Consider the following 60,494-nt stretch of genomic DNA (forward strand, 5'->3'; position numbering starts at 1 on the left):
TCTCTTCATGCTACGTATGTGGGGGGACCAACATGGGGGATCAATGGCCATGGGAAGCCAGAGAATTAGATCCCCTCGAGCCTTATGATGGAACGAATTACCCCAGTTCTACAGCCGGGGTTTGGCTCCTGAAAACCTCAATCATTGGGAAGAACTGTCTTGCCCGATGGAGGAAAAAGTTCACCATTCTTGTCGGAAACTTAACATGCCTGGGCCAAAGGTTTTATAATTCAACCACCTGAGAAACCCAATGGTGGGGGGCCCCATGTCACCATGAGCCAAATCCTCACCCCTTGTTCAACTTCTCTCATCTCCAGGAGGCCTAGGACAACATAGACGCTGCCATAGAATGGCGGGCCCCAGGGGGACTATATTGGATATGTGGGATAACAGCCTATACAGTACCCCCTTCAGGCTGGTCAGGGTCATGTGTGCTGGGAACTATCCGCCCATCCTTCCTCCTACTCCCACTTGCAGAAGGAGAACATCTGGGAGTTCAAATATATGGAGATAGGAAAGTTCAAAGAAAGCAGTGTGACTTGCAAATTGGCAACTGGAAGAATAATAAATGGCCTCCCGAATGAATAATTCATTATTATGGCCCTGCTACGTGCACTGAGGATGGGTCTTGGGGCTACCGCACCCCCATTTATATGCTAAACCGCATAATTAGGCTACAAGCAGTTGTAGAAATTATAACCAATGAAACTGAGAAATTATAACCAATGAAACTGCTAGGGCTCTTAATTTACTTGCTAAGCAGCAAACCAAAATGCGCAATGCAATCTACCAAAATCGCCTGGCCTTAGATTACCTGCTTGCTTCTGAGGGTGGTGTTTGTGGAAAATTCAACCTGAGCAACTGCTGCCTACAGATAGATGATGAGGGAAAAGTCATAGAGGAGATCACAGATCGAATGAAAAAAGTTGCTCATGTCCCAGTCCAAACCTGGAATGGTTGGAACCCCAGAGAGTTATTTGGAGGATGGTTTTCATCTTTTGGGGGATTCAAAGCCCTCATAGGTATTGTCCTCCTAACTCTGGGAGGATGTTTGATCGTACCCTGCTTGGCTCCCTTGATTATACGATCAGTCTCCAGTCTCATTGAGACTATAGTTGAGAGAAAAAAGGCTGCTCATGTAATGATGTTATGCAAATATAAACCTCTAAGCCAGGATGATGCTCTTTGACCCAAAATAGAGGGGTCCGAGCATCAAAGGGGGGAATGTGGTAGGAACCCCTCCCTACGGAGAAAGAAAAAAATGGAGAGAAGACTTCAAGGTCACCTAGATATGAGTCCAGCTGCTACATCCCCCATGTTCCTGTAAACTGAAACAACTTAATCGGACTGCATGTTTATGTGTATTACCATATATGGGAGACAAAGAAATAGAAAATGAAAAAAAAAAACCTATGCCATATGATGTGGGCCGCTCAGTTCTTTTGGGTACGAACTCAACTGAGCGGTGCCGGCAAAATAAAGTTGCTTCCTGGAAAGAAAAGTCTCGGTGTCACGACTCTCTGAGCGAGAATCCTGCAACAGTAGAAAGAAAGCTAAAATAAGATTTAGGTAGGATATATGACATTGTTAATGTGTCAGAATAAAGGACTGAATATTGACGGTGCCAATATGGTTCACACTAATGAACTGCATAATAACAAAACAATATAGGGCACCTGTGTGGCTCAGTTGGTTAAGTGTCTGACTTCAGCTCAGGTCATGATCTCACAGCTCCTGAATTTGAGCTCCAAATAGGGCTCTGTGCTGACAGCTCAGAGCCTGGAGCCTGCTTCAGATTCTGGGTCTCCCTCTCTCCCTCTGCCCCTCCCCCACTGGTACTCTGTTTCTCTGTCTCTCTCTCTCAAAAATAACATTAAAAAAATTTTAAAATAAAAAATCTTTTAAAAAAATAACAGAACAATATACAGAGAGTTATGGAAACACAAAGAAGGAGCATGCAATACAATTCTAGAAGAGGTACCAGAGTTGGATCTTAAGGGTGAGTAGAACAGCCAGGAAAGAGGGGAAAGGGCATGCCAAGCAGAGTGTAAACAAAGGGATGGGTAGGAGAAACGTCCAGTGGGGAAAAAATATCAGCAGACTAGTGTTGCTGAGTCAAAAAGTTCAAGGCCAGCAAGAGTCCAGATTAAAGGGCATTGTACATCATGCTAAATTTCATCCAAAAACTCAGTGGGGAGACACTGATTAAATCATGGGCTCCGATTTGTTATGATATAATCAGTATTACATGTCATATAATCAGTATTATACTGATTACTCTTACTAAAGTATGGAGGACATTTTAGGGGTCAACACTGCAGGAAGAAAGAAAAATTCATAGGCAGTTCCAATGATTCAGCCAAGAGAGGATACAGGCTTAACTGTGGCACTACTAGAAAGAATGTAAAGAATAGAATAAGCCTTAAAATATATCTTCAGGAGGCAAAATCAGTAGGACTTGGTGACTGGATGAGGAAGGTGGGAAGAACCAAAGCTTAAGTCCTTGCTTTTTAGTTTAAGGAACTGGCAACATGGTGTTGCAACTAGTCAGATGGAGGTCACAAGCAGATTTGAGAAACAGAATGATGACCCCAATTTGCAGCACTGATTTTATTACTTAAATTCAGGATCAGACCATAGAGTTCCGTTTTTGTTTTTCTTTCTTTTTTTTTTTTTGTTTCCATTTTTGCTTGTTGGTTTGCCTTTACCAATTTTGTAGCTTTTTTTAATTTTTAAGAATGTCTCAAACAATACCTTGGATTGAAGTTTAGTCTGTGAACGCTGCAAACCAAGAAACTATTGTCAGCTAACTCACAAGTGGATGGATTTACTATATTTACCCACAGAGAGAATGATAGAACAGAACAGTAATGTGATTTGCTGATAACCTGCAATTACTCATGGAGAAAACCTAAATCTGGAGAGCTATGCTAAGAACGTGCAGTTTACTCACTGAACTTAACTGTGGCAATAAAAGCAAATAGGGTGTTTTCCCTTTTACTGAAATCTCTCACACAAACTGTAGTATACTCTGGTGAGGAGCCCTTATTTCCCAAGGGACATTGAAACCTTTTGTTGCTTTTCTGTACCTAACAGGCAGCTTTAGGCTCTTTCTTACTTAGCCATCAAAAAGAATGAAATCTTGACATTTTCACTGAAGTGGATGGAGCTTGAGTATATTATACTAAGTGAAATAGATCTGTCAGAGAAAGACAAACATCATGATTTCATTCATATGTGGAATTAAAGAAACAAAACAGATGAACATAGGGGAAGGGAAAGAAAAAGATGGGAGTAAGCAAACCAGAAGAGATTTAACTACAGAGAACAAACACGAGAGTTGCCTGAGGGGAGGTTGGGGGGTGGACTAAATGGGTTATGGTTAAGGAGGGCACTTGTGATGAGCACTGGGTGTTTTATGTATGTGATGAATCACTAAATTCTACACTTGCAACCGATTTTGCCATATAAGTTAACTAACAAAAATGTAAATTAAAACTTGAAATAAAAAAATAAAATTTAAAAAGTATGCTTCATTTACGTGCTATGAACACAAAATGGAACGTTATTCAGCCTTCAAAAGGAATAAAATTTTGACACATTCTACACCATGGATGAACCTTGATGATATTAAGCTTAGTGAAACAAGCCAGAAACAAAAGGACAAATGCTGCATAATTCTTGTTATTTGAGATGCCTAGTGTAGTCAAATACACAGAGGCAGGAAGTAGAATGGTGGTTGCCAGAGGCTGAGGGGGAGGAGACTAGGGAGTAATTGTTTAATGGGTGCAAAGTTTCAGTCTGGGATGATGAAAAAGTTCTGGAGATGACCAGGAGAGGTCATTTCATAACAATGTGAATGTTCTTAACACAACTAAACTCAACACTAAACAATGATTAAAATGGGAATTTTTATGTTATACGTACTTTACCACAATAAAAAAAAGTTTTAGTATATTGTAGTGATTCTTTGGGTCTTTATAAAGTTCAGTTCTTATTTGGAACAAATTTTACAACGAAACTCCATTTGTGGAAATTTGCTTAGTGCTTGTTGGCTTTCTCTGTCAACGCACAGAATGGGTAATGACAAACATACCCTTTCTTCCCTTCCTTTACGTTGGCAGTCACACTTTGGCCTATTTCCCTGGTCTTCCTCACTTAGGGACAAGGTCTGCACTCCGCACCTTCAGAACTACGCCAAAAAAACCCTATTTTTTTTTTAATGCAAGAAATTTAAGTTTAAAATTCTGCCAGGAAAATTTTTAGTCAGCTCCATATTCATTTGGTAAGAAATAAAAAATAAGCAGGTCCTCAAAATTTTTCTCAGCTGGGTGGAACTGCTCATCATTCTTCAGGATTTCCCGTGCTAACCTTTTCTCCTAATATGTTGGATTCTGTTCTCAATTTTTAATCCTGGGCTCTCCTTTAAGTCCTTACTAATTCTTTGTCCTCTATCGCTACAAAGAAAACTCTTTACTCATTACCTAGACTACTAAATATATTTACATGTTTTTCTGATTATTTCCTTCGTTTTTTCCATTCATTAATTCACTTTTCCATTTGATAAAGTCTATGAGTATATACTAACTACGGGCTCAGTACTTGCTATAAATTTATCTTCACAAACTTATCTAACCAGGCATATGGGGGAGAATGGTCAAGAAATATGATTATCTACATTAGGCAATAAAAAATTGATGGCATGAATCTCAGCAGAGTAACAAAGCTGAAGACACCACTAATCCCTCCTGAAATCCATGCTCCTTTTTTATGGACCTCAGGATGAGTAGGAAGACATAGGCCCTGAGTAAGTATCTTTGGACATGGCTAACCTTGCTGCTTGACTTAATCTGAGAAATTGTTTCTGGAGACAATTTGTCTTTGAACCCTGGGGGGAAGAATTTGATCTGGCCCCTCCCTGCCCTTCCTGCTAGATCAGAAAACAATCTGAAACTCTACTCTTTTATCATTCCTTCTCCACTGAGCCACCAGCCCAGAAATTTACATCTCTAGGTTCCGTTCTCCCTAGTCAGGTTTAGTGGTTCTCAGACTTTCATAATTTTAAAATATGTAAAATTGCAAGAAAAGTGGACTGTGGTGTATATACTGAGCGAAGACTGCCAATCTTTTTTTCTTATTTAAAATTTTTTAAAAATTTATTTATTTTACTAAATTTTTAAATGTTTATTTATTTATTCTTGAAAGAGAACAAGCCAGGGAGGGACAGAGAGAGGGAGACAAGAATCCAAAGCAGGCTCCAGGCTCCGACTTGACAGTGCAGAGCCTGACCAGGGCACGAACCGACGAACCCACGAATCACGAGATCACAACTTGAGCGAAGTTGGACGCTTAACCAACTGAGCCATCCAGGCACCTTGGACTGCTAATCTTTTGTGTGGCCAAATAAGGACATTATAACCAACACAAACTATCAGTTACTATCACTGTAATTTCGTCAAATAAATAAAATCCACAAAAAAATAGGAAGGATATAATCTCATAATAATAGAAGGTTTACTTAAATGAAATATATTTAATATAATAAATACTACATTATTCTTAATATTCTGCCACTTCCCTTACTGCCTATCTAGTCGGCAAAATCAGCAACATCTCTTGCCTGGATTACTGTATGTCTCCTAATCGCTTTCCCTGCCACCCAGCAGCCTAGAATCTGTCTCAAAATCCTCCAATGGCTCTCCCAGGAAAAGCCAAAGTGCAAACAATACTTTGCAGGAAACTTTATTATCTGGAGCTGCCACTACTTAAGTCTCTAGACCAGCGCTGTCTCATAAAAATATAACGTGAGCCACGCACTTTAATTTCAATTTTTCTGCTGGCCACACCTGAGAAAATAAAATTTAATTCAGTAATATATTTTACTTAACTTAAAATAATCCAAAATAGGGGCACCTGGGTGGCTGGATTGGTTGAACATCCTAGTTTGGCTCAGGTCATGATCTCACCGTTTCTGAGTTCAAATCCCGCGTCAGGCTCTGTGCTGAAGCTCAGAGCCTGGAGCCTGCTTCGGATTCTGTGTCTCCCTCCCTCTCTGCCCCTTCCCTGCTCACACTTGGTCTCTCTCTCTCTCAAAAATAAATAAACATTAAAATAATAATAAAATAATCCAAAATATTATTTTGGAATATTTATTATTATAATGAAATATATTTCAACATGTAATCCACAGAAAAGTTGTAAGATAGTCAACATAAGTTTTTTCATAATGTCTTTGAAATCCTGTGTATATTTACACCTATATCATATTTTAATTCAGATGAGCCACATTTCAAATGCTCAACAGCCACAAGTGACTAGTAGCTACTACCTACCACTGTGTTGGAAAGCACAGATCTACACTTTTCTTTTACTACTCTCCTTTCCCTCACTCTGTGCCAGTCCTTGCATTGCTGATCCCTTTCTGCAGAGATAGGTGAGGGGCTCAATGCACCCTCAGCCTCTTCTGACTGAATGATCTCCAAGTCAGTGGGCCTTTCTGTATAAGATCAACATGTTAATACCTGTCCCCCACCTGCCATAGAGTTCCTATCCCCTTTCACACTATTTTTCTTTATACTTATCACCACCCAGCAATTACATAATTTATGATACAGCATGTCCTATTTATTGTCCCTAGTTCTTAAGGTTTGTGTTTTTCTGATTGCTGAGTCCTCAGTCTGCATTAGAACGGTGCCTGGCAGATAGTAGGTGCTCAATAAATATTTGTTGGATAAAAGTACTTGACTCCAAATCAGAGAAAATTTTGTATAAACGAGCACAGGGCATTGGGAGTCATTAACACAGATGGGTATCCTAATTCTTACACCTGAATTCTTCAGGTTAGCTTAAATTTCACTTTGTGAATAAGAACTAATGTGTGTTTACCATGTGACAGACACTGCTAAACGTTTTGTGCATGCTATTTGGTATAATTTAAGACAAGTACCATTATTTTATTCCTTTTACAGAAAAGGAACCTAAAGCTCTATGAAGTTAGAAGGTAGCTCGTGAAGAAGTGGAGAGCTCTGCTGAATTTGGCCCAACTCCCCGCCAGACATTCACCACACTGACCACATCATATTGGACTGGGCCTAGTTTGTATCTTTCATTGCACATAATTAAAGTCTATTTTCCCTATGGAATTGAATGCAGGGAACCCTGTGGTCTGTTTGCCACTGTGTTCTTATGATCTATGCAACAAATAATAAATACTTGTTGATTGCTATCTTTATAGAGACGCTGTAAGGGGTTGTTGCCTACAGAATGCATACATGTCTACAGAGCAAAGGTGCCAAAAGGTAGAAACACAGTGAGCACTATTACCTTATTTATATCCCACAGAACCAGTTGAACCAGGTGAAACCTCATGTAACATCACAATCCCTAAATTCTTGTTTACAGAGCTGGGTGTTGACTAATGTGTAAGAAATGGCATTTCAGGCCATCAGGTGCCTTCTGGAAACCTCTCTGCCCATCTACCACTGGCCAAGTAAAAGATTAGATTCAAAGTCCTCCTATCTCCTTAAGCCTATACCTATGCTTGTGAAACACTGCGTACGTTGAAAAGGTTTTTTTTCTTTCAAATTTTTAATTTTATTTTTAAAAGTAAACTCTATGCCCAATGTGGGGTTTGAACTCAACAACCTCGAGATCAAGAGGGGCATGCTCTGCTGACTGAGCCAGCCAGGCACCTCAAAGAGTTTCTTTTGTATTGTTTTTAACAAAAAGATGATCTTAAAAATTACTTTTGGCAACTGCTATGATACAGTGATGTTGGTTTTTGTTGGGTATCTTTTTAAATCCACTTATCTCAGTAACAACCAGTAGGATTTTTTCCTTAGCAGGTACAAACTTCTTACTTTTAATTGACTAGCTTAAAACGATTACTTTTCCCATCTGATTAAGATAGAAGGGTCAACTAAATCAGGCTCTGGAGGAGATTACAAATTATTTTCAGGGCAAAAGGAAGTATACATTTACAATGCCAAATTAGTGATGGGTAGTAACTAGGAATCTTATACTGTCTAAGTCCATTTATCCTGTAACCATAAGTACATTAATTAATCTATAAAACACCAACAGTAGTTTTTTCTACCGACTTTATAGAGACGCTGTAAGGGGTTGTTGCCTACAGAATGCATCCATGTCTACAGAGCAAAGGTGCCAAAAGGTAGAAACACAGTGAGCACTATTACCTTATTTATATCCCACAGAACCAGTTTGCTTTTAAGTTTGGCAAATTCATAGGCAGTTAGTCTCCCAATTCCGTGTCCAGCTCCAGTAATCAGGACGATTTCTCCAGTAACTGATTTTCTCTTCTTAGGAATGAAAAGCTTCAGAAGCGACTCTAAGCTGAAGATGATCAGTAAGGGCAATAGCTGGAGGCACTGCAGAAAGAATTTCATCCTTCTGGTTGCGGCGAGCTTTTTGTTTCCTTTCACCAATCACTCTAAATTGCTTCTGGAGGGTTGTTGCGTCCCACGCCAGAGAGAATAAAAGCAAGAACAAGGAAGGGCTCCTTTATCAAGGAGAAACAAACAACTCTGAAACCGTTCCTTCCGCTGGGCTGGGCTTCGTTCAGCCTTTCACAATTGGCTCGGGCTGCAGTGCGGAGCTGCTGCTCGCCAGCTCAGAAATCTGGGAGGGACAAAGTCCGGAGGGTAAGGCTTCCCCGTCTTGACCCACTACCTCTGGGTCTTGAGAGCCGGCCATGGAGGTTTAGCTGCAGCCTGCTTTTCTCTCAAAAGTTACGAAGATAGCTGACAGTGTCCCTAGTCTGGGTCAGATGCTTCTTTGAAACTTGATGCCCATCACTAGCTAAGGGATGCAAATGTAGTTTCCTATCTTGAAAGGAAAGTTGGGGAGAGGGTCAGTTGTTCCGTACCCTCCCACCCGCCCCGGTGTCTCACGTTTTATATGGAACTAAGCTCGATTTGTGGAGAGCAAATTGTCCCTTGTCCTTTCAAGGACAGCCACAATCAAGGTCCAGGAAAAACCAGATCGTATCATAAGGGGTTGTTTCCACGAGGAAGAGCAGTATATTTGGATAACCGTTTTCACGCAACCTGTTAGAACTTGTGTGTGTGTGTGTGTATATATGTATATATATGTATATGTATATATATGTTACACTTTGGTAATAGAGTCTTTATCCAGGTGAAATCACTGCCTCCAGAATGAGTAACAAAATCGAAAGAAAAATAACCTTGCATAAAGATTATGTAATTTTTGGCTTAGTAGCCTATTTATATGATTTTTAAAAATCCAAGAGGGGGCGCCTGGGTGTCTCAGAGGGTTGTGTCCAACTTCAGCTCAGCTCATGATCTCAGGTTCATGGGTTTCAGCCCCATGTTCGGCTCTGTGCTAACAGCCCAGAGCCTGGAGCCTGCTTTGGATTCTGTGTCTCCCTCTCTCTCTGCCCCTCCCCTGCTCTCTCTCTCTCTTTTTCTCTCAAAACTGAATAAACATTAAAAAAAATCCAAGAGATTGGTTACTGAATAAAAAAGACCCAACTCTGGGATTGTGTGCAGTAAGAACTTAATAATTGTCTGTTACGTGAAGTTTTTCAATTCAGTTTTTGACAGTAATTGAAGTGAGGCTTTTCGTGAGACACTACTTAGAAAGAGACTTAAGTCATGTTGTATTTGTATTTATATTTATATTTAAGAAGCAGGAAGGGGTGTCTGGGTGGCTCAGTCAGTTAAGTGTGGGGCTTCTGGTTTAGGCTCAGGTCATGATCTCAGTTCATGAGATGGAGCCCTGCATGGGGCTCTGTGCTGACAGCGTGGAATCTGCTTGGGATTCTCTGTCTGCCTCTCTCTGTCCCTCCCCTGTTTGTGTGTAGGCTGGAGCAGTGCACGCGCTCTCTCTCTCTCTCAAAATAAATACATAAATATTTAAAAATAAATAAACATTAAAAAAATAAGAGCCAGGAAGATCACAACAAATGAAGTTCACAGTGGGGGCCAGGGTGGCTCACTTGGTTGAGTGTCAGAATTTGGCTCACGTCATGATCTCCCTGTTTGTGAGTTTTAGCCCCGCATCGGGCTTGCTGCTTCAGTGCAGAGCCTGCTTCATATCCTCTGTCTCCCCCTTTCTACCCCTCCCCTCCTTGCACTACCTTTCTTTCAAAAATAAATATGCATTAAGAAAAAAGACTAAATGCTCCTTCAGTCTCACAACATTTCCCCCTCAAGAACAAGACATTTTCAGCAAGAAGCTAAATGCCTACCTACACATTTGTATAATGTCAAGAAATAAACTTTAAAAAAATTGAAGTTCATAAAGAATTCACACTCATATATATCATCTGCAACTTTTTTTTTGTTTTTTTTCTCACAAATAGTTTATTGTCAAAATGGTTTCCATATAACACCCAGTACTCAACCCCACAAGTGCTCTTCTACATGCCCATCTCCCCCCTCCCCCCCACATCCATCAGTCCTCAGTTTGTTTCTCAGCATTCAAGAGTCTCTCATGGTTTGCCTCTCTACCTTTCCCCCACCATTTCCCCCCTTCTTCTCCCCTATGGTCCTCCGTTAAGTCCCTCCTAATCCTCCTATACGTGCAAACATATGATATTTGTCCTTCTCTGCCTGACTTATTTTGCTCAGCATAACACCCTCAAGGTCCATCCATGTTGCTACACATGGCCAGATTTCATTCTTTCTCATTGCCGTGTAGTATTCCATGGTATAGATAAACCACATCTTCTTGATCCATTCATCTGTTGATGGACACTTAGGCTCTTTCCATGTTTTAGCTATTGTTGAGAGTGCTGCTATGAGCATTGGGGTCCATGTGCTCCTATGCATCAGCATTTCTGTATCCCTTGCAACTTTTTCTTATAACCCTTGAATACACATTTACAATAGTACCAATACTTGTATAGAAAGTTTCCAGTTTCCAGAGCTTTTTTCCACATATATTATCTCATTACATTTTTTAAAAAAGCCTCTTAGGAACTAGAGAAGAAAACTATCTCCCCATTTTATAAGTAAATAGATCAGTTAGATTAACTTTGTTTTTTACAAGCAAGTAAAAGCATAACTGGAGCTAGATGCAGGATGAGGATTAGTCAAACGTTTTTGCCCAATACCTATAGAAAGAAATCACATTTTACGTGTGTATGTTTGCTTTCATATATGTTAACTTTCATACATATTTAGGCTCTTTCTCTAAAATTTTCTATTGAGAAAATTGTATTTAAAGAGAACTGGGTAGGGGCACCTGGGTGGCTCAGTCGGTTAAACGTCTGACTTTGGCTCAGGTCATGATCTTGCGGTTTGTGGGTTTGAGCCCCGTGTCGGGCTCTGTGCTGACAGCTAGCTCACAGCCTGGAGTTTGCTTCAGATTCTGTGTCTCCCTCTCTCTCTGACCCTCCCCTGCTCATGCTGTATCTCTCTCTCCCTCTCTCAGAAATAAATAAAACATTAAAAAGAGAGAGAGAGAGAGAGAGAGAGAGAGAACTGGGTAGTCTTGAACCACTAAGTTGACTAGAGTTCCCCTGGTTTAGGGAAAGAATCCAGTGTTTGCAAACAGTCACACCTGAATCCCGTATGCATATGTGACTTTACCTCCCTGAGGATGCTTTCAAATTTGTAAAATTGGGATGTTACTAATACTTACCCTACAAGATTCTTGTGAAGTTCAAATGAGTTCATATAAAGCACAGTGCTCTGTCAACTCTATGTAAGTTATCATTTATACTAATATAATTATAACGTGGATGGTTTTGTGAGTGACAATTACCACTAATTTGACACAGTGGCAAAGATTTTACATATTTGTGGTTTTTAAAAATAACTTTCACTGGGAGAGTTTAAAATGTTTTCTGTGTGGAGCATCTTAATTTCAGGCTACTCTCCTAGCTGTTGAAGTGACATTGAAAAAGGGGAGAAAAATGGATATGGAGTGCTTCAATGATGTTTTGAGCACTCACTATGACTAGGCATTATGCTAAGTGATTCACATATGCACTGTTCATTTTATCTTCCCAATAGTCTTAAGAAGTAGGTTTGATGGGATGTCTATTATATGAATAAAGAAACAAAGGATGACCTGAGGTCATAGTATGAATGGAAGAGTTAAGAGTTGGAATTTAGACCTAGGCCATTATCACAATGCTATATTGCCCTCTGTTTTTAGGGCAAAGAAGAAAAGCAAGCAGCTTGGTTGCATAAATGAGATATTTAAAAAGCATCTAACATTCAAATATACTTAATGAGTGATAGCTTATTACTGTATCTTAACCAGCCATCAGTAAGAAGTTTATGTTTGCAAGGCTGGTTCTGTAGAATGCTAGTGTATTCAGAAGGAAAGGGCATTCTACTTATCAATTACATAGGCCAATGAAGAACAGTCACTTTTCTTTTTCCCTGTTATTCTAAAGAACACTGAGGAAGAACATTCAGAAATGATTGCCAGATTGTGCTAAAGGAAGTACTTCCAATAGTTTTTCAGGCATTCTGGGATAGAAGCCTTGATACTTGGCTCTGAAGTCTGAATTTTAGAGCTAGAGGGTAGTAGAGATGAGCTTGTCCAAGCATATTTTTTTAAAAAAAGTAATGAATCTATGAATTCAAAGTAATGAATATATCTTGTTTAAAAACGGTTCAATGGGGGTGGATAATAGAAAGGCACAGTTCTGAGTCCCACCCTGTCTAACTCTTCACATGAACCATTTTTAAGCCATTTAACAGTCTCTTGCAGAATTGATTCCATGCCTCTAATAAAGGCTTACAGTGTCTTTTCTTGGTTAATCAATAGTAGACATTAAATTTTTTTTAAAAATATTTATTTATTTTTGGGAGACAGAGAGAGACAGAGCTTGAGCGGGGGAGGAACAGAGAGAGAGGGAGACATAGGATCTGAAAGAGGCTCCAGGCTCTGAGCTGTCAGCACAGAGCCTGAGGTGGGTCTCAAACTCACAAACCATGAGATCACGACCTGAGCTGAAGTCAGACGCTCAATCAACTAAGCCACCCAGGTGTCCCAACAGTAGACATTATTAATCGATTTTCTTCTATGACAGCTGAGGATGTAGCTCACTTATTCCTCCCCAATCACCCTTCTCCTTGTATATTCCCAATATAAATTATGTTAATATCCTTATTACTCTTGTTTGGTTATATTTAAAACTTTTACACTTTTTATGTCTTATTTATGCCACTGTATGATGAAACTTTTGGTTTCCCATTTTGTAAGAGAGGGTAAGCCTTATTCTTTTCCTCAGAAGTCCATTCTATTTCTACCTCCCAACTTCTAATATCTGATTTACTTTAATATTCTCAGGACTGATCATGTTTACTGTCTTTTTTGCAACTGTAACATTTTCTGTGCTTGGTCTACTGGTTGATTCTGAAAGGTAAAAGTCAATAGATAGTATTTCCACTTTTGTGACTAAAGTGGCCTTCCTTAGCGGAAGGCTCTTATTAGAATAACTGGGACAGACTGAATCAGAAGAAACCACTGTCATCTCAAAACTGTTCACCCTGGCCTTTATGAAATCTGAGGCAGCATAATGTTAAAGCAAACACTCTGAAGTTAGGTTGGAATTCTAGCTCTGTCACTTTCTAGTTGTGTGATTTTGAACAAGTCATTTAAATTCTTTGTTTAAATTTCCTTCAGCATGCATTAGCTTACTAAGAGACAGGACTGGTGGGTGTGAAGTTTCTGCTGACTGAAAGAACACAAATGATATGAAGAAAATCTTTGCCATAAGCAAAGAAAAAGAGGAAAGTGAGCTTTTTCTGACCCAGGGGATTATGGAAAAGGAGAAATAATAGCAGTGAAGGTAAATATTAAGAGTCTAGTAACTTAACTTTCCACTCCAACCCCTACCCCTATATTACAGTTTGTCCCATTCCAACTTTTATAATAGCTACTTCTCAATGTTGTGAGGAATAAAGTTTGGTACAGTATTAATGGCTTTCCATTGCACTTGGGATAAACTCCTAATTCCTTACCACAGACCATTAGGCCTTATATGATTCAGGTCTTGTGTCAAGATTTTTACATAAAATAAACCCAACTATCATAGCTTAGTCAAATAGGGGTTTATTATCCTTATTAGTCCAGAACCAGACTGTGCAGGACTGGTGCAACTACTTAAGGAAGTCATAAAAAGCTCAAGTCACCTTCTTATACCCAACGTTGCCATCCGTGTGTGACTTTTGTCAATAGGATTTCAAGATGGCTGTTCCTCCTCTAGGAAATGTGCCCTCCCTTCAAGCAGGAATAAAGGAGGAAGGGGTAATTGTGAATGGTTAATAGTTTCTGCTAAATCAGCCAGTCTCTTTTGCCAGGAACATAATGGCCTTTCTAGAAAACCCACACAGTAGGCTACCATATTCATCTCATTGGCTTGGAAGGGTCCTTTGGCTTCTTTAGCTGCAGGAAACACAGGGAGGTAAGTGTTTAGCTGGATACAGTTCTACATATGACATGGAAGAAGGGAGAATGAATAAATGGGTACTGGGAAGCAGAGAGCTATGTCCAGCATATTGACCTTGTCTGGCTTCGTTGCTGATTATACTTTGCCAGTTTATTATTATGCGTTAGCACATTGACCTTTCTGTTCCTTGATTATAGCCAATCTCTTTCCTACCTTAGAGATGTTGCACTTGCAGTCCTCTCTGCCTAGAATGCTCTTTCCTCAGCTTTTCCAGTGGCTGGCAGCTTCATGTCTTTAGGTATCTCTCGAATGTGACTTCCTCCAAAAAGTCTTTGCTGACACCCTTCTCCTGTAATATAAAGTAGTTACTCCAGCTTCAATTATTCTTTTATGCACTAAATTGTCTACTTCCTTCATAATATGAATTCCTAGTTTGTTTAGTTATTTAGCATTGATTTATCTCCCCTAGAAAGTAAGTTTCATGAGAGCAGGACCTTGACCACTTTGTTTACAACTTTATTCCTGGAACCTAGGGCAGTGCTTGGTAAATAGTAAGTAATCTCTAAATATTTGCTATATCAAGAAATGAATAGAAAAAGAGGGAAACAATTGGAATTATTATTTTTTTAAAAGTTTTAAGCTTATTTGTTTACTTTGAGAGAGAGAGAGAGAGAGAGACCGAACATGAGTGAGGAAGGGGCAGAGAGAGAGGGAGGGACAATCTTTAGCAGGCTCCACGCTGTCAACACAGAACCCAATGAGGGGCTCGAACCATGAGATTATCACCTGAGCCAAGATCAAGAGTCAGGCACTTAACTGACTGAGCCACCCAGGTGCCCCACAGTTGGAATTAGTAATCACTCTTATTTTTAGCATGCCTAAACTCAATATCAGTAATCACATACACCACTTTCCTATTTCAAAACATTCATTAGGTAGCTTAGTTGGTAAAGCTTCTGACTCTTGATTTTGGCTCAGGTCATGATCTCACAGTTCTGAGATCGAGCCTTGCATTCAATTCCATGCTTAGTGTGGAGTCTGCTTGGGATCCTCTCTCTCCCTGTCTCTCTGCCTCTTCCTCAAAAATAAATAAACATTAAAAAAAAAGATGGAATGTGGAGTTCGAAAACTAGAGCTCCGAGAACTTTCTATGAGAATGCCTTCCTGTCTCTTGTTCCTGGTCAGATGTTTTGCAGCTCACTGCCTTTTCTTCTTCCTAGTAACTAATTTGTCAGCACATTCCAGAGGAGCTAAACTTTTTAAACAGAGCTTGACTATTTACATTTCCAGTTTAAGCAAAGGTTAATGGTTGTCAATGGCAAGGAGGGCAAAGTTTATCTGGCCAGAGGAAGACACGTCCTGATATTTATTTAAAAAAAAAGCAAACACATTTTAATATTAATAGTACTTTACTACCTAGAAGAACTGCCAAAAAATGAACAAACCTAGATACTAGTTAAAGCAATAAGGACACATTTTATTCAGTAATACTATTGCATGAATGAACTCAACTTCCCTGAAACAGAAGGCTGGAGTGCGCTAAGGGAAAGACACTGACAGGTGTTAAGGGGCTGAGTTGATGATTCATGTGAGGAGTAGGCCATCTGGGTTTAACTGGTGCTTATCAGAGATGAAAAAACTTCTATCTTTAAGAGGCAGCAGTGCAAGCTGGAGACAGATGCCCACTAAAGTTAGGTCTTTATCCTTTCACAAGGAATGGCTGGCAGCTAACATAGTTATCTCCCTGAACGACTGCATTTCAAAGTGAGGCGCTCTCAGGTCCTTGAGGAAACAGTTTTGGGTGGTAGATTTATATCACAAAGGGCAGAAAAAACATTTGTAATTGCAAGTTTTCTAAAGAAACTTCTCTAAGAGAGGTTTCTAGGTACTGTCTGCCTATTGCAAGGTTTTTCCTGGAACAGTCAATTCTCCTTAGCTTTTCCAGGCAGGCACCTAAAGGGGGGGTGGGGGGGCCGGGTAAGGGTGGTCTGGGATTACTCTAGGGACAAAGCCTTAAACTGCTAGAAGCCATACTAGTTTCGCCAAGTCTCTTAGAGGTTATGTTGGAGCTGTTATATGCCAAGAGTTCTGCATTCTGTAGTCTTCAGAATGATACTTGTCAAAGTCTGATTAATCTGGTTTTATGTTTCTGTCTATGCCACACCATTGAGACAGTATGTTATGTACTTAAAAGTTGACCATTTGCCACATTAATAAGATAATGAATATAAAAGATGAAAGCCAGGTTACAAACTGTTTTGGGCAATCTGAATGCCCAATTTTCAGCCAGGCATTTTGACTGTTGCCCCTTGTCTTTCCCGGGTGTTGCCTTCTATTACTGCTATTACTTCTATTACTTCTATTACTGCTCCAAGCTGCGTGCTCAGCTCACAGCTGGTTTACTCCTCCACGGGTCTGCCAAGGCCACATCCGCATAGCCTTGTCAAATTTAGCATTTGCAGTCAACAACTTGGTAAAAGTGGAAGAGAAGAGCCTCAAGTGGATTGCGAATCTCTTAACTACCCACTTTTCCTGCAACTACTTATTATTCAGATACGACTAGGTCCCTTGTGGTTCACTACAAGAGCTGCTTTTAACTCCTTCTAGCCGGTAAATAAAAACCGAAATAACTTTCAATCCCTGTTTTTCTTTTTCCCATTCCCCCGCCCCTTCCAGCTTCCATCGTCTTTCTTTTCTTTTTCTTGAGCTTTCCGCCTACATCTCCCTCCGCCTAGCCCCTAGCACGCCTGCGCACATTGAGAGGTCGAAGACTGAGCGCCGCGAGGCCGACACTGTTGTTGCTTTACGGCGAAGTCGTAAAATGCTGTTACTCACCTGGGACGTCGCAGGGTCCGCGTCGCAGTTCCGCAGCAGCGCGTGCTGGGAGTGACCGCGTTCATTGTTAATTTGGTTCTCTGCGTCTCACTGTTGGAAGTGGGGGATTATTTTGGGACGGCTCTTGACTTTGTGTATTTCTGAGAAAGACCTAGATACTCCTTCCCGGGAACGGGAGGACGGCCCGGTCCTAGTGCCCACTAGATACCTGGGGCTGTGGGGCGGCCGGAGGTTGTGGCCCTAGCTAAGCGTGAACTCACTCCGTGAAGCCGCCCGCGGGGGCGCTGATGGCCGAACGTATCCTGGGAAAGACTTTAGCCACGGTGTCTCTCTCTGTGGCCTTGGCCTCTGTGACTGTCAAGTCCTCGGGCTGTTGCAGCCTTCCGGCGTGCAGGTATTCCCCCTCCTAGTGCTGCTGGTTACTTCTGAGCCCTTGCGTTTGGTGGGAACCAGCGCCCAGTCCTGCGGATTCCCTGTTTGCGTCCAGGGTTTTCTTTTTATAGCTGTATTTACGTTTTCAAAAAGGCTCCAAAATGTTTATCTGCCTCTTGAGTAAAACTAGTGGTAGTGATCTTTTTGGTCTCTGATATTGAGACTTGGCCGTTTTGCCTACGTTTCCTAAGGCACCAACGTTATTGTCCTCCCGAGAGTTTAAATAGCGCTAGTTTGTATGTCGTGTTGTCCCGTGCCACTTTTTTTTGGGGGGGGGGTGTTAATATTTAAAATATTATTAAAATTAATACACCATATAGTTTAAAGATGTGAACAGTAGAAATGGTGTAAAATGAAAAGTATAAGTTGTCATTCCTCCCCTCCACCTCTTAATTCAAGTGTAGGTATCTTTATCATTTACCTGTTTTTCTTGTTTTGTCAAATCTGGATAAAGTTAAGAGATTTATAGTATCTCCCTCTGCTTCCTACGTTTATCTTGTTTCCCCCCCCCCCCTTAATTTCAATATTCGGTAAACACAGTGTCCTAAGTATTATACTAGGCATATGGTAATTAACGAGTTTTATGAGTTTGTCCCTAGTAGCGGTTTTTTTTTAAATTCTGTTTGGCCTGTCATGTTTCCTTTGGGCACAAAGAAATTCCCTTCTATTCCCTCCCTGCCCCATTTTTATCCTGTCCCTTTTTTATCTGGAACTCCTGTGACAGCTGTTGGATTTTCTGGATTGAACCTCTTCCTTCTCTTTTTCTCTCACTTTCCATTCATCTTTTTGTACTGTGTGCTTAGAGATTTTACTCAAAGTTATCTTCCAGATTACTAATTCAGATTCCAGTCCTGTGCATTGTTAGTCATCCCTTCTATTGAATTGGTATGTTTTGGCAACTTTTTTTTTTTTCTGTAATTGCTTTTTTTAATAGCAGCCTTTTCTCATTTTATGGATATAAAAGTTCTTGAATCTGTAAAAACAGTCATTAAAATAAAAGCTTATCTACTATTTCTTGAATTATCTGTTTATAGGCCATGGTTCTGTTACTTTTTAATCCTTTTGCCTTCTGTTTTTTCTCAAACATCTGGTGGACACTGGTTATTCATTTATATTTTGATTAACGTAGGTAATAGATACTATTTTCTCTAAACAGGATGACTGATAGATATTGGTGTCATGTACCAGGGCATGTAGACTGGAAGGTTTCAGTTGAAGGTGTGTGAGCAGGTAGCAGGTGGACAGGCTGGGAATCCTCTCCTTTCCCGTTTTTTCCAGATTAGCAAATTCTCTGCTGAGCATAGCTGCCTTGACTTTATTTCCTAGTGTGAACTGTAGTCCTATTAAGTCTGAATTGCTGCTACATTCTCTAACATCAGTATTCACAATAGAGGTCCTAGTCTTTAATTTTAGCTTTTGGCTTATCCCAGGGGCAATCATAATCTGTTGCTAACTTGTTATTTGGGGAAGAAGGATGACTGATTTCCGTGGTTACTGTCCCACTGCTCACTTGGGCCCACTTATTTCAAGCTTGAAACCTCTCAGGCCTCCTCTTATAGGAATGGCATCTCTCACTCACCCTTTTGTGTATATTTTCAAATATAATTTGTTTTACTTTGGTTTGTAGGTCAGTATGAGTCCGTTTACTATATATCTTCCTGAACAACTTCTTATTCAGTGGTGGCGTCCTGTTCTCTCTCCTGCTGTGGATTTTGTTACCTTTTATACATCTTTATCTCTTTTCAGTGGGTTTTGGGGAGGGAAGGAATAAACATATATGCTTTTTATAATGTAACATGGGTCAACCAACCTCTCATTAAAAACGTAAAATTAAAAAAAATTAGAAAATATTCTAGCTAAAGACAAACAAACTGTGTACCTTTTTTTTTTTTTTAAAAAAAAAGACTATTACTGACTTTTGAGAAAGGGGGGTGAGAGAGAGAGAAAGAGAGAGAAACTCCCAAGCAGGCTTCATTCTATCCTCGTCGAACCCCATATGGAGCTCGATCCCATAAACCAAGAGATCATGACCTGAGCTGAAATCAAGAGTCAGATGCTTCACTGACCAAGCCACCCAGGTGCCCCCAAACTATATTCGTTGGAAGCCATGAATGCTATTTTTGATAGATGCTGCTAGAACAGTGTGAAATTGCTTGACAATTATTCTTTATAATTCTGGGAACCCTAGGTGAACTGGGCTAAAACCAGTGACTGCTTACCGGCTTGCAAGAAAAAGCCAAAAGTTAAGCCAACAAGTATGTGTTCAGAGTTGGTATATTATGTTGCAGGGCATTCTGGAAGAGACAGAAGACCTTTATCATTGAGAATTTTACCACTCTTAATTTGGGCAAATACGGAAAGTCAGAATTTTGCAGTTGATTTTTGTGATTTGACTAGATGGTTGGTTGCAAATGCCTATTTTCTAGAAAAAAGCGATAGAACATAAAGATGTAGTGAGTGCTTTCAGATTTTCCAACAGGATCAGTGACATGTGGAGAACAGTTATATTTTATTCCTGTGAACACCTATAAATGTATAAACTAAAAATGAAGTCAGGATAGGATAGCCTAATCTTAGGAGCCTGGAATTCGAAGCCAACTTGTTTTGGGATTGGATCCTGATTCTGCTATCAGTTGTATGAGGTTGGTAAATTTATGTAGTGTTTCTGGGCCTTAGGGTTATTTCTAGAATAAGGATAATAGTACCTAACCTTAGGGTTGTGAGGACAAATGAGTATGTATTATAGCATAAGACGAGTATCTTGCATGTAGCATGCACTACATACATTTAGTTATTATCATGGCTATTAGTATTGTAAATTTGCTTTATTTCAAAGGACCATATCAATATTGTATTTCTTCAAGTTTGACCATTTTAGGATCTTTTTTTTGCTTTGTAAAATGAACTTTATTTAAAACAATTTTTTTAATCTTTATTTTTGAGAGACAGAGCATGAGCAGGGGAGGGCAGAGACAGGGAGACACAGAATCTGAAGTAGGATCCAGGCTCTGAGCTGTCCGCACAGAGCCTGACGTGGGACTTGAACTCCTTAACCATGAGATCGTGACCTGAGCTGAAGTCAGATGCTCAACTGACTGAGCCACCCAGGCACTCCTGTAAAATGAACTTTATAAGCTACTGAATTCTCATGTGTTTGGTCAGGTATATTTCTTGCACCAATTCATTTGTATAATAAAAGAACCTAGGCTGTATATGTATATATTACATTTATTTTTGTTCTAATTCCTTTCGGTGTATCATGTTTAAGCTGCAGATATAGTAGCAGCTTATCACTTCTCAGTGTGGTACGATAGAGTCTGAATTTTTACTGTTTTCACAAGTTATTAAATTTGTTTTGGAAAAGTAAACAATTAGGCATATAAGTTTCTTTTGTCAGAGTGGTTAGTTAGCAGTTTTGTGGAATACCACATCCTTGCTGAACAAAGAGCCTCATACTTGGAAAAGAAATTTTGGTACTTGGTTGAGATAGAGTGGAACTAAATCTGTTTTTCCTGTTGGGCATCTCATTAATACTCTGGATTTTTTTCTTACTTTACTCCAAACCATGAAAAATAACTAATTTTGTAACAATTCAGTTAGATGGTAGGGCTCCATATGTAAAATTTTCAACTGCTTAAAAAGACTGAAAGGGGGGCGCCTGGGTGGCTTAGTCGGTTAAGCGTCCGACTTTTGCTTAGGTCATGATCTCGCGGTTCGTGGGTTCGAGCCCCGCGTCGGGCTCTGTGCTGACTGCCAGCTCAGAGCCTGGAGCCTGTTTCAGTCTGTGACTCCCTCTCTCTCTGACCCTCCCCTGCTCACGTTGTCTCTCTCTCTCTCTCTCCTAGAAATAAATAAAAACATTAAAAAAAAATTAAAAAAAAAAAGACTGAAAGGATACTGGAGGCCTAGATATTGTCTTGCTAAGGTTATTTTTCCCTTTAGCAAAGCATTAACATTAACACGTAGGGAGTTCCTGGAGAAATGTTACACTCTGCCTGCCTGAAGTAGTTGTAGGCTTCATATTGAAAGGAAATTTAATTTGATCTGTCATTTCTTTCTGCCTCCGTTTCCCAAATCATTGTGACCTGTGTCTGACTTCTAACCTGTAGAACTATAAGATAATTTCACATTGTTTTCAGCTGCTGAGTTTGTGGGAGTCTTTATGCAGCAATAGAAAACCAATACATTATTTACATACTCTTAATTAAATATGTACTTATTTTTTGTTACTGCTTTATAAAAGTGGGATCATATTATACATACTTTTCTCCATCTTGCTTTTCGTTTTCAACTATACCTTGTGAAAATGCTGACAAATTACTTGATGCCATTATTTTTAATAGCTGCTTATTGTTTAATCCATTGTGTGGCTCTTCTATCCTAAACCATCCCCATATTATTAAGCATTTCTTTTACTTCCCAATGAACAGGACTGAAATAAGCTTCATTTATACATATAACTGTTTTATTGTTGTTGTTGTTGTTGTTTGTGGGATAGATTACCAGGAATGGAATTACTGTGTTGAAGGATATAAATATATTAATCATTGTTGCCAGATTGCTTTTGAGAATGTCTGTAGCAATTCACATCTCTACCAGCAATATTTGGGAGGTGGTGTTAACCTTTTTGAAGGTTTGTCAGTCTAGTTGGTAAAAAGAATTTAATGTTACTTTCATTTTCATTTTTTAATTGCTAGTAATTATAATCATTTTAAAAAATAATCATATTTTAATGTTTCTTTGCTACTTGGATCTGCTCTTCTGTAACTGTTTAGTCCTATAATTTGCCCAATTTTCTATTCCAGTTCAGCCTTTTCTTGCTATTTGTAACAATGTTGTATATTATAGATATTAATCCTTTGAATATCATCTGCATTAGGGTCTATAGTTTGCCTTTCCCCTCTATTGATTGAGTCCTTAATGCACAGAAATTCTTAATTTTGATGTAGTCCAATTTACCTTTTTCTTTGTTAGCTGTGCTTTTGGTTATATCCAAGAAATCCTTGCCAGATTTAATGTCGTGAAAGTGTCCCTGTATGTTTTCTTCTAAGAGTTTTATAGTTTTAGGTCTTATGTTTGGGTCTTTGAACAATTTTGAATTATGTTTGCATGTGTTGTAAAGTAAGGGATAATCTTCATTTTCATGTGGATGTCTAATTTTCGTAGCACCATTTGTTGAAAAGACTGTCCTTTCCCATTAAATGTCTTGGTGCCCTTGTTGGATATCATTTGACCGTATATGTGAGGGTTTATGTGTGAGCTCTGTGTTCTATCCCACTAGTCTTTGTCTCTATGCCTGTATGATACTGTTATGATTACTGTAACTTTGTAGTAAGTTTTGAAATTAGGAAATATGACACCTCCATCTTCTTTTTCAACATTGTCTTGGCTATTTGGGGTCCCTTGTTCCTGATCTTAGAGAAAAAGCTTTCTGTCTTTCACCATCACATCAAAATGCAGTAATTTACTGCATTACTTGGGATGATCATGTGTTTTTTTCCTTCATTCTGTTAACGTGTATTACACTGATTGGTTTTTGTATATTTAAAGATCCTTGTGTTCCAGGAATAAATCCCACTTACTTCTAGCGTATAATCCTTTGAATGTGCTGTTGAATTCTGTTTATTACTATTCTGTTGAATTTTTATCGATACACATCAGGGATATTGGTCTGTAGTTTTCTAATGGTCCTGTGATTTTTTTTTTTTTTTCCTGTTTTGGTTCAGGAACCAATCCAAGATGATTGACTGCATTTTGTTTTCATGTCTTTTTAGTCTGCATCTATCTGGAAGAGTTCCTATTTCTTTCATAATGTTACCAGTTGAAAGAGTACAGACGTTGACTACAAGTTGTCCTTTGACTGGGATCTGTTCTATATTTCCTCATGACTAGATTCTGGTCTTATATTCTTGTGATGAGTACCTCAGGAATGGTTACTGTGTACTTTCCAGTGTTTCGTGTCAGGAGGCACAGGATGTTAACCGATGTTGTTTGTCTTAAGCATTTGTCCCAAGGGCAAATTGGTATTGTGAGAGCAGAGGAAGGGAGCTGTCCTCAGTTCACCATGTTCTCAGAATCTTCTTTTCTACTTTAGATGTCATCACTTAGGGTCTTTAGGAAATTTAATCTTTATTTTAAGAATAATGAGAAGCCATCTAAGTTTTTAGGCAGGAGGGGACATGAAACATTTTTGTGTATGCTGTGAGGTAGATGTTTAGTTTGTTTTTCTTTTTGTATATATTTTCTACTTACTTTAGCTCTGTGCCTTTTTTTTTTTTTTTCTAATGTGTATAATTTTTTAGAGAGAGACAGAGAGAGAGAACACAAGGAGAAGAGGGGCAGAGAGAGAGGGAGACACAGAATCTGAAGCAGGCTCCAGGCTCCCCATGTTCAGCACAGAGCTGGACCTGGGGCTTGAACCCGTGAACCATGAGATCACGACCTCAGCTGTAGTCAGATGGTTAACCGACTGAGCCATCCAGGTGCCCTCAGCTCTGTGCCTCTTAATGTTATTTTAAATTTTATTCTGAAGTTTACAATTTGTATATTTATTATACTGACTTTCCAAGTAATATGACGTTACTTCATGTACAATGTAAGAATCTGGCAATAAATATTTCCATTATCTTGTTTTGTGCCATTTTTGCCATACATTTCACATGTGTGTTAGATTGTAAACTATTTAAAAAATGTATTCCCTCACATAGACTTACACAATTTTCTTTTACATTTGTTTTTATGGTTGAATTTTCATAACAAACTTTCCCAGCTTTTGTGCTAACAAAAGTAAACTATTCCTTTTTCTCAGCTAAAAGAAATTCAGTGAGTAGATTCAATTAAGATCTAGCGATAATAAAAAAAATTCATATTTGAAGATAATTTTCCCACAGCTGTTGGACTTCTATACTTTGAAATATGTTTTGGGGTCTTTGAATTAGGTTTTTTATTTTTTAATTTTAATTTTTAATTATTTTAAAAAATTTTTGAGAGACCGTGAGCAAGTGGGGGAAGGGCAGAGAGAGAGGGAGAGAGACATAGAATTCGAAGCAGGATCCAGGCTCTGAGCTGTCAGCACAGATTCCGACATAGGGTACGAACCCATGAATTATGAGATCATGACCTGAGCTAAAGTTGGATGCTTAACCAACTGAGCCATCCAGGTGCCTCATAGGTTCTTTATTTTTTATATTTTGGTATGTATGTAAAACATTTTTCTTTTTTTTTTTTTTCTTTGCAGAAACTCATTTTTATCCTGTGGGTTTCATCTTTACTCCAACATCATGTCTAGTTCTAATGGTGCCAAAGAGAATTCCCACAACAAGGCTCGGACGTCTCCATACCCAGGTTCAAAAGTCCAACGCAGCCAGGTCCCTAATGAGAAAGTGGGGTGGTTTGTTGAGTGGCAAGACTATAATCCTGTGGAATACACTGCTGTCTCTGTCTTGGCAGGACCCAGGTGGGCTGATCCTCAGATCAGGTGAGCAAACTAGCTGGTGTTAGCTGCTAGCTGGGTGTAAGACAGAGAAAAGAATGATTGTATTTGTAAATTATCATTTTGACAGCTGAAAAATCATTTTTATCTAGTGCTTAACTTTTTTATAAAGTAGTTTCCAGCATTTGCTGGGATTCTTGCTAAAGCTAGATAGTCCACGTTTGCTTATTCTTTTGGGAGTTTTATGATGATCCTTCCAAAAAGATATATCTGTTTTGCCGTGGAGGTTTTTGTTTTATGAAATGACAGGTAGTGGTATTTGTTTTCATTTGTTCTGTTTAGGTTATCAACAGAACATCTTTTATTGTTATTTTCCACCATGGCTAGACTTGCTTGTATTTGAAGTAGTGAAAATATTTTTTCAGAAATTTTTCAAATTACCAAGAATAGCATGATGATGAAATTCGAGTAATAGAAAAGGAATAGATAAAGGAGAGAAGAAAAAAACTCAAGCAAAAATCCTTTGACTAAATTTATAGAAATACATTGATTCACATTTTCTATTTATCCTCCTTTTAATGAATATGATTGACTTTTAAAAAATTTTTTTTTAATGTTTTATTTATTTCTAGGAGAGAGAGAGAGAGAGAGAGACAGCGTGAGCAGGGGAGGGTCAGAGAGAGAGGGAGTGACAGACTCTGAAACAGGCTCCAGGCTCTGAGCTGGCAGTCAGCACAGAGCCCGACGCGGGGCTCGAACCCACGAACCGCAAGATCATGACCTAAGCGAAAGGCGGAGCTTAACCGACTAAGCCACCCAGGCGCCCCTGAATATGATTGACTTTTTAAATGTACTGAATATGAACTAGGTACTGTAGTAGATGTTTTATAAACATTATTTTATTTTACTCTTAGAACTATTCTGGAAGACAGGCTTATTATTTCTGTTCTGTAGAAAAACAAAACACACAAAAAATGGAAGTACAAAAAGTTTGTCACAGAGCTAGTAGTAAATGGTATAGCATGGACTTGAACTCAGTCTGACTCCAGAATTCATGCTCTTAATCACCCTGCTAAACTGCTACCTTAATTTAGAACAGCTTTATAAATTTGATACCATGGGGAAATTTATTGTAAATGCCTCAAGGCATAATTTAGTCAAGTAAGTGAAAACTGTTGCAAGTTGGATAGATCCAATATTAGTTCTAGGTTAAACTTTACCATGGACTTACAGCTGTCACTAAATTTTGACCTACAATTTTCCTATTTTATTTGAAGATGTGTTAGTACTTGGATTGTTAATAATCATGAAGCTAAACTTTGGAGAAATTAGTAGCTTTAATGAGTTGCATTTTCTCCATTTTGAGTATTTACATATTTGCATGTACATTATATATATACATTATACATAAAATTAATGATGTTGGTAGGGGTGCTATATAGTATAAATGTATGCAATACAGGAAGATTGTATACATTTTGGTATTTTTCATTTGGTTTAGTTTTTAAAAGTTGAATTTGTATCACCACCTAAATCAAGCTTTACTACTAACATTAATATTTCAATTATGATTATGTTGATGCTTTGATGCTTCTGCCCCCCCCCCCCCAGTGGTGAATTTCTAGAGTCCCAAGAGCATTATTACTCTGGTTTTATAATATCATGATTTTTACCATTTAACTGTTTTTTGTGTGTGTTAGATGGAAGAGTGGTTAGAAGTCATGAGAGAATGTCTGGATCATTCAAATTGGAAATTATTTTCAAAATAGAGCAGAAATATTTCTATGTTCTCTTAACTGATATTAAAGCAAGGAAAAAGTGAAACCTCTGTCAGAACTGCCTATGAACTATGTAGTGCTCTACAATTCTTTATTCATTATCAATGCAGTTGTATCAGTGATTTCATAATGGTGATTAAAGTAGTGTATTTATGTCTACTTTGAAAATACATATTTTTTAAAGGTTACTTATTTTGAGAGAGAGAGCATCAGCAGGGGAGGGGCAGAGAGAGGGAGAGAGAGAGGATCCTAAGCAGGCTCTCCACTGTCAACACAGAGCCCAAAATGGGGTTGAACTCAGGAACTGTGAGATCATGACCTGAGCTGAGATCAAGAGTTGGATGCTTATTAACTGAGCCACCCAGGTGCCCTGAAAATATTTTTATTGAGGTATGACAAATAAAGTCCACACTTCTTAAATGTTCACCTGTAGCTCAGAATGACTTTTTATTTATGTAGCTGTAACTACCATCCAGATCAAGATTCAGAACATTTCTAACATATAACATGATTTTAATCTAGATCATAGTTATGAAGTTTTGGGGTAAAGTCACTGGTGGGTTTATTTGTTGAAAATATTAACCAGTGTACATTTGAGGAAATTAAAATTACTTTGAGACTGTATAAACATCAAGATATCACAAAGAATCTTATTTTTGGAACACATAGGAACCATTAATTTTAATACTGTACCCACAGATAGTTCCTCCATGCTGATAAATGATGTAGACTTTCTTTGTAGCATGTGGGAGGAGCTGCCGTTTTTCTGCCTAGTCCTTCCTAGAGGGGTTATAATACACGTCCTTGTACTGTAAAGCGTTTTGGTTAATTTTTTTTTTTCTCTAGAAACTGTTCTGAAGGACTAAGATGGATTTGTAAATGAAAACTAACTCAATTTTCGTTTCAGGGATGCATTATTAAAATAACAGGATGACTGGCATTAGGAAGCTGTTGGTAGTACTGGGCCATTATTTCTTATTTTGCTTTGGTATTCTCATTACAGTGAAAGTAACTTCTCTCCCAAGTTTAATGAAAAGGATGGGCATGTTGAGAGAAAGAGCCAGAATGGTCTATATGAGATTGAAAATGGAAGGCCCAGGTAGGTACTGGGGATGGATATCTTACCATAATAGGTCTTCAAAAGGTACAAAATGTAGTTAACATTTATCTAGTATTTGTGCCAGTGTACAAAAGAATTTATATGTATGATCTGATTAAATCATTACAATAACCCTGTGGGTGGGTATTATTAGTTCCGTTTACAGATAAGGAGAGAGAATGAAAGTAATTTACATACAGTTAAGTGGTAGAGGTTATATTTGAATGCATTTTTTTTATAATTCCACTTTGAAGGTAGAAATAATTGAATAAATTAACAGAGGAAGGATCGAGAATTGTATATTCAGTAGTTCTTTATTAAATTTATTTAATTAATGCCTTAAACTAAGAATTTATCCAAACATGTAAGAGTAAAAATAAAAATTACCCAATAATTTAACATCAAGATTCTTTCTGTACTTTTTTTTCCTTTTATAGTTTATTGTCAAGTTAGTTTTCATATAACACCTAGTGCTCATCCCAACAACTGCCCTCCATGCCCATCACCGCCCTTCCACTCTCCCCCACCAGCCCTCAGTTTGTTCTCAGCATTCAAGAGTCTCTCATGGTTTGCCTCCGTCCCTCTCCCCAACTATTTTTCCCCTTCTCCTCGCCCATGGTCCTCCGTTAAGTTCCTCCTAATCCACCTATATGTGCAAACATATGGTGTCTGTCCTTCTCTGTCTGAATTATTTCACTCAGCATAACACCCTCAAGTTCCATCCACGTTGCTACAAATGGCCAGATTTCATTCTTCCTCATTGCCTTGTAGTATTCCATTGTATAGATAAACCACATCTTTTTTTTTTCTTAAAAAAATTTTTTTTTCATGTATTTATTTTTGAGAGACACAGAGACAGAGCACAAGTAGGGGAGGGGCAGAGAGAGAGGGAGACACAGAATCTGAAGAAGGCTCCAGGCTCTCAGCTGTCAGCACAGAGCCTGACTCAGGGCTTTGAACTCAGAAATGGTGAGACCATGACCTGAGCCGAAGTTGGACACTTAACTGATTGAGCCATCCAGGTGTCCCAAACCATATCTTCTTGATCCATTCATCAGTTGATGGACATTTAGGCTCTTTCCACGATTTTGCTATTGTTGAGAGTGCTGTTATGACCATTGGGGTACATGTGGCCCTATGCATCAGCACTCCTGTATCCCTTGGGTAAATTCCTAGCAGTGCTATTGCTGGGTCTTAGGGGAGTTCTATTGTTAATTTTTTGAAGAACCTCCACATTGTTTTCCAGCATGGCTGCACCAGTTTACATTCCAACCAACAGTGTAGGGGGGTGCCCATTTCTCCACATCGTTGCCAGCATCTATAGTCTCCTGATTTTTTGTTTTAGCCACTCTGACCAGTGTGAGGTAGTATCTCAGTGTGGTTTTGATTTGTATTTCCCTGATGAGGAGGGATGCTGAGCATCGTTTCATATGTCTTTTGGCCATCTGGATGCCCTCTTTGGAGAAGTGTCTGTTCATGTCTTCTGCCCATTTCTCACTGGATTGTTTGTTTTTCGGGTGTGGAATTTGGGGAGTTCCTTATAGATTTTGGATACTAGCCCTTTTTCTGATATGTCATTTGCAACTATCTTTTCCCAATCCGTCCGTTGCTTATTAGTTTTATGGATTGTTTCCTTTGCCACGGAGAAGCTTTTTTTATCTTGATGAGGTCCCAATAGTTCATTTTTGCTCTTGATTCCCTTGCCTTTGGGGATGTGTCAAGTAAGAAATTGCTGCAGTTGAGGTCAAGGAGGTTGTTTCCTGCTTTCTTTAGGGTTTTGATAGTTTCCGGTCTCACATTCAGGTCCTTTATCCATCTTGAGTTTATTTTTGTGTATGTTAATCTAGTTTCATTCTTTTGCACGTTGCTGTCCAGTTCTCCCAGCACCATCTGTTAAAGAGGCTGTCTTTTTTCCTTTTTTTTTTTTTTACAAATAGTTTATTGTCAAATTAGTTTCCACATAACACTCAGTGCTCATCCCCAAAGTGCCCTCCTCCATGCCCATCCCCCCTCCCCCCCACATCCATCAGTCCTCAGTTTTTGTCAGTCATGGTTTGCCTCTCTCCCTTTCCCCCACCATTTCCCCCCTTCTTCTCCCCCTTGTTCCTCTGTCAAGTTCCTCCTAATCCTCCTATACGTGCAGACATGATATTTGTCCTTCTCTGCCTGACTTATTTTGCTCGAGGCTGTCTTTTTTCCATTGGATACTCTTTCCTACTTTGTCAAAGATTAGTTGGCCGTATACTTTTGGATCTAATTCTGAGTTCTCTATTCTATTCCATTGGTCTATATGTCTGTTTTTGAGCCAATACCATACTGTCTTGATGATGACAGCTTTGTAGTAGAGGCTAAAGTCCAGGATGGTGATGCCTCCTGTTTTGATTTTCTTCTTCAATATTACTTTGGCTATTTGAGGACTTTTGTGGTTCCATACACATTTTAGGATAGTTTGTTCTAGGGGCGTCTGGGTGGCTCAGTTGCTTAAACATCCAGATTCATCTCAGGTCATGATCTCATGGTTTGTGGGTTCGAGCCCAGCATCGGGCTCTGTACTGACTCCCAGCTCAGAGCCTGGAGGCTGTTTCGGATTCTGTGTCTCCCTCTCTCTTTGACCCTCCGTTGTTCACGCTGTCTTTCTCTCTCTCTCTCAGAAATAAATTAAAAAGATTGAAAAAAAAAGGATAGTTCTAGGTTTGAGAAGAATGCTGGGTGCAATTTTGATTGGTATTGCATTGAATGTGTAGATTGCTTTGGGTCATAATGACATTTTAACAGTATTTATTCTTCCGATCCATGAGCATGGAATGTTTCTCCATATCTTTGTGTCTTCTTCAGTTTCCTTCATAAGCTTCTATAGTTTTCATCTTACAGATCTTTTACATCTTCAGTTAGGTTTATTCCTAGGTATTTTATGTTTTTTTTGTGCAGTTGTGAATGGGATCAGTTTCTTGATTTCTCTTTCTGTTGCTTCATTATTGGTGTATAAAAATGCAACCAATTTCAGTATGTTGATTTTGTACCCTGCGACTTTGCTGATTTCATGGATCAGCTCTAATAGGCTTCTGGTGGAGTCTGTCAGGTTTTCCATGTAGAGTGTCATGTCATCTGCAAAAAGTGAAAGTTTGACTTCTTCTTTGCCAATTCTGATGCCTTTTATTTTCTTTTGTTGTCTGATTGCTGATGCTAGGACTTCCAGCACTATGTTAAACAACAGTGGTGAGAGTGGACATCCCTGTTGTGTTCCTGATCTCAGGGGGGAAAGCTCTGAGCTTTTCCCCATTGAGGATATTAGCTGTGGGATTCTCTTAAATGGCTTTTATGATGTTTCAGTAAGTTCCTTCTATCCCAACTTTCTTGAGGTCTTTATTTAGAAAGGATGCTGTATCTTGTCAGATGTTTTTTCTGCATCTATCGACAGGATCATATGGTTTTTATCTTTTCTTTTGTTAATGTGATGTATCACATTGATTGATTTGCGAATATTGAACCAGCTCTGTAACCCAGGAATGAATCCCACTTGATTGTGGTGGATAATTCTCTTCATGTGCTGTTGGATTCGATTTGCAAGTATCTTGTTGAGGATTTTTGCATTGGTATTCATCAAGGATATTGGCCTATAGTTCTCTTTTTTTTCCTGGGTCTCTGTCTGGTTTGGGAAACAAAGTGATGCTGGCTTCGTAGAATGAGTCCGGAAGTTTCCTTCCATTTCTGTTTTTTGGAATAGCTTGAGAAGAATGGGTATTAACTCTGATTTAAATGTCTGGTAGAATTCCCCAGGGAAGCCATCTGGCACAGGGCTCTTATTTGTTGGGAGATTTTTGATAACTGATTCAATTTCTTCACTAGTTATGGGTCTATTCATATTTTCTATCTCTTCCCATGTGAATTTTGGTACTGTGTGTGTGTTTAGGAATTTGTCCATTTCTTCTAGGTTGTCCAGTTTGTTGGCATATAATTTTTCATAGTATTCCCTGATAATTGCTTGTATTTCTGAGGTGTTGGTTGTAATTAGTCCATTTTCATTCATAATTTTGTCTATTTGGGTGCTCTCAGAGGGTTTCAATTTTGTTTATTTGTTCAAAAAACCAACTCTTGATTTCATCGATCTGTTCAACTGTTTGTTTTTGGGTTTTTTTTTTTTTTGGATTCTGTATTGTTTATTTCTGCCCTGATCTTTATTATTTCTCTTCTGCTGGGTTTGGAGTGTTCTTGCTGCTCTGCTTCTAGTTCCTTTAGGTGCACTGTTAGATTTTGCACTTGCGCTTTTTCTAATTTCTTCAAATAGGCCTGGAGTGCAATGTACTTTCCTCATAGGACTGCCTTTGCTGCATCCCAAAGAGTTTGGATTGTTGTATTTTCATTTTCATTTGTTTTCCATATATTTTTTCATGTCTTCTCTAATTGCCTGATTGGCCCATTAGTTCTTTAGTAGGGTGTTCTTTAACCTCCATGTTTTTGGAGGTTTTCCAGACTTCTTCCTGTGATTGATTTCAAGTTTAAAAGCAATGTGATCTGAAAGTGTGCATGGTATGATCTCAATTCTTTTATATTTATTGAGGGCTGCTTTATGACCCAGTGTGGTCTGTCTTGGAGAATGTGCCATGCACACTTGAGAAGAAAGTGAATTCCATGGCCTCAGGATGTAGAGTTCTAAATATATCTGTCAGATCCATCTGGTCCAATGTGTCATTCAAGTACATTATTTCTTTAGTGATTTTCTGTCTAGTTGATCTGTCCACTGCTGTAAGTCAAGTATTAAAGTTCCCTGCTATTAGCACATTCTTATCAGTAGGATTGTTTCTGTTTGTGATTATTTTACGTATTTGGGTGCTTCTGAGTTCGGTACGTAGACATTTATAATTGTTAGCTCTTCCTGATGGATAGACCCTCTAATTATTATATAATGTCCTTCTTCATCCCTTGTTACTGCCTTTATTTTCAAGTCCAGTTTGTCTGATATTAGTATGGCTACTCCAGCTTTCTTTTGACTTCCAGTAGCATGATAGATATTTCTCCATCTCCTTACTTTCAGTCAGAAGGTGTCTTCAGGTCTAAAATGAGTCTCTTGTACACAGCAAATTGATGGATTTTGTTTTTTTATCCATTCTCATACACTATGTCTTTTCATTGGGGCATTTAGTCCATTTACATTCAGTGTTATTATTGAAAAATATGGATTTAGAGTCATTGTATTCTCTCTAGGATTTATGCTTGCAGTGGTGTCTCTGGTACTTTGTGTTCCTTGCAACCTTTCCCTCATAGAGTCCCCCTTAGATTTCTTATAGGACTGGTTTAGTGGTGACGAATTCTTTCAAGTTTTGTTTATTTGGGAAGATCTTTACCTCTCCTTCTATTCTGAATGACAGGCTTGCTGGATAGAGCATTCCAGGCTGCATATTTTTTCTGTTCATCACATTGGAGATTTCCTGCCATTCCTTTCTGGCCTGCCAAGTTTCAGTAGATAGGTCTGCAACTACTCTGATAGGTCTCCCTTTGTATGTTAGGGCCCTTTTTATCCCTAGCTGCTTTCAGAATTCTCTCTTTGTCCTTATATTTAGCCAGTTTCACTATGGTAATATGCAGAAGATTGATTCACGCTACATCTGAGGAGAGTTCTCTGTGCCTGTTGGATTTCAATGTCTGTTTCCTTCCCCAGATTGGGGATGTTCTCAGCTGTAATTTGTTCAAGTACCCCTTCAGTGCCTTTCCCTCTCTCTTCCTCTTCTGGAATTCCTGTCATACAGATATAAGTTCCGTTTGACCGTATCACTCAGTTCTCGAATTCTCCTTTCGTGCTCCTGGATCAGTTTATCTCTCTTTTTCTCTATTTCTTCTTTTTCTGTAATTGTGTCTTCTGATTCACCTATTCTCCTCTCTGCCTCTTCAATCTGTGCAGTGGCCGCCTCCATTTTATTATGCATCTCATTTGTAGCATTTTTTAATTCATCATAACTATTTTAAATATCCATATCTTTGTAGCAATAGCTTCTCTGGTGTTTCTGTGCCTTTTCAAGCTGAGCAATTAATTTTATGACTGTTGTTATAAATTCTTGGTCAGTTATGTTGCTTATATCTGTTTTGACCAATTCTTTAGCTGTCATTCCTTCCTGGAATTTCTTTAGAGAAGATTTCTTCCGTTTCGTCATTTTGGCTAGCTTTCTGTCTCTTGTAAGTTTAAAAAGCTTGTTATGTGCTCTGCACCTTCAAGTTCTGCCTTTCTGTAGTTTTAAAAATGATTTTTATACATAACTCCAAAAATTTCCATTTTTCTTAGGAAGATATTATAAAAGTTAGGAAAAAATGTAAATATTAGCATGCCCCAAATAAAATAAAGAAGAATTAGATTTTATAATCATGGTTTTTACCTTGAAAAAATGTTGCAACTTTATTCTTCATTACTCAGGGACAAAGCAATGATCTGACTCCTCTCACCACAACCTGGGTCTTCTGTTTTGCTAAGTCTTTCTTTGGTCACAATTTCACTTTTCTGTCCTTTTAAGTCAGACCTTCTTTGCATTTGGCTTATTTCTTAGTTTCTTTGCTGGATAAATAAAATACATTAAAAGATTATTTATCCATGTAAAAGGATAGGCAGCAAAGGCAACATAGCATATTGTTTTAGTCAAGAGTCTAGTGGAAACAATTCTAGCTTGCCTCAGTAAAAAGTGGGGTTATAGGATCATCTCAAGCAGCCCAAAGTGTAAATGCATCTAACTTTAGGGAAGGGGTAGAATTGAAAATTCATCTCTACTTTTCAATGTTGCCTTTATTTCTCTTTCACTGCAGACAACTTTCTCTGTGTCTCAGACTATAGGGTAGTCTGTGTGTCTTTTCCATAGTTTCTAATTTACAAGTTCTAAGCTTGGTCATCTCTAAAAATGAACTTTATCTCTTTAAATATTGGCTTTCATCATTTGTGTTCAGGGGTATATACTTATTTGGAACAAAACATAGTTGCTGGCCATCCTGCCCCTCCTCCTGTGAATTTGAAAACTAAAATTATTGTCACCTGGGCAGGTATCTTATCCTAATTGAAAGTCTTGCTGAAATTTTTTTGGGTCTAGTACAGTATAAAGAATTCATTCAACTTGAATAACAGTCACAAGGAAGACCCGAATGAAAACAGATGGCTCACTGGGAAAATTTTGGCTATTTGTTTATTTACTTTCATGTATTGGGAGGACAAAAGGTATAATCTTAAAAAAGGTAAGATTGTAGATTAGGGCATTTTACTGGGACATAATGTAAGTTGAACATTTAAGGAATATTGACTGGAAGAAAATTACTTAGCCCTGACTGTTGCTGTGTTCACCTGGCAGACTTTTTAACATTTGGTTCTGCTATTTGGTTAAATAGTAAGTTGGAATTTTTATGATTGTTTTCTTTAAAAATTGATTTTGGTATATTTGAAATCTTGAAATACTAAATAAAACTACCTCATTATATGCTACAAAAAGTGTGGATATCTTGAATGATAATCACTGTTGTAGATGATTGTTGGTGCAGACCATTCATCTGCCCTATTGTGAGAATCCAGTAAGGTGCTAGTTTGAATTTAGGAGTATAGGTGAAAACTGAAACAAATTCTCCTATAGAACAACTTTGGAGATGAGATCTTCCTCCTGGGTCAAGCCCAAAGCTTAAGACATGCACAAAAGAAAAATTATATAATAGTAATACTGGAAATTTGTGATTTTAGTGTCAGATGTGATAGCACTACTGAATTTGGGAGGAGATATTATTTCCCTCTTATTTTACTTTCTGCCTTCTTTTGGGCCATATCAAGTTGGGCTTAAAGAGGTGAACATATTCAATTGATTTTTTTATGTTGTTTTCCCAGAAATCCTGCAGGACGGACAGGGCTGATTGGCCGGGGGCTTTTGGGGCGATGGGGCCCAAATCATGCTGCAGATCCCATTATAACCAGGTAAGAGTGAAACAAACATTTCAGTAGCAAAGAGCCAGGTGATTGGAGAAATACAGACTGTAACTACGTGTTTATATATACAGACACACATATGTATGTGTGTATGTGTATGTATATATATATGTATAAATATATGCATTTGTATATATATGTACATGTGTATCATTATGCTCATAAGCAGAAACAGTTGAAATCCATATTTTAAAGGGACTTGATATGAAGTCATACTAATGTGATATAAGTGTAAAGCTGTAGTTTTGTATGAGTAGGCTAGGCATTATCTGAACAAAGTTCATTCACCTGGTATTTATTGAACATCTGTTCTCAGGGTTGAGTAGGTGTTTTGAAGGATAAAAAAAAATAAAAGAATTCTAAGTTTCAGCTCCCTGTCACAGAACTATGGCTTCATTTGTAAAATGAAAAATATGAAATAAGAAAACATGTCACGGTACAATGGGTGAGACAGGCTGTTTTAGAAAATTAGATTAAATGTGGGTTGTGATGATGGTAAACTCGAACAGCCAAGAAAGGCATTGTGCAGGAGGCAGACTCGAGCTGAACTTGAAGCTTGGATAGGGGGACAGCAGGAGGCCCAAGAAAAAAGCTTGTAGTAATATCTATTTGAGTATTGAGGGACAATGAAAAGATCAGATGGTTGAAGCAGAAAATTTTGTAGGAGAATAGTGGGTAATCAAACATGTAATTTTTGTGCAGTTTTATTGTGGAGAATATTAAAATACCAAAATTAAGGGGTGTGAAGTGGAGACATTGAAGGTTTTGGAGCAGGGGACAGACATTCTCTTCCTGAGGTAGATCTATCTGGTAAGCCACATGGTATTCAGAAGGCCCCTTGGTAAGCATGAATCAGAATAAGGAAGGCAGGTGATCTTAGGTTTAAATGGACTTGACTGTCTCTGTAGGAATCATCTTTCCTGCATGTCTGGAATATTCTGTCATCCTTTTAATTTTTGTGTTTTTAGGATTTCTTCACTGTCCAACTCCCTCTGCATATGTAATTGTCATTTTCTTTTAAATCATGCAAACCCCTCAATATTTTTACTTTTTTAACTTTGGTATTTTGAGGGTCTTCCTTTCTTTTAGGAAACTTTTTCTCTGATCTGAGATACAGTAATGATTTCATAGTTTAACTCTAAGAAAGCAGCTTATTTCTTTTATTTTCAAGTTACTGGAAGAGGCACCAATATTTGTCCCATCTTACTCTCTTTCTTGGCCTTTCAGTTCCCCTGCCCAAAGAGATCTTTACCCCACACCTCACCCCAGTTTTTCCTTCCTTCCTTTTTTCCTTCCTTCCTCCCTCCCTCCCTCCCTCCCTCCCTTCCTCTCTCCCTCCCTCCTTCACTTCCTCCTTCCCTCCCTTTCTTCCACCTGCCCACCCATCTACCTACATATCTATCACTTATGTCTACCCACCAAGCCAACGCCTGTCCATTTAAAATTCCTTTAGAGGGGCACCTGGGTAGTTCAGTTGGTAAAGTGTCCAGCTTAATTTCGGCTCAGGTCATGATCTCATGGTTCGTGAAATCGGGCCCTGCTGTCAGCACAGAGACTGCTTTGGATTCTCTCTCTGCTTCTCTTTCTCTGCCTCTCCTCCCTGTGTGTGTATGCTCTCTTTCAGAATAAAAAAGTAAACTTAAATAAAATTTCTTTAGAATCTTTATGGTTTAAATGAAATGGGAAGAGTTAATATACTTTTAATGAATGTAAATAAAAAATATTAATGACAGTATCAGTTTCTTTCCAATTTTGGTAAGGCTGGCTAAAATCAGGAAGGTGTGCAACATTTGAAGTAGGTATGCTAGTAAGGGGACAAGAAGCAGAAAAGGGAAGCTGGACACTTGGAAGTTAGCCTCTCATTAGCTTATCTTTATCTCTGGTGGACCAAATACATGGGAGTGTATGTGGTGGTTGTGTTGCATCGTTTGAAGTAATAGACTTTTTGAGCTTAATTCTGCCATTATACAAATGCAACAGCTGAAGACTTTGAGGGGTCCAAGGCTATGGAAAAGCCCATAGATGGTACAGTCTAGCTTTCACCTGTACTGTTAGGTTGATGCTCTTTGGTTAAGCTCATAGGTTAATATATGCTACCTCCGTAATGCATATATTAACCTATGAGTTGCTCTCAGTGAGTGAGTAGCAGTGGAAATGGAAGGAAGAGAAGAATGTAAGATGTTAAAGGAAGCATCAACAAGGCTAAGCACATTGTTAAAATGTTTTGCTCTCCTCTGCTAGGTGTTGTCATCAGTTTTTCCATTTGTTTCTCACAGAACTCCTCAAAGTAGGTGTTAACATCTGTTTTATAGATCTGAAAATGAAGACTCACTGGGGTTAAGTGACTTGCCTAAATCTTTATGTCGATCTGAAATTTGAATTGCGGTATTTGGCTTCAGATATTATGCTTTTTCTCTTTTATACCAGTTTTTCACTAATCAGTAATCATAAGAACCACCTAGGCACTTTAAAGAAAAGATTCCTTTCCCTTTTCTTTCAAGTACTTCAGGATTGAGAACAGCGCTGTATAGTGTAGTTTCACAAATGGTCTTGTTCATGCTCCCCAGGGAGTGTTAAATATCTCTGTTTGCAGGGACCTCTCCTAGAGATTGGATGTTTGCAACTATCTGATATTCCTTTAGATCCTTTAGAGTGAAAGTGAGGTGGGACGTGTTGATATATTACTGTGAATAGAGTCAGATCCATAGTTAATGGTATTATCATTTTCTTTCCAGTTTCGGTGAGACAGGAAGGTATGGGCCATCAGAAGTGGGAAGGGACTATCAGTAGTACTTAGAAATAATCATTGGCATTTAAGAAGCATTAATGATGTTAATTAGTTAAAATATACATTATTTCCATTATATCAATAATTTTGTTAAAAATTTTTTTTAACGTTTTTTATTTATTTCTGAGAGAGTGTGAGAAGGGGAGGGTCAGAGAGAGAAGGAGACACAGAATCTGAAACAGGCTCCAGGCTCTGAGCTAGCTGTTAGCACAGAGCCCGATGCAGGGCTCGAACCCATGAACCGTGACATCATGACCTGAGCTGAAGTCGGCTGCCCAACCGACTGAGTCACCAAGACACCCCAATAATTTTGTTTTGAATTACAAGTTATAATACTTATATGATGATGAGGTTTTGGAGTGATGGGGATTGGAGCTGATAGCCAAGAAAGAATTCTTGAGACTCCTTCAGTGCAAAAAGGTGATTTTATTAAAGTATAAGGACCTGAGGGCAGAAAGAGCTGCATTGGGACCTCTGAGGAGAGACTGGTTATATACTTGGAAGTTGGGGGAGTAAAGTCAAGGGGAAGTTTCCTAAGGGATTTTCATATGCTAACGAAGACTCACCTGATACTGGAGGCCTAGTAATTGTCAAGCTGAGGTTGTTTTTCCCTCTAGCAAAGCATTAAGACTGTAGGAAGTTCCTGGAGAAATGTTTTACTCTGCCTTCCTCAAGTTGTCAATGGGCTGCAGGTAATAAGGAAATTTAATTTTATCTTCCGTTTCAATCTGCCTTTGTTTCCCCACATCATTTGATATTTATTATAAGGAACAAAACAAGAAACTATTCTGCTCATGAATTCTTAAATGAGTGTCTTTGGGGTAAAATTTGAGAAAGTAAACAGGATATGCAAGCTGTTCATCAGTCTAGCCCTCTCTCGCCCAGCAGCTTCTCTCCTGGTCTTCGTTTTCCCAGCTCCCCGAATGTGTGTATAGTAGGTGCTAGTAAGTGTGTGTGAGTGAACAGAGCATCATTCACCTTCTTACACCTTCCTCTTACCCAATTAGTGTAAACATTCTGTTTGATTTAAGTAAACAGTATGGTGATTAAGAGTGCAGATTCTGGAAGCAGATTGTGTTCAAATTTTGGTTTATACCAATTAGCTCTGCAGTCCTAGACAAGTTTAATCCACTGTGTCTTCATTTTCCACATTTGTAAAATAAAGATAATAACGCAACTACTTTATAGGGTTGTTTGAGGCTTAAATGGATCAATACATGAAAGATTTAAAGCAGTATCAGGTACATAATAAGTGCTATATAAATAGTCTTTAAGAAGTAAAGGTACCATGTCTGCCTTCAGTCCTGTTCTCATAACCTTGTACCTGGATCATGGTGACGAGGTTTTGGGGTGATGGTGGGGTTCGGAACTGATGGCCAAGAAGGAATTCTTGCAGACATCTTTGGTGCAAAAAGGTGATTTTATTAAAGCACAGGGACAGGACCCGTGGGCAGAAAGAGCTGCACTGGGGTTGTAAGGAGCCACTGCTTATATACTCTGGAATTGGGGGAGATAAAGGCAAAAGGGAGGCCTCCAGAGGGACTTCATAAGCTAAAGAGGACTCCTGAGATACCTGAGGCCTTGTTGTCAAGCTCAGGTTGTTTTCCCTCTCGTAAGGTATTAACAACATTAAGATAGTAGGGGGTTCCTGGAGAAATGTTATGCTCTGTATTTGCCTCAAGTATTTGTCAGCTGGGCTGTAGGTTATGAGGAAATTTCATTTTACCTGACGTTTCCCTCTTGTCTTTTTTCCCCATACTGCTATGGAGGGGCAGGTGATATAAGGGGCTCCAGGAAACTGAGTCTAGGTTTCTGAAGATTAGGCTATTGAAAAGATTGACTTTTTCCTGTACCAAGGTATTAGTAAACTGATAGAGACTCATGTTCTGCATGACCTTGATCTCTAACCATTTGTTTTCTTTCTTTTCCTTGGTTCTTGGGCAGCCAGGAGTGACTGGGGATATCACACATACCCCACCCGGGGGGTGGGGGTGTGCTAGCTTGTACTTGGCTGTCAGCTTGCCTTATGCTCCCTCATCAATGGTAACCGTCTTGTAGCTACCAGTCTTGCTTTCTTCCCAGCCAGCCTCCACACTTTTGTCAAAGTGAGTGAGCTTTCTAAATACAAATTGCTTATGGTCTTACCCTACTTAAAGATACTTTCTGGCTCTCTAAGCAGATGAATTTGATGAATTCTTTGCCTACTTGTCCAGCCTCATCATCCTTCTTTCTCTCTGTGGTGCCCGTGGTCCCAGATCCCACCTATAAAACATATTATTTTATACCTTCGTTGCTTGCTCATGTTATACCTATGTTGGGCATCCTTAAAAACAGATGCTGTCTTCCTGTACTATTTACTGTACTTGTCAAACTGTCAGTCTCTTATAATTTATTCACTTACACATCTAGCTCCACTCTAGACTGAGTTTTTTCAGGGCAGGGATTATGGGTTCGATGGTAGTCAACCACACTATAAAGAAAATTTGAAACTATAAAGAAATTTTGAAACTCATATTTATTTATTTGTGGGGGGAGGGGAGAACTATTTAAACTCATTTATTTCATCGAATCTAATTCAAAGCAATGATTAGATCATAGGCTTTCTTTTTTGGTTTAGTACTAGAGGTTAAAAATCTTTTTTTTTGCCCAAGATAGTATTAGAAAAATTCTTAAAATTGGGTGTGGTGGGGGTAGAGAAGAGACAGGGAGATGTATCAGCATCTCTGGGAAAGAGGCTATGGTTAGAAAAAACGCATTCTGGGGGTGCCTGGCTGGCTTAGGTGGTAGAGCATGTGACTCTTGATCTCAGGGTTGTAAATTTGAGCCCCATTTGGGTGTAAAGATTACTAAGGAAAAAAAATCTAAAAAAAAAAAAAGTTCATTCTGAAATTAACATCACTGTGATACTTTTTTTGTTTTTAAGAGAGAGCTTGAGTTGGGGAGAGGAGCAGGGATGGGGGGGGCGGGGGAGAAAAGAAGAGAGAGAGATAATGAGAGAGAGAGAATGAGAATATCCCAAGCAGGCGCCACATGGAGTGATGCAGGGCTTGATCCCATGCCTTGGGATCATGACCTCAACTTAAATCAAGAGTCAGATGTTCAAACAACTAAGCCACCCAGGTGCCCCACTTTGATACTTTTTTAAAAACTAAAGGATATAGTGTTGTTTTTTTTTTTTATTAAGGGCATAAAGATTGAGAAGCACTACTGTTGAGACTAGCTGAACTTATATTGTGTAACCTGCATTTTTGATAAGTGACCTGTTAGAAGGAAATCTTACCAGATCTTTTATACTAAAAGTAATTCTTAAAAAGGATCCTTTGACTTTTTTTAAAAGTTTTATGACCCATCCTCTAAATTCTGTTCTGCTTTTACACTTTTTTTAATAATATTTTAAATAGTAAAAATGACTTATTTTCTGAATTTTTATTACAGAGAATACAATATCTCTTTTGGAAAGTAGACATCTGACTTGGTTTGTAATAGTGCTAAATACAGAATAGTTTTTTTAAAAATGTTTGTTTGTTTTTGAGAGAGAGAGAGACAGAGCATGAGGGGGTGGGCAGAGAGGGAGACACAGAATCTGAAGCAGGCTCCAGGCTCTGAGCTGTCAGCACAGAGCCTGACACAGGACTTGAACCCATGAACCGTGAGACCGTGACCTGAGCTGAAGTCCAGGTGCCCCAGAATATTTCTAATACAAAATAATCTTTTTGGTAAAACTAGCTGAGAGGTAAATTTATATCTACTCTTGTTATAGAGAAAAATACATCTTTATAACTTTGTCTCAAGCTTGAGATAGATCCTTATTCTTTGTTTAAAATCAGTTATGATTTTATATTACTATTTACAGGTGGAAAAGGGATAGAAGTGGAAATAAAATTACCCACCCTGTTTCTGGGAAAAACATCTTACAGTTTGTGGCAATAAAAAGGAAAGACTGTGGAGAATGGGCAATCCCAGGGGTAAGAATTAAAATTAAAGTAATGTTTTTTAAGGTTTTTTTAGTTGTTTCATTTACTGCAAGGCTATTGTGTGTAGATCTTTATCCTCCATTTATCTTCCATTCCTTCACACTTAATAATTGTTTTGTCATTTATCACTGCAACGAAGTCTCACTGTCAATAGCAAGTGTAGGATAATACATCAAGGCTGTTAGAAGTTGAGTCTAATTATAAAGCCATTGGAAAAGAACATGGACTTTGGAGTTAGACCTAGGCTTATACCTTGGCCTTTCCATTTTGAGCTGAGAATATGGAGTTCAGACTCTTATCTTAAATTTTTAAAACTTTTATTTATTAAGTAGTCTCTCTACCCAACACGGGGGCTCTAAGTGACACCACTGAGATCAAGAGTTGCTTGTTCTACTCACTGAGACAACCAGGTGTCCCAGGCCCTTCTCTTTAGAATTTACATAATTATATCTACTTCGTAGGATTGCTAGCAATAGCATATAAAGCACCTGGCATAAAGTAGGTATTCATACATGTTGGATCCTATCTCAGAACTCAACCCCTACTTCCAGGTCCAAGGTAAGACTGTTAACATTGGTTTATTGAATTTTCATTATTTTTAGGCATAAAAAAGATAATTCTTATTACGTACTGTTCCTTGTAGTTTAAAAAAACATTTTTTAAAAAGTATTTACTTTTGAGAGAGAGTGAGCGAGTGAACAAGCTGGGGAGGGGCAGAGGGAGGGAGGACAGAAGATCTGAAGTGGGCTCCACGCTGTCAGCACAGAGCCTGATGTGGGGCTTGAACTCATACACCGTGAGATCATGATCTGAGCCAAAGTCAGGTGCTTACCCAACTGAGCCACTCAGGCGCCCCTCCTTATAGTTTTTAAAATTTCTGTAATAGCTTCAGGAACAGTGTACTTTTGTTGAGTTCATTTCAGTGATATATTTGAGGTGGCTTTTAAAAATGTATATGTGTGCAATAGAGGGTTTTATATTTATGCCATATTATGAAATGGAGATAATTTTGATAAGAGGATGATTCTTTATAATATACTGCTTTCTGCAAGAATGTTTTTTTTTCCTTTGTAGGATAAAAATGGATTGGCAATAAGAATCCCAGATGACTGTGATAAAAGCTTAGGTTAATTATGAGCCAAATTGTTGAACTTCACCCATGCTTAGTGCAAAACACAATGATTTCATCATAGGGTTTTATATTTTTATTGTCATCTGAACTTCTGATCAGTAAGGAAACTGTTGTCCTTGATGTCATTTTGATAATCATTCATCTAATCAGTATATTTTGAGTATCTGTCTTTTGTCAGCTGATATATTAGACATTGAGACTATAATAGAGCAACATAAACATCCTTGTTTTCTCGTATCTTACATTCCAGTGGGGGAAACAGATAATATAAAATATGCTATTGTATGTTTGAAGGTATAAATATTAAGAAAAAAACTAAAGCAAGGAAGCAGACTAGGAAATGGTTGAGAGTTTGCAATTTTAGATTAGAGTGGTTAGAAAGGTCTCTGAGAAGGTAACATTTAAGCAAAGATTAGACGAAGGTGAATGAATGATGCATATGGGTATCTAGGGAAAAGCATGTTGTACACAAGTAATAGCAGGTGCAAAGGCCTTAAAGTGGGGGTTTGTCCTATACACATTCAGGAGGTCAGTGTGGCTGGAATGGAATAAACAACGGGGAAGTATCAGCTTGCTATATTCTTTCTTGCCTCCAGGCCTTCCTTCCTTAGCTTGAGTTTGGAAGATACCAGCAAAGGAGTCTGATTAGCTCAGTTTACCATTGGCTAACCTTGGACAAATTATGGTAGTCAAATACCTGAGATTCTGTGATTGGCTACTTGTAGAATCAAATGGTTTAGAGAAGAAGATATCACAGAAGAATGGGGATCATGATGGCCAGGTAGAATAATGAATGTCGACTGCATCACCCAGTAAATATTTGTTGAATGAATGAAAGCTTTTTACTTTTTTCTTTCTTTCTTTCTTTCTTTTTTTTTTTTTTTAATAATAATGTGGCTATTAGGGGATGGTGGATCCAGGAGAGAAGATTAGTGCTACACTGAAAAGAGAATTTGGTGAGGAAGCTCTCAACTCCTTACAGAAATCCAGTGCAGAAAAGAGAGAATTAGAGGAACAGTTACACAAACTCTTCAGCCAGGAACATCTCGTGGTAAGAAGTGCTGGTTCCTATGAAGGATTTAGCCTCATGGATTAGTGAAAATTCCATAAAAGTTCACCTGGAAATCTGATAGATTATTCTCCGAATAGAGTGAATTACTTGCATATTTGAAATACATATGCATAAAAGCAAATTATAGTAGATCTTCACTGTAAATAGATTTCTACTTAAGGTTTTGTAGTCCAACTTTAGGTCAGTTACATGTATTAGAATACACTTTTCTTCTTAGTTTGTCTTTAGACTAGATGTTAGCTAAAGTGACACTGAGCTCACCCATCCATCCAGAAGCCTTTTAAAAAAATTTACATGAATTTAGCTCTTTTGAGAGAACATTTATGTTTTAAATTATGTTATTCAGAGATTTTCTGGTTGTAACCATTTGTCTTATGTTTTGTCTACATCCCCTTTGTGATTAAAAAAAAGTTGCCTTATAAGGGATATATGTACTGATAATAAGGAAAAAGAGAGTTTCTTGTCTTCTTTGCTGGCTTTTGTTTGAATTGCTTAGTTTTCTTTCTAGAATTAGAATTTCTTATTTATGTTCAGTCTTTTGGGGCCACATTTGTGTTAGATGGCTAGATCCAAATCTTTCTCTGTATTAATAGCTTAAATATTAGTCTTTACTAAATTTATTTATAGATCTTCTCTTTTTAACTAAAAGAATGTATCTTTGTATGTCTGAAACTATAATCATGGAAATTATAAACAGAAAAATACTTATAGAGCCTTTCAAAAAGTCCTATGGCCTAAATATGACTATTCTCAGATTATGAAATTAGAGTCTAAGGAGTTGAGGGTTTTGTGAATTTTAAAGCTGACCTTGAGAATACTTGTAGGAAATTTAAAACAGGCATGTGGAATGCTACATGAAAGTTTCTGTGATACTTACATTTATGAAAGGTGAAATACAGAGTCACTTATGTCAAGGGGTTTTAAAATGGAGCTGAGAGGCCTTTAGGGAGGTGGGCCATATGCACTTCCTCACCAGGTGGGGCCCTCATCTTTTAAACTGGGCTAAACCACAAATACTCTAAAGACTGTACACAAACACCTGCGACTTGCTACAAGAGGGACTTTCTTGGTGATAATCTTAGCAACCAATTATATTCACCCAAGACTAGTTTTCTGTAGCATTGCCAATCAAAATTCTTTGTAAACAACTTATATAAGCATTCTTCTTCTATCTTTGTAAAAAACCTCTGACTTTGCTCCTTAGTGGGACACTGGGTTGCTACCCAAATCTGTGTACCCTGAATTGCAGTTCTTTGATCATAAATAAATGTTTAATTATTGCCTACTGACGATTTTAGGTTGGCACTTTTTTCTTATTGTAGTAAAAAATACGTAACATATAATTTCCCATCTTAACTTTATACCGTACAGTTAAGTGAATTATACGCACATTGTTTTGTAATAGGATATTTACATTTCTGATGTAGCATGCGTCTGCTCCGCCCATTCATGTTTCACTGTATGCCTTTTTCCTCTGTTTCTTTTTAAAAATAGATATATAAAGGATATGTTGATGATCCTCGAAATACTGATAATGCATGGATGGAGACAGAAGCTGTGAACTACCATGATGAAACAGGTAAACTTACGTTTATTAGACTGACTTGATAAGAGACACTTTGGTATTTTTGGAATGAGTGCTCATGAAAGAGCAACTTTTTTTCTTTAAAGTTTATTATTTTTTCTTTAAAGTTTATTATTAGTTTTTTCTCTAAAGAGACAGAGAGAGAGAGAGAGAGAGAAGTGAGAGTACACGCAGGAGAGAGGGAGAGAGAATCCCAAGCAGGCTCCATACTGTTAGCAAACTGAGATCATGACCAGAGCCAACACCAAGAGTCGGATGCTTAACCGACTGAGCCACCCATGTGCTCCTTTTTTTTTCTTTTAGAAAGAGAATCAGAGCAGGGGGAGAGGGGCAGCGAGAGTAAGAGCAAGAGGATCTCTAGCAGGTTCCATTCTCAGCATGGAGCCCAATGAGGAATCTCAGCATGATTCCTACGACTATGCAATCATGACCTGAGCCAAAATCAAGAGTTGGCTGCTCAACTGACTGAGCCTCCAGGTGCCCCAGCATTTGCTTTTTTAAAAGTTCTTAATAAGCACTGCCAAACTGGAGTACAGAAATAGGCCATTAACATTCCCAACAGTGACCGAGAGCTTTATTTTAATTGTAAATATTTTCATTTATGGTTTCTGATTTGGTGTCCTACTTATTTTACTTTATTTATTTTGAAAAAGGGAAGGAGGGACAGACAGCATGAGTGGGGGGGGGTTGGCTGGAAAGAGAATTGTCTGCACTGTCAGTGAACCAGGAGATCATGACCTGAGCTAAAATTAAGAGTCAGACACTTACCTGACACTAACCTGCCCAAGCACCCCCATGCTTATTTTAGAAAGGTCTACTTAAGAGTGTAAAATGAGTTGCCAATAATTGTTTTATTTTTTACATTTAAATCTCCAGTCTCTCTAGAACTTATTTTGATCTAAGTTTTCATACTCATTTAATATGAACTCTTTTTTTTTTTTAAGGCTAATATTCTTACTTTTTGTAAATTAATTTTTTTAATGTTTATTTTTAAGAGACAAAGACAGTGTGTGGGAGGGGATAGGGGAGAGCAAAGAGAGGGAGACACGGAATCCAAAGCAGGCTCCAGGCTCTGAGCTGTCAGCACAGAGCCCAACATGGGGCTCAAACTCATGAACTGTGAGATCATGACCTGAGCCAAAGTAGGATGCTTAACCGACTGAGCCACCCAGGTGCCCCTAATATTCTTACTTTTTAAAGAGAAAAGCTACCTTACTGGTGCCTCTGCTTAAAATTTAGGAAGGGTGGTTAAAATTTGGGCCTTTGGAAAATTTGGAACCTTCTAGTTTTTAATTCCCTGAGCCACCTAATGATTTAAGATTGTTTACAGTAAGAATACTTGAAGCTACAGAGTTATGTTGAAAAGGACATACATGAATTACTTTTTCTTGGTGATGTTTTTGCTTTGGTAATAGGCGAGATAATGGATAACCTTACCCTAGAAGCTGGAGATGATGCTGGAAAAGTGAAATGGGTGGACATCAGTGATCAACTCCAGCTTTATGCCAGTCACTCTCAATTCATCAAACTTGTGGCAGAGAAACGAGATGCACACTGGAGTGAGGACTCTAACGCTGAGTGTGGCGGGTTGTAGCCACATCTCTGTGTCAGCCACAGGCCAGCAGAGGAGCACATGCTGAAAGGAAGGTGGCACAACAGCTCATAGGATAGATAAGTGGCGGGGGGGGGGGGAGCAGAGGGCAGGGTCGGTCACTTGGAAATTATTTTATTCACTTTCAAAATGGTTTGCTTTTCAAAGGTTTTCATCAGAATAAAATTAGTAAAAACGGTGAAATGCAACATATAATGTTCTGCTTTCCAGTCAAAAGAAACATAAGCAACATATTTTGTATGTATTCTATTTAAGCATGGTTTAAACCAAATCTAAACAGCTGATGTTCTTTGAAGAATCATAATCTGAATAAAGATAAGTTTAAGGTCAGCCATAACTTCTGCTTTCCATCTAGTTCTTATTTGTCAGTTGTTTTCTTTTTTCCCTGTTGATCTAGGGTCTGCAGGATGTCCCTGCCATATTGGGCTCCTTTAGGAGAGCTCCTCCACTGTCTAATCTCATCGATCTCTAAGTTATTTGCTTTATAGTTTGCTTTACGTGATCTTGTTGAAGCTGATTCCAAAAATGGAAACCTTATGGTTTGACTTCAGAGTCGTCAGTTTTTTGAGGAAATTTCAGTCACTCTTTTAGTTAATAAAGATCAAGATCAATGAACAACCACTCATGTTCTCATTTTTCAAAAATTCTGAATTTAAATACATGTCCAGGAAACTAATTTAAATGGATGTATTTCACTCTACTGTTACTGCATGTGTCATAAATGAATTAAAAATAGGTGTTCAGGGGCACCTGGGTGGCTCAGTTGGTTGTGTCCAACTCTTGATTTTGGCTGAGGTCATGATCCCAGGGTTGTGAGGTTGAGCCCTGTGTTGGGCTCCATACTCAGCAAGGAGCCTGCTTGGGAGCCTTTCTCCTCCACTCATGGTCTCCCTCTCTAAAAAGTAAAAAAAAAAATAAAAATACATATAGATGTTCAGAAAGGAGTGAAATGAGACAGAGATAGAGGGAGGTCTTTGAGAGTTAAACATATTTTTTGTTAGGAAGGGAATGTTAAGAAAGGAAGTAGTTGTTGATGCCCTGGGTGCTTTTGGAACAAGGGAAGAGGAAGGAAAATACTTGTCTTAGTGGGCATGTGTATCACATTCTGGCTAAGATATTTATTGGGAAAGTCCCATGGTATTTACTCCTGTCAACCTCAAGTAGGGACCATCATAATTTCATCTTCATTCTAGCTGGACTACAGATGGGGCATCTGAGACATGGTTGTTTCCTTTTCTTCACCTATTTGAAAAAAGTATTAGGCTTATTCTGTAGCTTGAGAATAGAACTTGGGCTTATGGAAATCAAAAGTCACCCCAACCCTGCTAAATTAGCATCAAAACTACTTTTACTTTGGTGGTAAACCTGATCTAAACTTACAGGAAGCTTTTTTCTCATTAGTGCGACTTAAGGTTTGCTGAGAAACATATAGAACATTTGATTTCTGGATGCTATTTCAGACCTTTCTGGAAGAATTATAAGGTTTAAGTATGGTATTAATTTTCTAAAATCTATAAATTCCTGGTCCCTGGTATGTAATAAGGGACTTGCACTTGACCAGGATGACCTGCTCATTAGTTGAGGGGTAGGATGACCTTCTCCCAGAATCAAAGAGTTGGGTTCTACTTGTACTGTTTGGCAGGAAGAGACTGCTTTTTCCTGGCACTGAATAGAGTTCTTTAAAGCTACTTACAAAAGCTATTGAGAAAGCTTGAGCAATTCCCTGAAGGTCAACATTTACTTATATCTAATAGTGTTGAAACATTTAAATCGACATTAGAAAAGATATTAGGTAATAGTAATGTTTTATTTAAAGAATGATTAAAGCACATGGTCTGTTAATAATGAATTATTCATGGCATTTTAGAGTTTGCTCTGGAACATTTCTAAAGTATGCAGAATTATAAAATGTATACTATAGGTAGAAGTAGATAATCTTCTGATAAGTGTTATAAATATCCAGCATCATCTATAATAAGAAAAACCAGATTAAAATTTTAGTTGAAGACATTTCTGGAGGAATATTTGCTCCTATATCACTAGGTGATATTGCCTCCATATTTGCTTTTCTTATCATTTGGTATGAGGAAGAATACTCTCAGAATACTTTTTGTCTAAAGGAGACTTAGTAAAATAGTAATAACAGATACCATTTACTGAGTATCTACATTATATCACTCAATCCTCACAACAATCTCGTGAAGTTAGGTGGTATTATTTCCATTTCACAGATGAAAATGATACTTCTAAAGATTGTCTCAAGGTTATTCAGTAAGGGACATAGCTGGGATTTGAATCCTGGTCTGCCTGGTTCCAAAACCTGTCCTGTATTGTACTTCCTACTAAGGTCATGAAGCTTTGATGGTTTGTTGCTTTAAGTATGCAGTTTGGAAGATTATATATTATTTAAACAGTACTCATGTTATCCACAGTAATACAGTTAATGGTTTATGACTGGACTTTAAGGCCACAGCTGATTTAACTAGCATCATTGCAACTGTTTGCATAATTTGAGCCCAAAGAGAATTGATTTGATAATATCTGAACCTAAGGATATGTGGCAGCAATATGTGGTGGCAGTCGTGTTTGTCTTGCTAGCAGGTGTTCTGGAACTTTTGCCAGCATTTAAAACTCAAATGGAAGCATATGCTAAACCTGCATAGTAAGCCCGTAACAATCTAAAACCTGAATATTTGGTCGCTAAATAGGGCGCTTGAAAATTCCAACCACTTTTAGAAGTTAAATGCTTATATTTTCTTACAGTATAAGAAATGGTGGTTGGTCTTATTTTTTTTAAACGTATTTGTGAGGTTTCAATAAGTAAACTGATTTAAAAATGCATCCTTTGAAGAAAGCATTTATAATTTAAGTAGGCTAGTTACTGCTTTCATCAGTACACTTTTAATCATACTATTAATATATCAATATGGACGTAACCTGAGACTATTAAACTCCCAAGATAAAATTTTTTTTAAACTATATAGTAGCGCTTGAAAGATATTTGGAGATTTTACTAACCTTAGTATATAACTTCTGACCTAGGAGGGAGAGAATTATCTCTGTCAAAATAAACAATACAGATTATAGTTATTACATGAAGGTATTCTTGCCATAATTTCTTGTTTCCACTCACGTCTCCCATCTTATGGTTATTTTATTGCTGATGGGTTAGTATTTATATAATCGTGTATTGGCAGATGGAAAATAACATGGTCCTGTTACACCTTAAATGCTGATAAATTGAATCCTCCGCTAGGTTTTTCTGCAACAAAGCACTTAGCTTCTCCTCCTTGGCCTTTGATGGCCTGATAAGAGCATCTGGAGTGGTCAGAAATACTAAATAAGCATTTGGGGGCAATGAAATATATAAGAAGGAAGAAGTGGGTGAAATCCAATTTCTTTCTCAAAATTGGCGCTGAGAATATTTTGACTCATTAGCTTCTCTCAAGGTAGATTAAAATAAATACATATCATATGTAATTTTGATTGCCATTAATTCATATATTTAAAAAAGGAGCATATCTATCTTTTGTATATATTTTCAATTAGCAATAATCGTGCCTTGGATACATCTCCTTGGCTATGATACTGCCACTGTGCAAAGCTTATCTTTTGTATATATTTTAAAATGAGAACAAACTTGGATGAGAATCAAAGTAGAAGTCTCATGATTTGTAGCCTCTCCATCCAGCAAGCTGATGCTTTGGGGTTAAAGAGATGTTTTGCCTTGCCTTAAATCAGGCCATTTCTAGATTTGGTAGTTTCACAGCAGGCTTTTTTGTTTGTTTGTTTACTATGAATTGTCCATAACATAAAAAGAAGATTAAGGTAAAATTTACTGTTTGAAATTTCTTCACCTAATATTGCATATATTTTTGTAGGCTGAAATTTTGTCAAATACCATGGCCGTATGAAAAGAATACCTTTTTAGACCTGCAGAAATTATCTAATTGTTTAGAGTTTATAACTTAAAAGCTCTAATTTAGGTGAGTCAGTTGGGTTTGATTCTGCCATATGTTTTTATACTTTAGGAGAGTTATTCTTACCTTTCCTGATATTAAATGTCACATGTTTTTTTGTCAATATAATCATAGAAATAAAGTCTTACCCCAAAGAAGCCCTAAAAGATTAAAAAAAATAAGATATTACCCTCAGTCCATTAAATAGGTTTATAGTTTACAATAGCTTAAAAATTAATATGAACTTACCCCGAGGTTGTTCAAAATAAAAGTGATTAACTGTAAAAGAAGAAAAATCGATCAATGCTAGTGCTGTCAATGGGCTTATTTTTTTAACTTATTTGTAACTTAGCACACATATAAGCTAGATTTTCTATATGAAAATCTTTGTTTTATTGAAAAATTAATTCCATTTTATTTAATTTTATTTACATGATGTAAGATTGTAAAGTGAATATGCAATATCTAGATTTAAGTTCCCTTAATGCACAGAAATATTTTATTGTATTTACGGTTTCTGAAGGATAAGAACTTGACGTGAATGGTTAGGAAACTCACTGTGTACATATCCATGCAAGTGTTAGGTTTCTTGAAGTATGAAAATTCCCTATGTGAATGATACTTCACCCAAAATTTTAGGACAACTATAAACACTTTGCTACAAGAGTGTGCTTACACAAGCAGTTTCATTGGAAAAAGTATTGCTTTGTAGTTTCCATGGGTCCTTCTGTACAGACTGGCAGCTTGCTCAAGGAGTTGGCCAGTGAAAGAAAACAAATCCCTCCATATTTGTGGAGCTGTCCATCCCAGTATGTATGCAAGAATATGTAGGCTAAACGCTCTCCCGGTGTTTGCTTAGGCAAGAACAATACCCACGGCAGTGTTTGTTTCCTTAGTGTGTCTCTTCTGCTTTCTGACTTAACTAGGACCGCTGGGAGAAAAAAAATTATGGCTATGAAGATATGGCAGTTATAGAAGTTATTCTGTCAGAATTCTTTCCAGGATAGGTTGTGGCCAACAGCACTTTTAAAAAAGTTCCAAAAAAGGATAAATAGGTATTAAGTGTTCAGATCTGATGATGTGAATGAGTCCTGTATCTGAGGAGTCCGTATTTACACTGGAAGAGACCTGGGAAGTACAATGATACCTTTACCCAGGGTCATGCAGCTACTTTAATTGTAAAAGAGATTAAATCTAGAGAGAAATTATAATCTAAGAAAGATTTGAATCTAGGCTTTCCAACCATAGGCCAGTGCTTTCTGCATGTTTTGATGTAAAGGTAAACTTTCCAATTTTGTAATTATTAATGGTTAATAATTGCAGACAGTTTCCTAAAACATTTTTGGGTAGAAATATGCTAGAATTTTTATTGTCTGCCATTTGGAAATGGACTATAATGTTGCTTATACATAGTGGATTATGGGAAGAACACTAGCACTTGAACTCAAGAAACTTAGGTTCTTATTGATTAGACAGAGAAGCTGTTTGAGCTCAAGGTTTTGGGACACTTAAATATTCCTCAAGATGGCTGGCTTTAAATAGTCTCAGATCCTGAAAAATTTTGTCTCTGGCACACAAATGATTTAGGCTTAATTTTCAGATATTTTTACAAAATACTGCATGTCCCTGATTCTAAGATACCATCAGTTATAAAATGTACCGTTTTAAATGATAGTCTTTTAAGGAAAAAAGAGATCTTAGAATAAATGTATCTGTTTTCAGGGTGCCTGGGTGGCTCAGTCGGTTAAGCATCCGACTTCAGCTCAGGTTATGACCTCACGGTTGATGGGTTCAAGCCCTGCATCAGGCTTTGTGCTGATAGCTTGAAGCCTGGAGCCTGCTTAGGATTCTGTCTCCCTCTCTCTCTGCCCCTCTCCACCTTGGTTTCTCTCTCAAAAATGAATAAACATTAAAAAAAAATGTATCTAAGATCTGTCTTGATTTCTGAAAATGTTTAAGTATGAAAAGTACGTTTTTAGAGAAAGAAATGGAATTTTTTAGTGTTTTCTTTTGTAACTCCACTCAAGTATTTTTCCTCTGCTTTTCATGAGCTAATATTCTGAATAACTTACTGTTATCAATAAAGGGCCTTATTAAAAAGTTGAGTTGTGGGGCGCCTGGGTGGCTTAGTCGGTTGAGCGTCCAACTTTTGCTTAGGTCATGATCTTGCGGTTCGTGGGTTTGAGCCCCGTGTCGGGCTCTGTGCTGACTGCCAGCTCAGAGCCTGGAGCCTGTTTCAGAGTCTGTGTCTCCCTCTCTTTCTGACCCTCCACTGTTCACGCTGTCTCTCTCTCTCTCCTAGAAATAAATAAATTAAAAAAAAAAAAAACTTTAAAAAAAGTTGAGTTTTGTGCATTTCAGCCAAAAAAAAAGCATTGTCTATTGGAACTTAGCTTTGATAACCTTTAATGTATTATGTGCTTATGCTAATACTTCATTAGTGAAGAAATCAAGTTCATTTCTCCAAAATCAATGGATTCTGTAAGTCTAAGTCTTTTGACTCTTCACTTTCACCCTCATCAGTGATGGAAAAAGTTGTTGTATCAATTTATAGTTTGTATCAATTGAATAATGAATGTAGAACTGTTTGTAGAATGTAGAAATGAATTGAGATTGTTTTTTGACTTTGGATTTAACAGCTGTGATTTATTTTGTTTCCAAATAAATTACACTAATAAAGACAGATTTTCATGATGAGCTGGCCTGTCTTATAAAGGGAAGTTGAATGTAATATATTTATGAACTTTATAGAGTAATAGGGTATATATATTTACCGTTATAAGATCATTAAGTGTCAGGACCTAGAATAAAGGAAATACAATTAAATAATCAAGGAGTTGTAGTTCAGCATTTTGTCTATGTTTTCTATGTTATACATTTTATATTACCTTGATTAATGAAAACATGCTTTTTAGAATTCTTAGATTTCTAAAATTATGGCGTAAAGATTCATATTCACTAATATTTTTAAGTATCCACCCTCCCTTCAAAATAATATCTCTGGAAGGATATAGTCCACATTTTTTTTGTGTGGTCTCCAAACGTAGCAGGGATTTCTCAGAAGGAACATTAAACTTAGGCTTACTAGGTTGGAGCAAAGACTATATTTTAGGATCACTTCTTTATGAAAGAAAACTTTATTTAAAAAAAATTTTTTAAATGTGAGAGAGAGAGAGACAGCGTGAGCAGGGGAGGGTCAAGAGAGAGAGGAAGATACAGAATCCGAAACAGGTTCCAGGCTCTGAGCTAGCTGTCAGCACAGAGCCCGACACAGGGCTCGAACCCACGAACCGTGAGATCATGACCTGAGCCGAAGTCAGAGGCTTAACCGACTGAGCCACCCAGGCGCCCCTATGAAAGTAAACTTTAATAATGTCATGCCCTATCATTGTAAGGATTATCATTTTAAAATTTCTAATATGGCATAATATATACAACATATATTTTGGTTTCTGACTGAGTCAATCTCGTAATTGTCCCTCCATTCAGCAAAATCCTGTCAAAAATGAAATTGAAATCCTTTTGTAATATGACCATAACCTTAAATCTAGTTCAAAGGATTCTAGGACAGATTCCATTTCAGAAGAATGTAGTTTTCTCTCATTACTGGCAGATGTAAGCATTTAGAGGTGAAAGGGGCTTTATAAATCATTCACTATTTTATACTTAAAGGAAACTTTGTAATTACCTGATTTGGATCATAAGGAAAAGGGAAAGAAAGGAATTGGAATCTACAAAAAAGGAGGGAAAACAAGTGAATTGTGAATAAAACAATTTTGTTTTTGCTTTTTTCCTCATTAATTTAACTTACTCTTCCATCCATCCATCCATCCAGTATTTATTGAGCAATTCTGTGCTCTCAACAAGCCCAACTTCTACTTGGTGGAGCTTAGATTCTAAGGGATTTATTTTTATTTATTTTTTCTTAAATAGTTTATTGTCAAGTCTAATGGATTTTAAATCATTTTCTTTCTCTCAAGAGGTATGCTTATTTTGACTCATTAGTCAAATCTAAAGTCAAAAGGCATCTATTTGATGTGTTTGATAATTCTTGCAAATCTACCAGTTTGCTGTAGTTTAATCTTTGTTTTTTAATACCACTCTGCCATCTGGTGGAAGGAAGAGTTTCCATTTCAAATACTAGGGATTCTTTGTTGCCACAACAGATTTACATAAGATGTTAACAGAGACTCCTACATTCTAATTCTAAACTAAAACTTCAGGATTTTTCATTAATAAAAAAAAAATCTTACTGGATTTCAGCTAAAACAACAACAGCAGCAGCAGCAGCACAAAAGAGAAACAATGCTCCCAGCCTTGACTAGAACCAAAATGATTAGCAATTAATGATAGATGCAAGTACTCAAATTTAGTGGCTAGTATTCGAGTAGGATATGTGAAAACATTGAAGGGAAAGACTTCCACTGAGGACCTCAACTTCAGTGACAAATTTCCAAAAGCCTACTTAAAGTTGAGGAATAAACCGTTTGAAATGCAATACAAGCAAAAGGAAGGTGCTTATACATTTAGATATAACACTATGCAAAATCATTTTATTTTAAAAGTAAGTGGTCGACAGGGAGTTAAGCCAGATGCTATTTTAAAATGTGTGTGAAGTTTCAAAGCATCATTGCTTAAATACTGTCCAAATTTAACATGTCTCCAATCTGTGTTGCAACCTCATTGTACTGATCATTCTCCTCCCAGACTGCCGTGTCCTCAGGTCCATTGCATGCAGTTGCTGTCCCTCTGCCTGCAGTGCACCCCCATCCCCATTCCTCATGATCTGGCTCAGATAATGTCTCCTCTGTGAATGAAGTCTTCGACCCACAGCCTAAGTCAACTTTGTATTTGCACCTAGACGTACTTATCAAAACGCATTTTTAGATTTATGAATCTTTTTATCATCAGATTGAACTTATAACTCACTATAGACCCTATGATGCAATAGACACTCAGTAATTATTAGCTGAATGAATGCTGTCTGTACCAATGTAAGTATTACATATAGAGTGAAGGAAGTTCTATTTGTATATTTAGCACTGTCCTGGCCTTTATTAAAAGATGTCCAAGAATCTAGATATTAGGAAAGATTGGAGCGGATCCAACAGAAAGAACAAAATAATTATATTGTTTGGCCTGTGAGAGGAAGAGAGTTGGAAAAAACCTTTAAGTAAGCAGCAAGATGATTTAGAAAAAGAACGGATATTATAGAAAGAGGTTAGTATTTCCTTCATGAAGAGCAACTATGCTCATCACAGTCATAGGAATTCAGTATAACCACCTTTTTGATGGCAAGTACCAAGAGACATTGGAAGAAGTCATCAAAAATTTTGGGAGAAATTTGCGAGTTCCTTGTCACACACTACCACAGGCTCTGGGGGGAAGGGGTGTGAATAGCTCATGCCTGGCAACATGTAAAGCCTCATATTTGAAAATTAATAACATCATCTAATAATAATTTTTTTTTCAATTTGAGGTTCCCCAAACCCATGTTTACCAAGGGTAGTTGCGGAGGTGGGGGAAACAGGATCTGAGGAAAAAATGGTGGTCCTTGTGGTGGGTAAAAGCCAAATCTCTGAAAAAAAGAGACATGATGTCAGTCATTCCAGACAACTGTACACTTTCAGAATGATGAACATGTGATTTGAAAAAACAACTAGAAGTTTACCTGTCCACTGGAACTTCCTCCAAATTGTTCAAGCTTGTAAAACAACAACAGCAACAAGGTAAAGCAACATATAGCAAGACATTATTCAGATTTGCTGAGAATAGGTCACAAGCCACTGTTGAGCATTACACTGGTCAGTGGTGTACCTTGACTTCTGAAATGAAAAGCAGTTGAGTATCCAATGTAGAAAGGTTGAATTAATTTTGCCCAGTGATTTAGAAGGTGTACTTTTGGCCTTTAACTTCCAAATAATGTTTTTATTTACATTTTGTAAGAGTAATTACATGTTGCATGCCTCTTTATCTTTGAATCAACAATGACCTCAATTTCATTCTCAGCATTTAGAAGGTCGAAGTGAAGAGCATATAGAAATGTAAATTTAAATTTTATATCCCCAAAGTTTGAAAAAGCTCCCTCACTTTGAAAATCTCCCTCCTTTGTTACAAAATGTGCAGGAAAGAAGATTTGTCTACTTGGTGTCCTCCATATTCAGACTGTAACTGACACAGATCACACTCAGAGATCTCATTTGTATAGATGTGGAAGGCATGGCTACAGTCATCATGAGATGGTTTGGGGTAAAGGCGTTATAAACGAAGCTCAATTCAAACTGTATAACTAAGACCTAGGTCACTGTGGAGTTTGAGTTCTAGCTTGCTAAGTTTATTTGAGAACTTTCTATTTTCCAGTTAGGACTCAAGTGCTCTGGAACCATTTCTATCATCTTTGCACTACTCTGAGGTATTTCTTATGACTCATTTTACAGACCGGGAAGCCATGGGTTAGTTCCTTGCTCAAGGTCACATGGTTTCCAGATGGTATGTGGAACTGAGATTTGTACTGGGAGGACCAGTGGGCTGAGGCACGGTGATAAATTCCTGATTCTGTAACTTCCTTGGACTCTAGCTTTCTCTTCTGTGAAAGGAAAAGATACAGGAAATGCTTCCTAGCCCAGAAATACTATCTCTGGAATGGAAATGGAGTGGAATATGGAGGAGATGTACTCACAGGGATGGGCAGAGCAGTGGCAATGCTCAAAAGGCCAGCCAAGAGGAGAACTTTCATTCTGAAGGAAGAGTCTGGAATTAAAGGGTTAGAAGATCATTTTTGGTTTTTTCTAAGTCCTATTCCTGTTGTAAATAGGCTGTTTAGTTAGAGGTATTGCAGTCGTGGTCAGGCTAAATTATGCCTCGATTCAGGTTTTGTAAGCCTACAACATGCTTTAAAAAACTTCGAATGCCTTTAGACAAGACATGCATTCTCTGACTCATAATATTGCACACACTTCATACTCTTCCTTATAATCTTATAGTTCAACATACTTGTTTGGCCCCTGAAGTTATTTGAATTTGTAATCTCTACCCACCAATCTCCAACACCACTGTTGTATCTTCCTTAGTATTGAAGACATATCACCACTGGCTCAAAGAGATTTCTTATATAATATACACATAAATCCACCTTAAGCTTCTACCCCCATGAGACTTACTAGACCTTTACATAGTCTGGATGCTGTTACTGACAATTATAATTTCTCAAGAAGATGATAGAGAAGAATCTTGTAAGTCATAATGGGTTGGTAGAGAATAGCACAATATGAGTGAATTCAATAAAACGAGTCAGTATGGCCTTTCTTGGCCAGTAGATTCTGAAAGCAAACATATTTATGGTCTTAAATCACATTTAATTCAAATTAACTTACCGTATGAATTTCAAACCCAACCACTGTACTCTAGAATTAAATTTTGAAAGAAAAATCAAACTCATCATATTCTCATTAAGACTCATACCCAGCATCAGAAACAAGGTATGCCTCTTTATAAAAGTCACTCTTCAATGAATTTAGATGGATTTTAAACTCAACTATGACTTATCTTGATGCTATTTTACTTTGCCTGAATTTAGGCAACTTCTCTCCCTTTTCCTTCTTTTTCAGGTGTCTCTTTTATGTTTTTCTGCCTTTTGGATCCAAACCCTTGAATTTTTTTGATAGGTGGGCCTACTAGAAATCATTAAATTACCTAACACAAGAATATCTTAACATTCTTTTCCTTAGTGCAATAGAATCAGTCCAGATTATATTGTATGTCTTTGTAATTACCTTTGCTTCAAATGGCCCTCGGAGCAATGAATTCAAGGAACAGTGTGATCTTCTAGAATCTGTATGCCCATCTGGTATTTAAGCCATATTACTAATGCCTTTATGATTATGGGCAATATGAGTCACAAGATTTAAAGCTACACTGAATAACTGGTTTCAGACTAGGAACTCCAATACCTAAAGTACCTCACTTACACACAGAGAAGCTTAAGACTGATTACTGAGAAAGTAACTTCATCTCCTCAGTTGGGATTAACGTAATGTCTTTATCACAAACAACCCACAATTAAAAATTGTGGCCACCAAGATTATTACAGTGTTTCTACAATATATCATCTAGGGCAGCTATACATGAGGGAGACATAATGGACAGAAAAATGTTCTAGAACCTTCTATTATTAAATACTATTTATTTCAAAATGTTTTCAAAATTCTTTCAAAGAAAACATTTTAAATAAACAGGTAGTGTCTTTAGAATTACAATCACTTTGGGGTACCTGGGTGGCTTAGTCAGTTAAATGTCTAACTTTAGTTCAGGTCATGATCTCACAGTTTGTGAGTTTGAGCCTTGCCGTTGGGCTCTGCACTGGAGCCTGCTTTGGATTCTCTGTCTCTCTCTCTCTATTCTTCCTCTACTTGCTCAGTCTCTCTCAAAAATAAGTATTAAAAAAAAGAAAATCACTTTTCATT

General features: G+C 37.8%; 1 protein-coding gene, 2 long non-coding RNA genes and 1 other non-coding gene across 6 annotated transcripts; 1 reads left to right on the forward strand and 3 right to left on the reverse strand.

Annotated features, from left to right (window-relative positions):
* The first annotated feature begins 8,563 nt into the window (after window positions 1–8,563).
* Window positions 8,564–48,410, forward strand: NUDT9 (nudix hydrolase 9). Of its 3 annotated transcripts, none has more exons than XM_039225167.1 (8): window positions 8,564–8,660; window positions 24,900–25,139; window positions 27,876–27,971; window positions 35,812–35,898; window positions 42,552–42,663; window positions 44,709–44,855; window positions 46,371–46,455; window positions 47,877–48,410. In XM_039225167.1, exons 2-8 carry the CDS (start codon window positions 24,943–24,945, stop codon window positions 48,053–48,055), a joined length of 903 nt encoding a protein of 300 aa, XP_039081098.1. In that variant the 5' UTR covers window positions 8,564–8,660; window positions 24,900–24,942; the 3' UTR covers window positions 48,056–48,410. The 3 variants fall into 3 exon arrangements, with proteins under 3 accessions (XP_039081098.1, XP_039081096.1, XP_039081097.1); XM_039225165.1 differs by lacking the exon at window positions 8,564–8,660 and adding an exon at window positions 17,244–17,624; XM_039225166.1 differs by lacking the exon at window positions 8,564–8,660 and adding an exon at window positions 20,748–20,824.
* Window positions 48,411–49,914: 1,504 nt separating this feature from the next.
* LOC120227015 lies at window positions 49,915–52,194 on the reverse strand. Its single transcript, XR_005527144.1, has 3 exons — window positions 52,182–52,194; window positions 51,092–51,132; window positions 49,915–50,042 (listed from the first exon to the last, which is right to left on the reverse strand). It is a non-coding gene; the product is annotated as an uncharacterized LOC120227015 (long non-coding RNA).
* Window positions 51,543–51,679, reverse strand: LOC120227019. The gene has a single exon (XR_005527146.1). It is a non-coding gene; the product is annotated as a U4 spliceosomal RNA (small nuclear RNA).
* Window positions 52,195–55,736: 3,542 nt separating the features above from the next.
* LOC120227016 lies at window positions 55,737–58,778 on the reverse strand. Its single transcript, XR_005527145.1, has 4 exons — window positions 58,712–58,778; window positions 57,704–57,736; window positions 57,533–57,610; window positions 55,737–55,763 (listed from the first exon to the last, which is right to left on the reverse strand). It is a non-coding gene; the product is annotated as an uncharacterized LOC120227016 (long non-coding RNA).
* Window positions 58,779–60,494: the final 1,716 nt, after the last annotated feature.

Source organism: Hyaena hyaena, unplaced genomic scaffold (assembly GCF_003009895.1).
Source record: "Hyaena hyaena isolate Hyena2069 unplaced genomic scaffold, ASM300989v1 scaffold_1945, whole genome shotgun sequence".
Classification (NCBI taxonomy): Eukaryota; Metazoa; Chordata; class Mammalia; order Carnivora; family Hyaenidae; genus Hyaena; species Hyaena hyaena.

Coding starts and splice junctions, on each gene's coding strand:
- NUDT9 (XM_039225165.1), top strand. CDS start 17,518: ATGGCCGAACGTATCCTGGGAAAGACTTTAGCCACGGTGTCTCTCTCT. Junction 27,972..35,811: donor ATTGAAAATGGAAGGCCCAG/GTAGGTACTGGG, acceptor TTGTTTTCCCAG/AAATCCTGCAGGACGGACAG. Junction 44,856..46,370: donor TCAGCCAGGAACATCTCGTG/GTAAGAAGTGCT, acceptor TTTTAAAAATAG/ATATATAAAGGATATGTTGA.